Source organism: Hordeum vulgare, chromosome 2H, assembly GCF_904849725.1.
Source record: "Hordeum vulgare subsp. vulgare chromosome 2H, MorexV3_pseudomolecules_assembly, whole genome shotgun sequence".
Lineage (NCBI taxonomy): Eukaryota > Viridiplantae > Streptophyta > Magnoliopsida > Poales > Poaceae > Hordeum > Hordeum vulgare.
This window is the reverse complement of record NC_058519.1, coordinates 62,252,456-62,324,544: the sequence shown is the minus strand read 5'-3', so window position 1 is coordinate 62,324,544 and position 72,089 is coordinate 62,252,456. Positions and strand designations below refer to the sequence as shown.

The window sequence follows — 72,089 nt, the reverse complement described above, 5'->3', positions numbered from 1 at the left end:
TAACTTCACATATAAAAAGAGAAAACAACAAAGATTAACAAGCATGGAAATAACGAAATAGAACACTAACAAAGATATGCTGGACCAATATTCAACAAAAATAATGACACAGAGATATCCATGATTATACCTTACTCTAGGCATTCAGGAGGCTTGATTTTCCAATATTTGGGCGGCCAATAATTGCTATCTGTGCAAAATTGTAAGCGCATTTTCATCCTTAATTAGTTTTCCTTTAACAATTCAGTATAATGCATAGAATAAAGTACCTCTAGACCAGACACCAACAACTTATCATACTTTGCAGTATCAAGAGCATCTTGAACCTCTTGCCTCATGCTGTTAATTTTGTTGAGCAGCATCATAGGGTCCAATGGAGGCATCTCGTCTTCAAAATCTAAACGAGCCTCAATTTCAGTGATCAATTCTATGCACCTTGATCTCAAAGATTTCACTAGAGTAGAAAAGCCCCCCTACAGTAGAGGATACATATAATTCAGATTGGAGAACCTACTTATTATTCAAAAAACATCTATATTGTGCTACCCAAAGAAACTAGAGCTGATGAAGTTAAACTTCACAATGCAAAAGGGTTTGAAGTAGTGGCTGCGTCAGGAACTTGTTATCGGCGTGTACAAGGGGGAGAAAAAACAAGTCCTGCACAATAGATGGAAATTTCCTCTCCACATTTTACTAATAAGAACAACTATATTCAATTTCCTTTTCCCATTTCACTAATCACTCTCACACTCCAATTGATATCTCCTTTTTCATAATTTGGGGGTTGCCTGTAACATGAGCAACCCCTGCCACCACACCACCCCTGGTTACTACCCTCCATAAAGAGTTGTTTCAGCTACTCCTGACATGGAAACAACTGGTCTCTGGTATTTCGACGCATAAACACAAAAAACCTCTCTACATGGTCGCCATGTACATCGTTTCTCAGGGCCTACCTAAAACAGGCTAACATGATTTGATTTACCAACAGCGTAGTTTTGCGACATGCCTGGATGCCAGTCAAGGCAGAATCTGCCGCAGCTACGGACTTGGCTGAAATAAGCCTCGAGACGTTCTCCGCTTGAGCCAAGTCCAATCTCCCATTTAGGGACGCGCGAAGGGTGAATTCACCTGAAAAGCAAACATGAACACTGAGCTAGGAGTTTGCTCAAGACAAGACACCTACATTCACCATTCTTCAAACAAAAAGTGTGCCTACCTGACAAAAACAAAACGGTTTCCCTATAACTATAACCAGAGCCATAGCAAACAGAACTGTTTCTCCTGAACTATAATCATAGCCGAAACAAACTGAAGTACACTATTTCTTTACAGACATAAATAATCTGGACCTGTAGGAGGTGAGTGAGCAAGCAAGCAACCAACCAGGGTCGGCGAGCCGAGCACCGGCCTCCAAGCAGGCGCTGAGCACGCGGCGCAAGCAAAGGTCGTTCCCATGGCACTAGAGCTCCACCACATCCTCCCGGGTGTAGGACCTCGGAGCCAGCATGGGCACCACCAGCACCTTCAGAATTCGGCAAAACAAAATGAGTACTCGCCGCACTGGTTCGAATCACAGAGAAAGTAGAGCAGCACCTCGTCGATGACGCCCCCGTCTCCGTCCAGCGCGAGCCCGTACTCCACGGAGTGGCTTCGGGGCCTCTAGGGCGCCGGGGACTTCCGGGTCGGCCGGAACACGCGGGCGACGACGGCGACGGCGTCGGCGCCGGACAGCCGGACGACGCCGACGGCCGCGGGCCCCCCGCCGAGGGAGGTGACGATGGCGGCGATCGTCCCCAGAGACCCACCGCCGCCGCCGTACAGTGAACATGCAGTTCTTCTATTCCGTAGATGATATTTATCCTTTCAGTTTACCCGGCGGAAACCACTAGGGCTTGTTATTTGATCTTCAATCGGGCACCTCGGCTCATCACCGTTGCTGGTTCTCCCTTAAGCAGCGAGCCCAGCTCCCGGAAGCCGTGGGGCACGCGGAATCTGGCCGGGGCGACGGATCCCGGCGGATCGCTCCCCGGATCCCGCAGATCTAGGCCTGCGGGCCGGACCGAGCTAGCAACGCACGAGCGCCAGCAGCTGCGGGTCCGCTCGTCCGTCCCGATCCGACGGTACAAGCGCACGGGCACAACACAGAAGGGAGGGAGGAAGGGAGGCGGCGAGCCCTCGCGGGGGGGGGGGGGATGAGATGGGGAAGTATGCATACCTGCGGCGGGGCGGTAGGGCTCCGTAGACCTCGACGCCGTCAAGGAGCACGTCCGACGAGGCTCGCCGCCGACAAGGCGGCCACCGCTGGGAGGGAGAGCAGGAGAAGGGGAGGGATATGGGGGAGAGCGAGCTCGACTTGGTCGATACGGGCACAGGGGCCGCGCGGGGACTGGCATGGGGATTTTAGCGGGGGTGATAGCAATGGCGCATCCCCAGGGGGTGCGCCATTAGTAATTTTTTTTATTTTTATAGCAATGGCGCATCCCGCTGGTGGTGCGCCATTAGTAGTTTTGCAAAAAAAATTATAGTAGTGGCGCACCACCTACAAATGCGCCATTAGTAACCCTGGTTACTAATGGCGCACCAGCTGGTGGTGCGCCATTAGTAGTTTTGCAAAAAAAATTATAGTAGTGGCGCAGTGGGTGAGTGGTGCGCTATTACTAGTTAAACTAGTAATGGCGCAATCTGCCCCGTTGCACCATCAGTACTTTTGCATATATATATATATATATATATATATATATATATATATATATATATATATATATATATATATATATATAGTAGTGGCGCACCGAGTGTGTGTTGCGCCATTAGTGTCCATCACACTAATGGCACACCTGCACATGGTGCGCCACTGCTATATAGTAGTGGTGCACTACTTGTCTGGTGCGCCATTAGTGTCTATATCATCTATAGCCCTTTTCCTAGTAGTGAGAGAGAGAGAGAGAGATCCAATCCCGGATGGGATCTTGCCCCTCCGGGAGCGATGGCTTCCAAGGACCAGATGGGAGAACCTCTCCCCATATAGGGAGAGGCCATGGAGGAGGAAGCCTAAGGGGGGAGACTCTCTCCCTCTCTCTTCCAGCGGTCCCGGAGTGTCGCCGGAGGAACCACCGCCATGGTGATCATCTTCATCAACATCACCGTCTCCATCACGTTCCCTCATCTATCTATGGTGGTCCACTCTCCCGCACCCCGTTGTAATACCCTACTTGAACATGGTGTTTCAGGACACATATTACTAATCAATGATATGTTGCCATCCTATGATGTTTGAGCAGATTTTTGTTGTCCTTTGGGTTGATTGATGATCTTGATTGATTTGAGTGTATGTTTTATTTTGGTGATATCCTAAGGCACCTTCTATGAGGCGCACACGTGAAAGATTCATGCTGGAGTGTGTTGCAATATGTTCATGATTCACTTATAGTGGGTGGCTAGAGTGATAGAAGCTTACACCCGCGCAAGGGGTTGTTTACGTATGGGAGTAAGGGGGACTTGATGTTTAATTGTATGGTTGGGATTATCTTAGTGATTTCTAGTATTTGCGGATGCTTGCTAGAGATCCAATAATAAGTTCATATGATCCAAGTACGGAAAGTATGTTAGCTCATGCCTCTCTCTCATGTAAAATTGCAAGAATGATTACCTATCTTGTTATCAATTGCCTAGGATGATTCCACACTCCATACCATCATTATTACACACTCACTATTTGTAATATATTGTAATATATTCTAACTCTATCTAGTGAAGCAACTATTTTCATATTTAATTCTCCAATATCATACAAAGCTATCCTCTTTATACCCACAATGCAGTTCTATTTCACATTACTAAGATAGAAGCAAACGTTCGGTGTATGTAGAGTCGTACCGGTTGCAGATAGGACTTGAGAAAATATTGATCTTACCTTTAGCTCCTTGTGGGTTCGACACTCCATACTTATGACTTCCATCTTTGAAAAGTGCTATGATGATTCCTTGCACTTGGGGATTATCAATATGACACTCGCGCATCCTCTCGATGCAATCCTTTGGAGCTTGTGCTGGAGAAATTTGCATCCTGCTGATTCATTTCACGCATCCGTCCCCGCGCGCCCACGCTCCAACGAGCAAATGTGACCAAGGAGAACGACGACAAGGCTGTCGACTGAGGCTTCCGCCGCCATGGAAGATGTCAAGAAGTCTCCTAGTCAGGTTGGATTTGCCCCTAGTTCATTCTACAGGTAGCATCAGCGACAAGTTCGAATCCCTAGCTTCAACTGTTGCTAGCATCCTTTGTTCAAAAATTGACCAATGCCTCTGTTTTTGTCTTTATATGTTTCTAACAAGACTAACACCCCATGTTAGTGAATTAATGTTGGATGAACTAGTCATATTAATGGTTCTTCTATATGAAGAAATATATTGTTGGGCCTCACCGCCCCAACTAGATTGAATAGAAGCATTTTGGTAGTGCTTAGGTTTTCACATAAGCAACACAAAATTAATGGAGTTCTGTCGTACACAGCTTTATCCTGATGTTCCCAAATAGAGCACCTGACCTAGAGAGTTCCTTAACAATATGGAAGGTGCTTTTAGAGGTGACACTCCTTGGGCTTGCAGTTCTGAAGAAGAACTGGAGAGTGTTGGTGAGATAATTCACTAATGATGTTGTGTTGTCAATTCATAATAAGTGATGGCTTGTATTTTTCATAATGGTATTTGGATATGAGCTTGGAACATTTATTCTTGGACATGCTATGTTTTTAGAGGAATCGTTTGTATTTTATCTTTTCATATTAGCACTCTCAAAGTCATATGGATTATACTAGTTGTACTCTCAAAGTCATATATTTTATACCTGCTGCATATCTAATAAGTGGATTATAATAACCATTTTTGCTTAGGCTTTATTGTGTAAGAACATTAAGAATTATGTTATTTCATTTATTTGAATAGGAAAATGTTTGATGCCATACATTGTTTGAAGTTTACATTACACATGTTGCATGCCACTTTATAAGTATATTCTACCATAGCCATGTTGGTGTCCTAATAACTTGTAGTTGAGGCTCAATGCGGTAAATCTTTTTATCGGTACGTACCATAACTTTTGCTACTTATAGTTTTTCATGTTGTTATCTCACACACACTTGTTTGTTCTTCGACTATTTATTCTTTCTAGCGTTTGGTGATGCCATCTGGAACCCAATGAAAGTTTTCCAATAGCATGCATTTTATGGTCCACTCGTCATATACATGGTTACCATTCCTTTTTCGTTCTTTGATTCCATTGTTATGATTGTTGTCTTGCTTGTGTGTGTGTTTATGAGCAGGGTTTATTCGGGATCCACAGCTAGGTGTTTAGGGACTTCTTGCTCAATATGGAATGCTCACAAATCTGAAGCACATGCTTGAATATTTGGGGAATGATCGTTCACTTTGTCTACTTATAGCCAGCAAATAGGAATTCATTGCAATTTCAGCTTATAAATGGCTTCCTTTAACCCATATAACTTTTTTATGTCATACATCTTATGGTTCTCAAATACTTATGTTTAGTGCTTCAGATTTGTGAACATTTCATCTACGTGATGTGATGTCCCATTGTCCTGTTGTCGTTATTGTGCTTCTCAAATAATTCATTGCAGTATGCTTCAGTTGTTAGAGAATGGAGAACATTATATTTATGTGATGTGTATATCATGCTATTGTATTCATCCTTCCATGCTTCAGTTAGTGATAGCGTGTTAGCTTTGCACTACCATATAATGTTGTGTATTAGTGATAACATGTTAACTTTGTACTACTTGAACAACAATGCATCATCATCCTTCTTCTTGTCCATAACTCATGACACCTGTGTGAATGACATGAGTATTGATGGGTCCTGGGCGTGGACGTGCAATACCACATAGAGGTTTTAATGCCATCATAAGTGGTTAAAGAAGGCTCCAACTACAAGGTGTGGGCTTCATCCTGACAGGGAGTGGTCCAATACAAAGTCGAAGGTGTGTTCTTCTACTCCATTGCTTCTAGTATCCAACATGTTGTTAAGATGCCTGGATGGGTGGTTAAACTTGTATTTTGCAATGTATAAGCATCCTGGGATTCGGTAGTACTATGATGATCAAAAATTTTATACAAACTTTTTGATAGTTGTTAGTATGACCTGATTGATTTTCAATTATTAACAAATCACTTCCGTGTATTGACAATGTTTTTGCTGCTTGATGTATGTGTGCTTCATGTAAGTTAATGTACTCATCTACTGTAGATGTTGGTTCATGTTCAGTTTGTACCTATGTTATATTAATGCCTTTGGCACATTTTCTTCGTTGAGCAGCATCCATACTATAGCACACCACCCTTTTTCCACAGCTCAACACTACTTAACTAAGCACTACATTATTGAGAGCACATCCTTACAAGGTTTAATGAGATACATATCTGTTTTGCAGCTTGATTTTATACTCGAGTTTATCTTCCTTTGTGGTTAGTGCAGCAGATAAAGTTTGAGAAATAGGACATTTCATTGGAGTAAATACCAAAAATAGTGGTGAAGTCGACGCTTAGGAGGGTGCTTATGTTGTTCAATATTATTGGTGTCAATGTGTGTAACATAACCATTTTTTATTCATGGTATTTTGGATGCCTCACTAGTTTGTTCTGTGGTTTTTTTTGTTTTTTAAAACAAAATGCAAAGCTAGGAACTGAAATATTATGGCAACAAAAACAACAATTGGCTCGCATTGGGTTGCAACTGGACTACATGATGTTTAAATGCCCATTTATATAAATAAAACATAGTCTATCACAGGAACTATTGGGAGAAATGCAAATTATAGGCCTGAAATGTTGGGTCGAATCTGTTTAAACACCAAAGATGGGATGGGCCAACAAAATATTTGACAATTCAAATTCGAAATAGATTATGCCATGTCATGTCCTATGTGGCATCCATGGGGAAAATGTTTGCCACGTCATCACATATGTTCAAGTGGATGGAGCCTCGTAAGTTCTCCCATGTCAGCTCCTACGTGGATATCACATCTACTCCTACGTGGATCGAACATATAGGCTATGACCAAAATGGAATTGCGGTCATAGATCATCTAACGGCCAAAACGTCCAAAAGGTCATGCTTATACATTCTTGATGGACAACCGTTAACCTTCTGAATTTGGTCATAAGAAGGTCATAAACAAAAACAATGTTGATGCACTGATCAAAATGGTGGGTCATGGATGGACTTATTTCTTGTACTGAAGGAATCTTACATCGGTAAAAAAACATGTTAAAATTTCAGGCCGATCGGATATACAGATCTCTGGATATTTAAAAAACAGTGTTCGGCTAGACTCCCAAGTCGTGAAACAGAAAAGAAAACACACAGAGATCCAATCTAGAGGATCACCCATCCCTCGGCGGACACGTTGGCCAAGGACCATAGGAGTAATCCTTCTCCCATCTAGGGGGCAAACAATAATAAGGAGGGGCTCTCTCTCTCTCTCTCTCTCGCGCGCGCGGTGGCGCTTGAGCGCCACCGGGGAAACCATCATGATAGTGATCTACACCAACAACTTCATCGTCGTCAATGCCAACTCCCCCCTATATGTAGCGATGTGACCTCTCTTTTCCCTCTGTAATCTCTACTTGAACATGATTCACTATGCTATATATTATTATCCAATCATGTGTTGGACTGTTATGATGTTTGAGTAAATCCCGTTTGTCATACACGTTAATTATGGGATGGTGTGATTTATATGATTTTTATGTTATTATGGTTATGTCATATGGTGCTCTCCATATTGCACAAGCGTGTGGGATTCCCGATGTAGGGTCTTGCAATATGTTCATAATTCACTTATAGTGGGTTGCAGGGGTGAAAACAGCCTAAACCCGAGTAAGTGGGTTAAGTTGCATATGAGATTAAAGGGGACTTTACACTTAATGTTATGGTTGGGTTTTACCTTAATGGTCTTTACTATTTGAGGATGCCTGTTAGATTTCCAATCATAAGTTCATGTGATCTAAGTACGGAAAGTGTCTTAGCTTAAGCCCCCCCCCTCATGCATATGATAATTATCACACTTGTCATCTTCAATTTCCTATGGACAATTCTTATAATTGTTCTAAAAACACTCTACTAAAATAAACAAACTTTTTTTATCTCGCAAAGTACTTCTAGTTTTATTCTTGTTCTAGGTAAAGTGAGCGTTAATGCACGTAGAGTGGTATCAGTGATCGATAGAGCTCGAGACAAAATTAATTATAGCTTTAGCTCCTCATTCGGTTTAACACTCTTGTTTATCAAAAAGGCTACAACTGATCCCCCATACTTGTGGCTTATCAAGACCTTTTTTGGCATCGTTGTCGGGGAGCAATACACTACAATATCTTCTCTACTCATTGACAAAAACCCTGGTGAGAAAACATGAAACGTCGCCAAAGATCATTTCTATGATGGTCCACCCTCACAAGGTTTTTACCCTTTGGGGCAGCACCCTCGACATCTTTGGCGATGTTTGAGGCTCATTTTTGGCGAAGTATTGGGTCGTCATTAGGCATGTCCATTTTCTACGACGAGTCTTAGTGTCATAGTAAATGTTGGTGGGTCCTTTTTTGTAAATGTAAATAGAAAAGTAACAATTACTTATTTTTCATCTGACTCATTTAACGAGATCTCTTTTTCATAATAGTGGGAACTTGGAATTGGGATCGTCCGGTTCACTCCTAACATGGATCATGAATGGATTACTCATGGATCAAAGTTGATGCCACCATACATGGCTAGTGTGAATCAGTTTAAATTACCCAAATAAAAAATAAAATCATTTATTTATTTGGCAACATTTTGATCCTATTTTGCTGCCAAACAAAATCCTGTAACCTAGTTGGTACAATTAGTAGGGTTCATTCAAGTTCTACCACATAGTGCAAATGTACAACACAATCAAATAACGACCACACATAGTACTCATATGCACCATAGGAGAATTTTTCTGCCATGACATCCTATATGAGCCAACAAAGACCTGCCATTGTATCCTAACCTGGTGCCATGGAAGATTTTATGATCCAAAAGGTTAATTATGCTTCCATGACAACTTTTCGAGCCAACAAAATACAATGAAACATTATCTAGCATAAGTTCAACACACTTAACTAACATGTATACTAAATAGTAATGTTCTCAAGGCTACACTCTCAAAACACCTACTCGTCGGATGCCTCGTGCTAGTTGCGGCATTCTATCCATCTTCTATGGTGGTGGGTGGGGCGTTCTTGCTGTCATCATCCCCAACATATATCCCCATCAGGCTCTTTTGAACCCTAATTGAAGAATTCATCTAGTTTTATGCCCATCTGATGACCAATTCTGCTCTGCTCTGAACTGACATCTGTGAACGCTCTTCGTTGTTGGTCTCCAATGTGACAACGTGTGATGCATTTATCAATTCACTACTCATGTAATTTTTGCAAACTTGCAACTCCTCTGCCATGTTCGTCCTCCCATGTGCGAGAGCCTCCATCCTCTTCAGCTCCTTCCAAGACATCACCACTTTTCTTCCACATGTCTAATCCTTAATGCTTTCGCCATGACCCATTGAGGAGGCACACATGAAGGAGGCCTGCATGGCTCCTGTCGTGAAGGATTGGAGGATGATGGTGCAGTACGAGAGGCCTTGCGGCAACGACAAGGCATGGAGTCGATGGCGGACCCTGAAAATGAGTAAACTATAGTAATTGTAGTAGTAGCATGACACAATTAAATTAATTAGATTCTTAATGAACGTAGAAAAATATTGAACTAAGAAGGAGCATGTAGTGGGACTCAGGAGCCAAAAAATATGCGAACATGTACAAAAGAAATAGTAGAACAAAGGACACCTCAAATTGCCACATGATTGATAGTAATTAATCAATTAATCACTAGGCATGTGAGTTGATTTTCGGTTCATCGAGGTTCCTTTCAACAACTCTCATCTATCACGTGGTGGTGTATATATACGGGTATTTCAACTGTCGGTGATGGTCACTATTGTTCTTCCCCTCCTGCTTTACCATTGTCTGAGAGGAGGATAAGTACAATAGTGACCCCCTCCGACAACATTCAACATACTTCAACCAGCTCTCAACAATCGACTGATAACCCGCAAGTATATGGGACTACGACAGTCTTCGAGGGTAGTATATCATCCAAATTTATTGATTCGACACAAGGGGAGCCAAAAAATATTTATCAGCCTTAGCAGTTGAGTTGTCAATTCAACCACACCTTAAATATAATATTTGTGAGACACAGTGTTTAGTAGCAGAGTGGTTTGATAGTTTTGATAGCTTTAGTAACAATAGCAATAGTAACAGGAACATGAATAGTAATAGTTGGTGATGTTTGTAACATAGCAGCATTAATAACTTAGCAAATATCAATATGAGAAAAGCGTAGGCATTGGATCAAGGATGGATATTTATGTTGGATGACATTCATCATGTGACAGTCAAAACCTAGAGCGAGCACAATAGCTCCAATTCATCAATGTAAAGTTGGCATGTATTCCATATATAGTCATAATACTTATAATAAGAACTTGCATGACATATTTTGTCCTAGCCTCCCGTGGAAACAGGGTCCAAAGGAAAACTAAGGGATATTAAGGCCTTCTTTTAGTACAGAACCAAAACAAAGCATTAAAACATGGTGATTACATGAACTCCTCATACAAATGGTAATCACCGGAGATGATCCCAAATTCTATCACTTTGGGGTCTATGGATCATAACACATAATAGGTGCATATAACACCCACATGCTTAAGTCATTGCTTGTACTCAAGCAATTCAATTGACAAACTGAAAATGATAAAGAAAAACCTTTACAAACTCTTTTGTTCTCGTTGTTGTATATAATCTTAACTAGCGTTCAAGTTTTCAGCAGAGATTATGAACTTCCATGAACAAAATGATTGTGCATTGCTAACATGTTGGTCTCACATTAAATAAGTGAGGAACATTGTACTACTCTACATGAACACATTTTGTGAGGAACATGTGTTGTAACATTAATTGTTTATTTTTCATATCATAGTGGTCACGATTATGTTGTGGAAGTGCTAAAAATTTATTTGGTAGAGTTTACAATAAAGTTGTTTTCATCATAATATAAACTAGAAAACCAAACAAAGATCAAACTTATTCTTGCCTCCCCCACTAAGTGTTCCATCCAATTTTCCCTTCCCTCGACTTCATTTTGAACACCCTCCGTGCCCACCTAACCCTCTTCAAATTAATACTTGCCTCTTTTTTCGTAGTAACCGTATATCTCCCTCTCTCTCTCTATATATATATATATATCGATGGATGACATTCGACTTGGTTCCATACGCTCTGCTGCAAAACTACCCCAAGATCTCATCCTAATCGAAGAGTTCTGTTTACGATGTTGTTTTTTTGTTACAGTAATAAAAAAGTTATGGTTCTTATTTGGGTTAACACTATATGTCATTCTCACTGCAAGACCTATCCCACTAGGTTAAGGTGGGAAAATAATGTGTTGGGGAACGTTGCATGCGAAACAAAAAATTTCCTACGCACACGAAGACCTATCATGGTGATGTCCGTCTACGAGAGGAGATTTGGATCTACGTAACCTTGTAGATCACACAGCAGGAAGCGTTAAGAAACGCGGTTGATGTAGTGGAACGTCTTCACGTCACTCGATCAGCCCCACGAACCGTCCCACGAACCGTCCCGCGATCCGTCCCACGATCCGTTCCGATCTAGTGCCGAACGGACGGCACCTCCGCGTTCAGCACACGTACAGCTCGACAATGATCTGGGCCTTCTTGATCCAGCAAGCAAGACGAAGAAGTAGATGAGTTCTCCGGCAGCGTGACGACGCTCCGGTGGTGGTGACGATCTACTCCTGCAGGGCTCTGCCCGAGCTCCACAGAAATACGATCTAGAGGTAAAACTATGGTGTCTAGATCTGAGCTGCACGTGGCAAAAGTTGTCTCAAATTAGCCCTAAATCACCACTATATATAGGAGGGAGGGGGAGGAGGCCTGCCTTGAGGACAAAGTCCCCAAGGGGGTGCCGGCCAGGAGGAGAGTAGGATTCCCACTCCAATCCTACTCAAAATACGATTGGAAAGTGGAGTCCTCTTCCTTCCCACCTCCCTTTTTTTTCTTTGGTTTTCTCTTTATGGCACCTATGCCCTCTTGGGCTGTCCCACCAGCCCACTAAGGGCTGGTGCACCACCCCTAGGGACATTGGGCTTCCCCCGGGTGGGTTGCCCCTTCCCGGTGTACTTTCGGAACTCATTCGTCACTCCCGGTACATTCCCGGTAATGCCCGAAAACCTTCCGGTAACCAAATGAAGCCATCCTATATATCAATCTTCATTTCCGGACCATTCTGAAAACCCTCGCGACGTCCGTGATATCATCTGGGACTCCGAACAACATTCAGTAACCACACATATAACTCAACTATACTAAAACATCATCGAACCTTAAGTGTGCAAACCCTGCGGGTTCGAGAACTATGTAGACATGCCCCGAGGCACTCCTCAGTCAATATCCAATAGCGGGACCTGGATTCCCATATTGGATCCTACATATTCTCCGAAGATCTTATCGGTTGAACCTCAGTGTCAAGGATTCATATAATCCCGTATGTCATTCCCTTTGTCCTTCTGTATGTTACTTGCCCGAGATTCGATTGTCGGTATCTGCATACCAATTTCAATCTCGTTATCGGCAAGTCTCTTTACTCGTTCCGTAATACAAGATCCCGTGACTTGCACTTAGTCACATTGTGTAACGACTAAGATGTGGTCCTTTCCGATCTGGGGATCGAGGCCCCGAATTGGAAAGGAGCGCATCTAAGTGTCTCGCAAACAAGGTATCATGGCACATACATAATATCAACAGAATGACAATAAGGGGTTCAATTGCCATCTCATAAATATATCAGAGTACATCACGCATACAATCAAAGTAGTTCCTCTATGGACTACAAAACAAGGGAAATGGCTATGCTACCCTGCCTGCTGGCCCACGATCACGACCACGCCTCAATCTTCTGGATAGTTCACGTACAAGCGGTCGTTCTCCTCATCGTACTGCCACACCAGATGTGTGCCGTCGGGATCACCTGCATGTGGGGTACCTGAACCTGTTGGTGTTATGAAGGAATCTGTGAGCCATGGGGATGATACGTCCATTTTGCATCATGCTTTCATGTTGATATTTATCGCTTTATGGACTGTTATTATACTTTGTGGAACCATACTTATGCCTTTTCTCTCTCATTTTGCAAGGTTTATTTGAAGAGGGAGAATACTGGGAGCTGGAATTCTGGACTGGAAAAGGAGCAAGTCTGAGTCCTCTATTCTGCGCAACTCCAAATGCCCTGAAAATCAACGGTGATTTTTTTGGGAATATATAAAAAATACTGGGCGAAAGAAGTGTGAGAGGGGAGCAACCAGGGGCCCACAAGCCTGGTTGCCATGGCCTACCCCCCTGGCCGCGGCAACAGGGCTTGTGGGCACCCTGGTGGCCCAGAGGCCCCCCTCTTTTGCTATATGAAAGGTTTCGTCTGGAAAAAAATCAGGGTGGAGCTTTTTCGTGGATTCTCCGCCGCCACGAGGTGAAACTTGAGCAGATCCAATCTAGAGCTCCGGCAGGACGATCCTGCCGGGGAAACTTCCCTCCCGGAGGGGGAAATCGTCACCATCGTGATCACCAACACTCCCCTCGTCGGAGGGGAGTCATCTCCATCAACATCTTGATCAGCACCATCTCCTCTCCAAACCCTAGTTCATCTCTTGTAACCAATCTCCGTCTCGCGACTCCGATTGGTACTTGTAAGGTTGCTAGTCGTGTTGATTACTCTTTGTAGTTGATGATAGTTGGATTACTTGGTGGAAGAGTTTATGTTCAGATCCTTGATGCTATTCATTACACCTCTGATCATGATTATGATTATGCTTTGTGAGTAGTTACTTTTGTTCCTGAGGACATGGGATAAGTCATGCTGATAATAGTCATGTGAATTTGGTATTCGTTCGGTATTTTGATATGTTGTATGTTGTTTTTCCACTAGTGGTGTTATGTGAACGTCGACTACATAACACTTCACCATATTTGGGCCTAGAGGAAGGCATTGGGGAGTAGTAAGTAGATGATGGGTTGCTAGAGTGACAAAAGCTTAAACCCCAGTGTATGCGTTGCTTCGTAAGGGGCTGATTTGGATCCACTAGTTTAATGCTATGGTTAGACGTTGTCGTAATTCTTCTTTCGTAGTTGCGGATGCTTGCGAGAGGGGTTAATCATAAGTGGGAAGCTTGTCCAAGTAAGGGAAATACCCAAGCGCCGGTCCACCCACACATCAAACTATCAAAGTAACGAACGCGAATCATATGAACATGATGAAACTAGCATGACAGAAATTCCTGTGTGTCCTCGGGAGTGTTTTCCCTCTTATAAGACTTTGTTCAGGCTTGTCCCTTGCTACAAAAGGGATTGGGCCACTTGCTGCACAGTTGCTACTACTTGTTACTTGTTACTTTTCGCTTGCTACGTTTCACCTCACGACACCATCACTTGTTACCGCTACTTTCAGTGCTTGCAGTTATTACCTTGCTGAAAACCGTTTATCAGAGCCTTCTCCTCCTCGTTGGGTTCGACACTCTTACTTATCAAAAGGACTACGATTGATCCATTATACTTGTGGGTCATCAAGACTCTTTTCTGGCGCCGTTGCCAGGGAGGAAAGCGCCTTTGGTAAGTGGAATTTGGTAAGGGAACATTTATATACTGTGCTGAAATCTATTGTCACTTGTCACTGTGGAAACTGTTCCTTTGAGGAGTTTGTTCGGGGTATCTTCACCACGAACGGAAGCACGAGGAGTTGTTCCTCAACCTGAGGTACCTACTGAAAATATCTTTTATGAAATTCCTTCGGGTATGCTTGAGAAACTGCTGGCTAATCCTTTTACAGGAGATGGATCATCACATCCAGACTTGCATCTGATCTATGTAGATGAAGTTTGTGGTTTATTTAAGCTTGCAGGTTTGCCTGATGATGAGATAAAGAAGAAAGTCTTTCCATTATCTTTGAAGTATAAGGCGTTGACATGGTATAGGCTATGTGATGATACTTGATCATGGGACTACTATCGGTTGAAATTGGAATTTCATCAAAAGTTTTATCCTATGCATTTAGAACATCGTGGTCGGAATTATATTTATAACTTTTGGCCTCATGACAAGGAAAGCATAGCTCAAGCTTGGGGGAGGCTTAAATCAATGCTATATTCATGCCCCAATCATGAGCTCTCGAGAGAAATTATCACTCAAAACTTTTATGATCAGCTTTCTCATGAAGATCGTACCATGCTTGACACTTCTTGTACCGGTTCTTTTATGAAGGATATTGATCACAAGTGGAATTTATTGGAAAGAATCAAACGTAACTCTGAAGATTGGGAGCTTGAAGAAGGTAAGGAGTCAGGTATGAATTTCCAGTTTGATTGCGTTAAATATTTTGTTGAAACAAACACTTCTAGAGATTTTAGCGCTAAGTATGGACTTGACTCTCAGATAGTAGCTTCTCTATGTGAATCTTTTGCTGCTCATGTTGATCTTCCCAAAGAGAAGTGGTTTAAGTATCATCCTCCTGTAGAAATCAACATAGTTAAACCCAATCTAGTTGAAGAGAAAGTCATTGCCTTTAGTGATCCTATTGTTCCTTGTGCCAACGCTGAGAAACCACCTTACCCTGCTAGGAAAAAGGATTATTCTAAAGCTCCAACTGTGATACGTAGGGGTTACATTAGACCACTTGCACCCCCTGAGGAAATTAGAGTTGAACCTAGTGTTGCTATTATCAAAGATCTCTTAGCCGAAGACATAGACGGGCATGTTATCAAATTTTGTGAGGACTCCACTAGAATTGCTAAACCTCACTCGAAAGACAAATATAGACCTATAGTTGGCTTACCCGTTGTTTCTGTCAAGATAGGAGATCACTGTTATCATGGTTTATGTGATATGGGTGCTAGTGTTAGTGCAATACCCCGGTCCCTATATGATGAAATCAAAGATGAGATTGAACCTGTTGAGTTAGAACCAATTGATGTCACTATTACGCTAGCTAATAGAGACACTATGTGTCCCCTGGGAATTGTGAGAGACGTAGAAGTCCTGTGTGGTAAGACGAAGTATCCTACTGATTTCCTCGTCTTTGCTACTGCACAAGATAACTTCTGCCCCATCATATTTGGTAGACCCTTTCTCAACACTGTCAATGCTCATATTGATTGCATTAAACAGACTGTCACTGTTAGTTTCGAGGGTGTGTCTTATGAATTTAACTTCTCCAAGTTTGGAAGACAACCCCATGAAAAAGAGTCGTCTGGTAGGGATGAAATCATTGCTCTTGCCTCTATTGCCGTACCTCCTACGGATCCTTTAGAGCAATATCTGCTAGAGCATGAAAATGATATGCATATGGATGAAAGAGATGAGATAGATAAAATTGTCTTAGAACAATATCCTATTCTCAAGAATAATCTGCCTGTTGAACTGCTTGGGTATCCTCCCCCACCAAAGGGTGATCATGTGTTCGAGTTGAAACAGTTACCAGATACTCTTAAGTATGCCTATCTTGATGAGAAGGAGATATATCATGTTATTATTAGTGCTCATCTCTTGAATCACGAAGAGAAGAAGTTATTAAAAATTTTGAGGAAGCACCATGATGCTATTGGATATACTCTTGATGATCTAAAAGGTATTAGCCCCACTCTATGTCAGCACAAGATTAAAACCGATCCTGATTCTAAGCCAGTTGCTGATCATCAACAGAGATTAAATCCGAGGATGAAAGAAGTCGTGAGAAAATAAATATTTAAGCTTCTGGAAGCAGGAATCATTTATCATGTTGCTCATAGTGATTGGGTAAGCCCAGTACATTGCGTACCTAAGAAGGGAGGTATCACCGTCGTTCCTAATGATAAGAATGAACTAATCCCACAGAAGATTATTACTAGCTATAGGATGGTGATAGACTTCCAGAAACTGAACAAGGCAACTAGGAAAGACCATTATCCTTTGACGTTTATCGACCAAATGCTAGAAAGGCTATCTAAACACACACACTTCTGCTTTCTAGATGGTTATTCAGGTTTCTCGCAAATACCTGTTGCACAATATGATCAAGAGAAAACCACCTTCACATGCCCCTTCGGTACCTTTGCTTATAGACGTATGCCTTTTGGCTTGTGCAATGCACCTGCCACCTTTCGAAGATGTATGATGGCTATATTCTCTGACTTTTGTGAAAAGATTGTTGAGGTTTTCATGGATGATTTCTCCATTTACGGTTCTTCCTTTGATGATTGCCTCAGCAACCTTGATCGAGTCTTACAGAGATGCAAAGATACCAACCTCGTCTTGAACTGGGAGAAGTGCCACTTCATGGTTAATGAAGGCATCATCTTATGAAACAAAATCTCTGAGAAAGGCATTGAAGTTGATAAGGCTAAAGTTGATGCAGTTGAGAAAATGCCTTGCCCCACAGATATCAGAGGTATACGAAGTTTCCTAGGTCATGCTGGTTTCTATAGAAGGTTCATTAAAGACTTCTCTAAGATTTCTAGGCCTCTTACCAACCTCTTGCAGAAGGATATTCCTTTTGTTTTTGATGAGGATTGTGAGGAAGCTTTCGAAATACTTAAGAAGGCCTTAATAACCGCACCTATTGTTCAACCACCTGATTGGAACTTGCCCTTTGAAATCATGTGCGATGCTAGTGATTATGCCGTTGATGCTGTTCTAGGACAAAGAGTTGACAAGAAGTTGAATGTCATTCACTACGCTAGTAAAACTCTAGACAGTGCCCAAAGAAACTACGCCACTACGGAGAAGGAGTTTTTAGCAGTCGTGTTTGCATGTGAAAAGTTCAGATCTTATATAGTTGACTCCAAAGTCACTATTCACTCTGATCATGCTGCTATTAAGTACCTCATGGAAGAAGGACGCTAAGCCTAGGCTAATCAGATGGGTTCTCCTGCTACAGGAATTTGATCTGCACGTTATTGACCGAAAGGGTGTTGATAACCCTGTAGCAGATAACTTGTCTAGGCTAGAGAATGTCCTTGATGACCCACGACCTATTGATGACAGATTTCCTGATGAGCAACTGAATGTCATCCGCACTTCACATAGTGCACCGTGGTATGTTGATTACGCAAACTATATCGTAGCCAAATACATAACACCCAGTTTCACCTACCAGCAAAACAAGAAATTATTCTTTGATTTGAGACACTACTTTTGGGATGATCCTCACCTTTATAAGGAAGGAGTAGATGGTGTTATTAGACGTTGTGTGCCTGAACATGAACAGGGACAGATCCTGCATAAGTGTCATTCCGAGGCCTACGGAGGACACCATGCTGGAGACAGAACTGCTCATAAGGTATTGCAATCAGGTTTCTATTGGCCCACTCTCTTCAAGGATGCCCGTAAGTTTGTCTTGTCTTGTGACGAATGCCAAAGAATAGGGAATATCAGAAAGCGTTAGGAAATGCCTATGAACTATTCACTTGTCATTGAACCATTTGATGTGTGGGGCTTTGATTATATGGGACCTTTCCCGAGTTCCAATGGGTATACTCACATCTTAGTTGCTGTGGATTATGTCACTTAGTGGGTAGAGGCTATCCCCACTAAAAATGCTGATCACCACACCTCTAGTAAGATGCTTAAAGAAGTCATTTTCCCAAGATTTGGAGTCCCTAGATATCTGATGACTGATGGTGGTTCACATTTCATTCATGGTGTTTTCCGCAAGATGCTCACTAAGTATGATGTCAACCATAGAGTTGCATCTCCTTATCATCTTCAGTCTAGTGGTCAAGTGGAGTTGAGTAATAGGGAGATCAAATTGATCTTACAAAACACCGTCAATAGATCTCGAAAGAATTGGTCTAGCAAACTTGACGATGCACTATGGGCTTATAGGTCTGCTTATAAGAATCCCATGGGCATGTCGCCGTATAAAATGGATTACGGTAAGGCCTGTCATTTACCTCTTGAGCTTGAACACAAAGCTTATTGGGCAATCAAAGAGCTCAACTTCGATTTCAAACTTGCCGGTGAGAAGCGGTTGTTTGATATCAGCTCATTAGATGAATGGAGGGCCTAGGCATATGAGAATGCCAAGTTGTTCAAGGAAAAGGTTAAGAGATGGCACGATAAAAGAATACAAAAACGAGATTTCAATGTAGGTGATTATGTCCTGCTATACAATTCTCATTTAAGATTCTTCGCAGGAAAGCTTCTCTCTAAATGGGAAGGTCCCTACGTTGTCGAGGAAGTATATCGTTCCGGTGCCATCAAAATCAATAACACGGAAGGCAATTTTCCTAGAGTGGTAAATGGGAAAAGAATCAAGCATTACATCTCTGGTACTCCCATAAATGTTGAGACCAATATCATCAATATCATAACTCCAGAGGAGTACATAAGGATGTTTATCATCCTGTTTCAGACCCTCAAAACGAAGAGGTATCTGTTTCGGTAAGTAATTGGACTCCGAAACTTTTCCAATAGGAAATTTTCTCTGTTTTGGAATTTATGGAAAATTAGAAAAATAAAAAGCAGTCCGGAGAGCGCACGAGGCGGCCACAAGCTTGGTTGTCGCGGCCTCCCCCTTGGTCGCGGCAACAGGGCTTGTGGGCACCTCGTCTGCCCCCCGGACTCCGTCTTCTTGCGGAGCACCCCTTCTGGTCCAGAAAAAATCATTATATATACGCCCGAGGGTTTTGATCTCCGTATCGCGCAGTTTTCCTCTGTTTTCGTTTCAAGCCTGTTGTCTGCCGCAGATTTAGGTCAAGATGTCTTCTCAAGATTCAGAAGAAGAGATCTATGTGGCCGATGATAGTGCTAACTCATGGGATTAATGGGGACTTGGAACCATATGGCTGGACCACTGACGAGGAAGAGGACTATGAGCCCAAGGGGAAGGAACAAACGAGTTCCGATGAAGAGGAGGCTCCTCTACCCCAACCTGGACGCACTCATGTGGAGTTCAAGAAGTCATGCCTCCCTGACCAAAGGAAGAAGCCTAAGACCTCGTTTATCCCTTCTCGTTTCTTGCAGGAGAGTAAGCAGGAACTTTGCCATAGAGTGTTGAAGCTTGAGGAGGAAAATGATGATCCGAGGGAGCAGAACTTTTTGCTCAAGTGGAAATTAGACAAGCTCAAGACTACTTCATCAACTCCACCATCATCACCACCAAAGGAAGACAACTAAGCATTGGTATGGGCATTCCCCTTGGCTTATGACAAGCTTGGGGGAGTTGCCCTGGTATCGTATCACCTTTATATCTTTTGCTTTTACCTTTGTTTTAGTTCTTTCCTTTTCAGTTTTATTTCTTCTCTTAGTGGTATAAGTCTTTGGAGTTTAGTTTGAGTCTTTGGCCTTGTGTCTCCTCCGATGTATTTGAGCTTACGAGCTATATAATAAAGAGTATCTTAGTCAAGGGCTTTGCTTTGTGCCATGATCAAAAGTATGAAAAGAACGATAACATGAAAGATCATGAGATGATCTTGTGGAAAGTGACAACTTCACATATAACAAGTATGATGATTGAAACTTGTTGAGAGTAGACCAACATAGACCTCAATCATTGTTGCAATTAATAAGAAGTAATAAGGAAAGAGAGGTTCACATATAAATATATCATCTTAGACAATTCCTATAATTGTGAGCACTCAGCAAACTATTACATGCTTAGAAGTAGAAGTTGGACAAGGAAGACAACATAATGAATTGTGTTTACTTGGTTCCAAACAATGTTATATGATTCGAGATCCCTTAGCATGTGACGATTGCTTCCACCTCATATTAGCCAAAACTCCCGCACCAAGTAGAGATACTACTTGTGCATCCATAAACCTTCAAACCAGTTTTGCCACGAGTGTCCACCATACCTACCTATGGATTGAATAAGATCCCTCAAGTAAGTTGTCATCGGTGCAAGCAATAAAAATTGCTCTCTAATATGTATGATATATTAGTGTGTGGAAAATAAGCTTTGTACGAACCTGTGACGAGGAAGACATAAAAGCGACAGACTGCATAATAAAGTTCTTTATAACAGGAGGCAATATAAAGTGACGTTCCTCCGCACTAAGAGGACACGCATCCAAACCTCAAAAGCGCATGACAACCTCTGCTTCCCTCTGCAAAGGGCCTATCTTGTACCTTTACTTTTAGCCCTTGCAAGAGTCATGGTGATCTTCACCAATTCCTTATTTAGCCTTTTTCTTGGTGAATGTCATATGCTTGGGAAAGATCTATATTCTTATATCAACTTGGAGCTGAGTACTTATGCTTTATTATTGTTGACTTTACCCTTGAGGTAAATGGTTGGGAGGCAAAATTATAAAGCCCCTATCTTTCTCTGTGTCCAGCTGAAACTTTGTTATCATGAGTACCACGTGAGTTGTAACAATTGTGGAAAACAAAAGAGATGATTGAGTATGTGGATTTGCCTTACAAGCTCTTATTTGACTCTTTCTGATGTTATGATAAATTGCAATTGCTTTAATGACTATGGACTGTTGTTGGCTACTTCTCGGTAAGGTTTTTGTTTCATACTTTGCTTAGTGAAGAAATTGTTACTTTCCCATAAGAATCTCTATGATGTATTGTTGTTCTATGTGTGATCATGATGCCCTCATGTCCGTATTATGTTTTATCGACACCTTCATCCCTAAACATGTGGACATTATTTGGGTCTTGGTTTTCGCTTGAGGACAAGCAAGGTCTAAGCTTGGGGGAGTTGATACGTCCATTTTGCATCATGCTTTCATGTTGATATTTATCGCTTTATGGACTGTTATTATACTTTGTGGAACCATACTTATGCCTTTTCTCTCTCATTTTGCAAGGTTTATTTGAAGAGGGAGAATACCGGCAGCTGGAATTCTGGAGTGGAAAAGGAGCAAGTCTGAGTCCTCTATTCTGCGCAACTCCTGCCCTGAAAATAAACGGTGATTGTTTTGGGAATATATAAAAAATAGTGGGCGAAAGAAGTGTCAGAGGGGAGCAACCAGGGGCCCACAAGCCTGGTTGCCGCGGCCTACCCCCTGGCCGCGGCAACAGGGCTTGTGGGCACCCTGGTGGCCCACACGCCCCCTCTTTTGCTATATGAAGGGTTTCGTCCGAAAAAAATCAGGGTGGAGCTTTTTCGTGGATTCTCCGCCGCCACGAGGCAGAACTTGAGCATATCCAATCTAGAGCTCCGGCAGGACGATCCTGCCGGGGAAACTTCCCTCCCGGAGGGGGAAATCATCGCCATTGTCATCACCAACACTCCTCTCGTCGGAGGGGAGTCATCTCCATCAACATCTTCATCAGCACCATCTCCTCTCCAAACCCTAGTTCATCTCTTGTAACCAATCATCATCTCGCGACTCCGATTGGTACTTGTAAGGTTGCTAGTAGTGTTGATTACTCTTTGTAGTTGATGCTAGTTGGATTACTTGGTGGAAGAGTTTATGTTCAGATCCTTGATGCTATTCATTACACCTCTGATCATGATTATGATTATTCTTTGTGAGTAGTTACTTTTGTTCCTGAGGACATGGGATAAGTCATGTTGATAATAGCCATGTGAATTTGGTATTCGTTCGGTATTTTGATATGTTGTATGTTGTTTTTCCTCTAGTGGTGTTATGTGAACGTCGACTACATAACACTTCACCATATTTGGGCCTAGAGGAAGGCATTGGGGAGTAGTAAGTAGATGATGGGTTGCTAGAGTGACAGAAGCTTAAACCCCAGTCTATGCGTTGCTTCGTAAGGGGCTGATTTGGATCCACTAGTTTAATGCTATGGTTAGACATTGTCTTAATTCTTCTTTCGTAGTTGCGGATGCTTGTGAGAGGGGTTAATCATAAGTGGGATGCTTGTCCAAGTAAGGGCAGTACCCAAGCGCCGGTCCACCCACATATCAAACTATCAAAGTAACGAACGCGAATCATATGAACATGATGAAACTAGCATGACAGAAATTCCTGTGTGTCCTCGGGAGCGTTTTTCCTCTTATAAGACTTTGTTCAGGCTTGTCCCTTGCTACAAAAAGGATTGGGCCACTTGCTGCACTGTTGCTACTACTTGTTACTTGTTACTTTTCGCTTGCGACGTTTCACCTCACTACACCATCACTTGTTACCGCTACTTTCAGTGCTTGCAATTATTACCTTGCTGAAAACAGTTTATCAGAGCCTTCTCCTCCTCGTTGGGTTCGACACTCTTACTTATCGAAAGGACTACGATTGATCCCCTATACTTTTGGGTCATCAGCAATCTATGACCTCGGTGCCAGAACTAGTCAAGTTTTTAGGTTGGATAGGTGGAGTATTTATGTTGCAACATCCTAAGCTTGATATAGTGGCTATCTTACGTAGAACTTGTATGAAGGTGGTCTATACTAGCAGTCGATGATAGATGATCACTAAGTGATCCTGAACACCTACCTACGTCAATCATAACCCCACCGTGTTCCCGATCGAAGAGAGATCTTCAAGGGGACAGTCACGGTTACGCACACAGTTGGCAATTTTATTAGCTTATGTTTAAGTTATCTATTACCGGATGTTAACAAAATATTCCAAGTTGCCACATAACCGCGGGCACGGCTTTCCGAAAGATTAAACCCTGCAGGGGTGCTCCAACTAGTCCATCACAAACGTGCACAGGCCGCAAAGTAATCCTCTATCACGAATCTTGTGATCTCGTCGGATTCCTTAGAGGAAAACCTCAACTCTGGGGAGAACCAAAGCTTCACCGGGATTCCTATACGCAAGATATATCGCTAAGGTAAGACAAGACTAGCAGGACCTCCCGATGTGTCGACGACCCTGATAAGAGCCGCGTATCTCACTCTCAGGACACGCCGGATGAGCGATGGTTACCACGCCAAAACACTGAGTTGCCCCGGGGAGCGTAATAAACTCCTCTGGGTTGGACCAACACTCATGAGGAGCACTGGCCCGGGTTGTTGATTAAATTCCTCGGGGTAGCTATTCCCTATGCAGACTATTATTAAGTGATTAGCAGATTAAAACCAATGTTGGGTCCTGCCGGACAAGTCTTAACACTACGCGATTTATCGAGGGGGTCCCCATAACAACCCCGAACGTGTTAGGAGCGATCAATATGGAATCAAACACCGGTAGCCGGTAACTATGGCGGCAATAACGGAACAAAGCACCCGGCAAAAGGCTAGGCCTTCCATTATTTACCAAGTATATAGGTGCATTAATTAAATAACAGAATTTAAGATAATGATAACAATCTCATGTTATCACATGAGGCAAAGCACCTGCATCTAGCAACGCTAACATTATTAGCTGAGCAAGCCTACTTAGCCATTCAAGTTTGCTAGGAAGGGATAAGTGTTTGGGTCTCATGGCATTTCAGGAGGCAATATTTCAGTGGTAGGCAGCGAGCATATGACAAGGAAACGCAATCTATCAAACAAGTCTAGAGATGGAATCAAGGTCATATCATCTTGCGTGTGATATCCTCAGCTTGGAATGGTTCTTGTTCGTCCCGCACGTACTCTCCTGAATCCACATACTCGTTCTCCGATCCTGGTGCTACCCAACATAATAATAACATCCAATGAACAACAGCACCTCAAGATGCAACAAGCACATGATGCATGAGATGAATATGAGCATGCATCACTATTCCTATCACTAGCACAAGAATAAAGAGTAAATACATGTTCCTGGACAGAACTGCATCCTAATCTATTTTGACATGCATGAGAAAGACATGATCAGATGCGTCTCGTGAAGATGATGCAAAAGCATATAAAGAACATAACAAACGGAGCTACGGATCAACGGGAATCAGCGAAACAAGATATGAAGCCCTACGTGTCAAATTCATCACCACACTCTCAAATGGCACAACTCTGGTATTTCCAGGTTGCCAAGACATGAAACAAACCATCATGAATGGGGTGAAGCAAATAAGAACACCACATCATCAACTAAGCACTCACAAACATCAAAATGGCAAAACTACACAATCTGCCATAAACTGCATCATAGCACTGCTACATGCAAAGCATCTACAGCCACCCAAATATGACAAATAATATATGTGGTTGTAGCTATCCAAGAGTACTACAATCACAAGCAAGAATCGCACACAAAGGAATTAAACACAGAAAGTTACAAGGCTGTAAACTTGCCCAAAAATATCAGATTTCAGGGACTTGGTGAAAATTCCAGATTCTCACTATCTGTCTATGCTCTGAAGCATTTTGACAGCAGCCAAAACAATATCTACAGGAGTCCAAATGGAATGAAATTTTTACAGGGAGCTAGACAAACATATCAGCTCCAACTTTCCAGTTGAAAGCTAAGGCTAGATCACAACACCTTGACCTGCACAACCTCATCAACAGAAGAAGAAAATATAAACAGATTCTCAGACTTAGTGAAAATCTCAAGATACCCTAATCTGGAATTTCAGCCACATGCCTACTTTGTCTAGGCACAACTTGCACGCAAGATACCCTAAGAGAGAAATGACACCAACATGATGTAGAGATGATCCCCTACTACTGCCATACAAGATATCATGCCCTTGGGCTCATCCCACACCATGGAAACAAGGAACAAACTTAGAACAAATCTGAATATGTCGTCTCTAGAAAGTGTCCCAATGGAAAAACTAAGTTCACCAATGGATTCCTTGGGAGATTCTACCCCAAAATCATATATAATATGTATGCGCTTACTTGGAGCAAGTGACCACAAACTAGGAAGGAAGAAACTACAAGAAATCATACATAGTGAATAGTGCAACATTTCATGTGCATTTCACTAGATCAACTCCTACATGGATACTTGCTCATGTGCATAATGACAATAGTGACATGAGGGTTTTGACCCCATGTATGTGACATATCACACCAACACCAAACTCATCTACCAAACTATCCACACACCACAAGCCATCATGCCCACTCACATATGGTCATGTGAAGGTGCATAGTGATTGCAAAGGTGGGGAAGTTACACACACACATCTACTCCACATCACCCACAACAACATCATGCTCTTGATCAACACAAACATGTAAGGCATCTACAAAATAACAAAACCAAGGAAGCATCATGCCACCTACACAAGCACACTACTTGGCCACAAGAGTTAAGCTCAAGTGTATGTGTAGCTCACTCACATCACAATATATGCCCAAAAGATATACCACACAAGAGAACCACTATGCTACTAAATATATGCATCTACACCACACACTATATGCTAGCACCACCACACATACACATGCACAACATCATGTGCACACACACACCACCATGAACTATGTACACCCAATATGACAAGGTGTGTGGGGAGGGGGAACCCATCCACACACACACTCCCTTACTTGTGCACCAAGACACAAGTGCACTATAACCACCTACACTTGTAAAAATCACAAACTATCCATCTAACCCAATCTAGCAACACCTAAGGCAACATGCTGTAGAAGCTACAAAAAAATAAGTAACACTATCTACCTAGCACCACACAACAACTATGCAGCCAAGGGGTACAACAATAGGAAGATACCACATCAAAAATAAAATGGGGGAGGTGAGGATTCGAACCCTGTTCCCCCTGATACAACACACTGCTTCCTACCATCCTGCTACTGACCAAGTGCTCGACAGGATCAGGGATGCTATCAGGTTACCTACCATGCTGCGGCCAAGACACTGTGCCAACCAATAAATATGCAAAAGGGGTGCTTTCACGGGGGATCGAACCCTGGATCTCACCACAACAACACACGTACTCGAACCACTACGGTATGATACAACTACTGACAGAGAGGGAACAAAACAGGGAACAACTACTGCTCTGTATCTGCTCTGTCTACAGGTAAGCACCCGCGGCAGGGAGACCGCCGGGCATACTGCTGCTACTGCTGCGCCACAAGGCAACACCACACCACTGCTACGAGGACCCTAGTGATCCACTGAACCTCACGGTACAACCTACACACCACACCACCACGAGCTGCACATACTGACGGTCTCCACCATGAACAGAGCGCGCACGAACGCCGGCCGGAGCTTCTGCTACGAGATCGAACCGAGGGAAGGAGGGAGGAGATCCTGCTCACCTAGGGGAAGGAGGAAGGGCGCCGATCGGAGGAGGAGTTGGGCCTCTCTGAGTGGGAGGAAGAAGAGGGACGCGCGGGTGGGCTACTGTCGCGAAGGGAGAGGAGGAGTTGGGCCTCTCTGAGTGGGAGGAAGCCCACCAGAGCGACATATAGAGAAAAGCAAGCCCTGATGCTTTCCTATTTACTGAAAAGGGAAGAAAATAGAAAATATAACCAGCAAAACTACTGGAGATAAAATCAAAGCAAAATACCCCTGGTCATGGAAAAATAAATAACCTATTTAAATAAAATACAAATGGAATTTATGGAGCAACTTGAATAAATACAAAACAGCATTAAAGGTTCTGTTTTGGTTTTATTTGCACCCTTTTTACAACTTAATTAAACATCAAACTTAACACTCCAATATCCCCACAATATTCCCTAAACATTGGACATTTTAAAATCAGGTTAGGAGTAAGAGAAAATTGGATTAGGAATAAAGAGAGAAATGGGTTTAGAAAGTGGTAAGCCACCACCTATGTTATGTCTACTAGCCACAACACCACACACAACTCCACATGAAATCACAAGGGCTACACATGAACACAATGCAATCACAAGGGCAAGATGTGCATGAAACAATAAGGCATGCATACAGGGAAGAAAACAAGTGACACATGAAATCATACATGCAATAAGACATACTCATATTAATGACAAGGTGGACCCACATGAGATAGGTTCCAAATAGGGAAGGTTTTACACTTGGGGCATTACACATTGCTTGCAAGGCTTGTGTGTGATGTTGTATTACCGAGTGGGCCCCGAGATACCTCTCCGTCACACGGAGTGACAAATTCCAGTCTTGATCCATACTAACTCAACGGACACCTTTGGAGATACTTGTAGAGCACCTTTATAGTCACCCAGTTACGTTGTGACGTTTGATACACACAAGGTATTCCTCTGGTGCCAGTGAGTTATATGATCTCATGGTCATAGGAATAAATACTTGAGACGTAGAAAACAATAGCAATAAAATGACACGATCAATATGCTACGTATATAATTTGGGTCTTGTCCATCACATGATTCTCCTAATGATGTGATCATGTTATCAAGTGACAACACTTGCCTATGGCTAGGAAACCTTGACCATCTTTGATCAACGAACTAGTCAACTAGAGGCTCACTAGGGACAGTGTGTTGTCTATGTATCCACACATGTATTTGAGTTTCCAATCAATACAATTCTAGCATGGACAATAAACGATTATTATGAACAAGGAAATATAATAATAACTAATTTATTATTGCCTCTAGGGCATATTTCCAACAATGTCCCACTTGCACTAGAGTCAATAATCTAGTTCACATCACCATGTGATTTCAACGAATCCAACACCCATATAGTTCTGGGGTCTGATCACGTCTTGCTCGTGAGAGAGGTTTTAGTCAATGGTTCTGAAACTTTCAGATACGTGTGTGCTTTACAAATCTTTATGTCATCTTATAGATGCTACTACTACGTGCTATTCGGAAATACTGCAAATATCTACTCTACTATACGAATCCGTTTTACTACTCATATTTATTCGGATTAGTGTCAAAGCTTGCATCGACGTAACCCTTTAAGACGAACTCTTCAACCACCTCCATAATCAAGAAAAATTCCTTTGTCCATTAGTTACTAAGGATAACTTTGACCGCTGTCCAATGATTCAATCCTGGATCACTCTATGTACCTCTTAATAGACTTGTGGCAAGGCACACATCAGGTGCGGTACACAACATGTCATACTGTAGAGTCTACGTCTAAGGCATAGGGGACAACCTTCGTCCTTTCTCTTTCTTCTGTCGTGGTCGGGCTTTTGAGTCTTACTCAAATTCACACCTTACAACACAGCCAAGAACTCCTTCTTTGCTGATCTATTTTGATCTCCTTCAAAAACTTGTCAAGGCATGCATTTCATTTGAAAGTTTTGTTTAGAATTTTGATCTATCTCCATAGATCTTGATGCTCTATGTTCAAGTAGCTCTATCCAGGTCTTCCTTTGAAAAACCCCTTTCAAACAACCTTTATGCTTTACAGAAATTCTAAATTACTTCTGATCACCAATATGTCAACCACATATACTTATCAGAAATTCTATAGTTTCCCACTCACTTCTTTGGAAATATAAGTTTCTCATAAACTTTCTACAAACCCAAAAGCTTTGATCATCTTATCAAAGCGTATATTCCAACTCCGAGATGGTTGCACCAGTCCATTGAAGGATCGCTCGAGCTTGCATACTTGTTAGCATCTTTAGGATCGACAAAACCTTTTGGTTGTATCACACACAACCTTTCCTCAAGGAAACGTCGAAGAAACAATGTTTTGACATCCTATGTGCAATATTTCATAAATAATGCAGCAACTACTAACCTAATTCCAACAGACTTTTAGCATCACTATGAGTGAGCAAGTCTCATCATAGTCAACCCTTTGAACTTTGTCGGAAACATATTTGCGACAAGTCGAGCTTTTCTTAATGGTGAATAGTCACCATCATCGTCTGTCTTCCTTTTAAAGATCCATCTTTACTTAATAGTCTTACTACCATCAAGTAGTTCTTCCAAAGTCTACACTCTGTATTCATACATGGATCCTCTCTCGGATTTCATGGCCTCCAGCCATTTGTCGGAATTCGGGCCCACCATCGCTTCTGCATAGCTTGTAGGTTCATTGTTGTTCAACAACATGACCTCCAAGACAGGGTTACCATACCACTCTGTAGTAGTACGCGACCTTGTCGACCTACGAGGTTTGTAGTAACTTGATCCGAAGCTCAATGATCACCATCATCAGTTTCCACTTCAATTGGTGTAGGCGCCACTGGAACAACTTCCTGCGCCCTGCTACACACTGGTTGAGGTGACGGTTCACTAACCTCATCAAGTTCCACCACCCTCCCACTAAATTCTTTCGAGAGAAACATTTCCTCAAGAAAGGACCCGTTTCTAGGAACAAACACTTTGCTTCCGGATCTGAGATAGGAGATGTATCCAACTGTTTTGGATATCCTATGAAGATGCATTTATCCGCTTTGGATTTGAGCTTATCAGACTGAAACTTTTTCACATAAGCGTCGCAGCCCCAAACTTTTCAAGAAACGACAGCTTAGGTTTCTCCAAACCATAGTCTATATTGTGTCATCTCAACGTAAATACGCGGTGCCCTATTTAAAGTGAATGCGGTTGTCCCTAATGCATAACCCATAAATGATAGTGGCAATTCGATAAGAGACATGATAGTATGCACCATATCAAATAGGGTGAGGCTATGACGTTTAGACACATAATCACACTATGGTGTTCTAGGCGGCGTGAATTGTGAAACAATTTCCACATCTTCTTAACTGTGTACCAAAAACTCGCAACTCAGGTATTCATCTCTATGATCATATCGTAGACAGTTTATCCTCTTGTCACGACGATCTTCACTCTGAAATAGCTTTGAACTTTTTCAATATTTCAGACTTGTGATTCATCAAGTAAATACTCCGGTATCTACTCAAATCATCAGTGAAGTAAGAACATAATGATATCCACTACGTGCCTCGGCACTTATTGGACTGCATACATCAGAAATGTATTACTCCCAACAAGTTACTATCTTGTTTCATGTGGCATGATTTGCACGTCTCAAGTGATTCAAAATCAAGTGAGTCCAAACGATCCATCTCTATGGAGCTTCTTCACGCACTTATACCAACAGGTATGGTTTACATGTCTCAAACGTTTCAAAAATGAGTGAGTACGAAGATCCATCATCATGGAGCTTCTTCATGCATTTTATACCAACATGACTCAAGTGGCACTGCCACAACTAAGTGGTACTATCATTATTACTTTATCTCTTTTGGCACCAATATTATGAACATGTGTAACACTACGATTGAGATTCAATAAACCATTGAGGGTAATTATTCAAGAAAATAGAATAACTTTTATTCTCTTTAAATGAATAATCATATTGCTATAAACACGATCCAGTCATGTTCATGCTCAACGCAAACACCAAATAACAATTATTTAGGATTACCACCAATCCCGATGATAGAGGGAGCGTGTGATGTTTGATCACATCAACCTTGGAAACACTTCCAACACTTATCGTCACCTCGCCTTTAGCTAGTCTCCGTTTATACTGTAGCTTTCATTTCGAGTTACTAATCACTTAGCAACGAAACCGGTATCCAATACCCTCGTGCTACTAGGAGTACTTGTAAAGTACACATCAATATCATGTATATCAAATATATTTATGTCGACTTTGCCAGCCTTCTTATCTACCAAGTATCTAGGGTAGCTCCTCCTTAGTGACCGTTCCCCTCATAACAGAAGCACTTAGTCTCGGGTTTGGGTTTAATCTTGGGTTTCTTCATTAGAGCAACAACTGGTTTGCCGTTTCATGAAGTGTCCCTTCTAGCCCTTGCCCTTCTTGAAACTAGTGGTTTTACTAACCATCAACAATTGATGCTCCTTCTTGATTTCTACTTTCGCAGTGTCAAACATTGCGAATCGCTCAAGGATCATCATATCTATCCTTGATATGTTATAGTTCATCACGAAGCTCTAGCTTAGTGGCAGTGACTTTGGAGAACCATCACTATCTCATCTGGAAGATTAACTCCCACTTGATTCAAGCGATTGTTGTACTCAGACATTCTGAGAACATGCTCAACGATTTGAGTTTTTCTCCTCTACTTTGTAGACAAAGAATCTTGTCGGAGGTATTACACCTCTCAACAAGGGCACGAGCATGAAATCTCAATTTCATCTCCTAGAACATCTCTCATGTTCCCCCACGTTTCAAAAACGTCTTCGGCGCCTTGCTTCTAAGCCATTAAGTATTACACACTGAACTATCACGTAGTCATGAAAACGTGTATGTCAGATGTTCATAACATCCACAAACGACGCTCGAGGTGCAGTACACCGAGTGGTGCATTAAGGACATAAGCCTTCTGCGCAGCAATGAGGACAATCCTCAGTTTACGGACTCAGTCCGCAAAGTTGCTACTATCAACTTTCAACTAAATTTTCTCTAGGAACATATAAAAAACAGTAGAGCTATAGCGCAAGCTACATCGTAATTCGCAAAGACCTTTTGACTATGTTCATGATAATTAGTTCAATTAATCATATTACTTAAGAACTCCCACTCAAAAAGGACATCTCTCTAGTCATTTGAGTGGTACATGATCCAAATTTCACTAACTCAAGTCCGATCATCACGTGAGTTGAGAATAGTTTCAGTGGTAAGCATATCTATGCTAATCATATCAACTATATGATTCATGCTCGACTTTTCGGTCTCATGTGTTCTGAGGCCATGTCTGCACATGCTAGGCTCGTCAAGCTTAACCCGAGTGTTCCGCGCATGCAACTGTTTTGCACCCGTTGTATGTGAATGTTGAGTCTATCACACCCGATCATCACGTGGTGTCTCGAAACGACGAACTGTAGCAATGGTGCACAGTCGGGGAGAACACAATTTCGTCTTAAATTTTAGTGAGAGATCACCTCATAATTCTACCTCATTCTAAGAAAAATAAGGTGCATAAAAGGATTAACATCACATGCAATTCATAAATGACATGATATGGCCATCATCTTGTGCTTCTTGATCTCCATCACCAAAGCACCGGCACGATCTTCTTGTCACCAGCGCCACACCATGATCTCCATCAACGTGTCGCCATCGAGGTTGTCGTGCTACTTATGCTATTACTACTATAGTTGCGTCCTAGCAATATAGTAAACGCATATGCAAACACAAACGTTAGTTTAAAGACAACCCTATGGCTCCTCCCGGTTGTCGTACCATCGACGTGCAAGTCGATATTAACTACTACAACATGATCATCTCATACATCCAATATATCACATCACGTCATTGGCTATATCATATGACAAGCATACCCTGCAAAAACAAGTTAGACGTCCTCTAATTTGTTGTTGCATGTTTTATGTGGCTGCTACGGGTATCTAGTATGATCGCATCTTACTTACACAAAAACCACAACGGAGATGTGCAAATTGCTATTTAACCTCTCCAAGGACCGCCTCAGTCAAAACCAATTCAACTAAAGTTGAAGAAATTGACACCCGCCAGTCATATTTATGCAACGAGGTTGCATGTCAATCGATGAAACCACTCTTTCGTAAGCGTACGAATAATGTCAGTCCGGGCCGCTTCAATCCAACAATACCGCCGAATCGAGAAAAGACTAAGGAGGGCAGCAAATCGAACATCACCGTCGACAAAACCCTTTGTGTTCTACTCGAGATAACATCTACGCATGAACCTAGCTCATGATGTCACTTTTGGGGAACGTTGCATGGGAAACAAAAAAATTCCTACGCACACGAAGACCTATCATGGTGATGTCCATCTACGAGAGAAGATTTGGATCTACGTACCCTTGTAGATCGCACAGCAGGAAGCGTTAAGAAACACGGTTGATGTAGTGGAACGTCTTCACCTCCCTCGATCAGCCCCATGAACCGTCCCACGAACCGTCCCGCGATCCGTCCCACGATCTGTTCCGATCTAGTACCGAACGGACGGCACCTCCGCGTTCAGCACACGTACAACTCGACGATGATCTCGGCCTTCTTGATCCAGCAAGCAAGATGGAGAAGTATATGAGTTCTCCGGCAACGTGACGACGCTCTGGTGGTGGTGACGATCTACTCCTGCAGGGCTCTGCCCGAGCTCCGTAGAAATACGATCTAGAGGTAAAACTATGGTGTCTAGATCTGAGTTGCACGTGGCAAAAGTTGTCTCAAATCAGCCCTAAATCACCACTATAGGAGGGAGGGGAAGGAGGCCTGCCTTGAGGACCAAGTCCCCAAGGGGGCGCCGGCCAGGAGGAGAGTAGGATTCCTACTCCAATCCTACTCAAAATAGGATTGGAAAGTGGAGTCCTTCTCTTCCTTCCCACCTCCCCTTTTTTTCTTTGGTTTTCTCTTTATGGCGCCTAGGCCCTCTTGGGCTGTCCCACCAGCCCACTAAGGTCTGGTGCGCCACCCCTAGGGTCATTGAGCTTCCCCGGGTGGGTTGCCCCCTTCCCGGTGAACTTCCGGAACCCATTCGTCACTCCCGGTACATTCCCGGTAATGCCCGAAAACCTTCCGGTAACCAAATGAAGCCATCCTATATATCAATCTTCATTTCCGAACCATTCTGGAAACCCTCGTGAAGTCTGTGATCTCGTCCGGGACTCCGGACAACATTCGGTAACCACACATATAACTTAACTATACTAAAACATCATCGAACCATAAGTATGCAGACCCTGCGGGTTCGAGAACTATGTAGACATGCCCTGAGGCACTCCTCGGTCAATATCCAATAGCGGGACCTAGATGCCCATATTGGATCCTACATATTCTCCAAAGATCTTATCGGTTGAACCTTAGTGTCAAGGATTCATATAATCCCGTATGTCATTCCCTTTGTCCTTCGGTATGTTACTTGCCCGAGATTCGATCGTCGGTATCCGCATACCTATTTCAATCTCGTTACAGGCAAGTCTCTTTACTCGTTCCGTAATACAAGATCCCGTGACTTACACTTAGTCACATTGCTTGCAAGGCTTGTGTGTGATTTTGTATTACCGAGTGGGCCCCGAGAAACCTCTCCGTCACACGGAGTGACAAATCCCAGTCTTGATCCATACTAACTCAACGGACACCTTTGGAGATACCTGTAGAGCACCTTTATAGTCACCCAGTTACGTTGTGACGTTTGATACACACAAGGTATTCCTCCGGTGCCAGTGAGTTATATGATCTCATGGTCATAGGAATAAATACTTGACACGCAGAAAACAGTAGTAATAAAATGACACGATAAATATGCTACGTATATAATTTGGGTCTTGTCCATCACATGATTCTCCTAATGATGTGATCCCGTTATCAAGTGACAACACTTGCCTATGGCCAGGAAACCTTGACCATCTTTGATCAACGAACTGGTCAACTAGAGGCTCACTAGGGACAGTGTGTTGTCTATGTATCCACACATCTATTTGAGTTTCCAATCAGTACAATTCTAGCATGGACAATAAACGATTATTATGAACAAGGAAATATAATAATAACTAATTTATTATTGCCTCTATGGCATATTTCCAACATAATGGTACTCTACATATTCATTAACTTTTTTATATTTTTTAGCCTTTCTCCTATGGCATACAAGCAATCTTGAAATCTCAGGGTGGGCCATGGCCCACCCTAGCAACCCTCTATATCTGCCACTCGTCATTCTAGCTATGGTTCTTTGAGTATATATATCTTCTTGAGATTCCATATGTTATGCTCCCTCATGATGCTTTTATTCTCCACTAATCCATGTTGACAATATATCGATTGCTAGTTCATTTCCTTTATATCTTAGAACTTGTATGTACATGTTTTGTCATTTTGGGATGCCCCGTAAAACTAACCCCAAACCTCCCCAAAGCATGCCTCTTATTTTAACAACAGTCACCTCCCCTTTGAAGAAAGGAGGCTTCGCCTCCTATGTCTCCCTCTTGGCCTATAGATCCGCTCCCCTATGGCTGACGATTCTAGCTCCGCCACCACAAATTGTTCGGTGAACATGGAGGTGCACCCAAGTGAGACATTCAGCTAGGGGCCCTCCGCTGTCATGGTATGTGTATCTCATTATGTCAATCCTAATCGGCATGCTCATGTACTTACTTTTAATGTCTAAGCCATTGTTGTTTTTTTTAAAATTTATAATTTGGGGTTCCTATTTGGATTAAGACTCTTTATGCGGCAGAATTACACATGTTACCGACGTAGTGGGAGAAGATTAGGGAAGGCATGAAAAAGAAGAACCTGCATCGACACGAAGAGTTTCCCAACTTTGTACCTTGTTTTCTCGATCGTCTCACCGATTTGCGTGTGCTCTCAAATACCAAAGGTCATGTTAATTGCCCAAACCATCAAGAAGACCTGATAGACTGTGACATTGAAAGTGAACAAAAAGACGCATATCTAGCCACCACTACACATGTAGAGGACATTGTTATTGCAAATTAACTCTGCATCTATGGTTAGACTATGTTTTATTTGTTGTAACAATGCATACGCAATGTAAATTGCGTGCAATCTAGTGTCTTCAATTACATTATGGTAGTAATGTTATTGTTATCAACTTGAAGTAGTGATTAAGAATATACAGATGATACATGAAGAGTTCAAAAAGCTTAGGTCTCTAACTTCAGATGTACCCCCAAACTCAAGCACATCGAAGAGAAAGCGGGTTCAACCGGTGTGTACGTGAACTCTTTCCACCCTTAATTAGTGAGACCGTCTTTGTTCACTCTACCACTACATATTGTGGTAGATGCATCTATAATTTGGAATTCTTCTATATGTTGTAATCTCCATACATTTTCTTTGTAGAGAAAGTTAGGATCGTCAAATGATGACATTACTGCAAGTCTTCGGTCCTAGAAAAAATAATTTGATGCAGTCATAAATCCCGTCGAAGTGCAACAGGAACAACCAGAAGCCACCGAGAAGGCCATGGTGAACCAACATGACGAACTGCATGTTGAAAAGAAGTTCCTCGCGTGACAACACCTACAATTACAAGATGTGAAGAAGGCCCTTGCAGAGTATGAGATAGAACATGAAGGTGTGAAGCATCTTGTGGAACATACGCAGCATGGCCAAGAATCTATGAAGATTATCCTTGTAGAGCACCAAAAAGTACTAGAAGATCTCAATAATGCCCTGTTAGAGCAACGTGCTGGAATTAAAGGTCAGAAATTGGGCTGGTCAGATCTGTATAACAGTCTTGAATCTATGAACACTGTCCTATAGAGCAACATGAATGACCTGAACTCGTAAAAAATGTGAATGATGAGAAAACTGTGGCTATCGAAAAGAGGCTTGATGATATTGATGAAATGCTAAAGTTCATCGCCAATATTGCATCACCATGTTCTCATGAGTACACGTGAACAATGAGCCTGAGTCATGTGTCTAATTTTTATATTGTGGCTCTATCCCATGGTTGGTTATTGTAATGTATCAGACACTCTATTTGATAATTGCTAAGTTTGTGGTTTAATAAATGTGCTAAGTTTGCGGTTTAATAAACACATCGACAACTCATTTTGCATTCAAATTCAAAATTTGCACAAATTCATATTAATTTTATATTACAATTTTATATCAAATATGCACACCAATTTTTAAATATAAAACAAATTTACCGCACGTACAAACTATGACAATTATGGACGCCGCTACCAGCATATGGTCCCACATGCAAGAAACCACGTCACCCACGTATGGACCCTTCTACCAACATCCACGTCAGTACAACAATAGGCCCACATGTCTGAATCGGTCACCGGTTAAATGACACAACGTCATCAGAAAACAATGTCCGGTCCCACATTCAAGCAGCCACATGTCAGCATCTTATGTCAGAAGCGTTGAGCGGTGAAATCTGACGCCGACTTATTACTAATGGGACCAGTGATAAAACTCAAGGCGAGCCCACATGGAAGCAGCCACATCAATAGCTGTTGGCCCAAGTTGTCATATCTTTGATCGATCAAACCCGCAGACCGATTGACAGGTTATCGTCACCAACAATGATCCTAGGCGACATATTGGCCTATCATAGGTGACATTCTCCGCCGTCACCAAAAACGGCCATCAGTGACATTTTATGGTTCGTGACCTAAGGTGCGATCTTGCGTGACGAAGAAAGTGCTACCGTCAGTTTTTATTTTTTTAAGATGGCGCTTTGTTGGCAATGGGGGTAACGGTCGAAAAACGACATTAGGGATTTTCAGTGAGGAAAAAGGGTATGTGTGGCACAAGTGAAACATCACAAAATGAGGCAATTTTATAGTGATATGTGGGGTTGGTATTTTTGTGTGCGCTTTTTTGATTTATCTCTAAGTAGACTCTATTTTTTGTTTTAAGTTGTTTTATATCTTTATTATGGATATGGGACACGAAGCATCAAGAAAATAGAAGAATAGGGTTCGCAACTGGAATAATAGGGTGTTTTGTTGTTACTAGAATTGAAATTGCTAGATCCAAGCAAATACCAAGTGTGAGTGAACTATGATGACATTGTGCCTTATGTAAATCAATTGGATTTGCTTGTATGAGGGAACTATGATGCAATATACCTTTTGGACCTCACATATACTTGTATGAGGCAGAATGATACATCTATAGGTCACTTCTAGAGCTGAATATGTCTTGTGTTATATTACACATGTTGTCTAATATCTTGTCATCAGTTTAGATAAATATATTTTATTACTCTCTCCGATCCATGTGTATTAATTATTGTTGATTTAATACAAACTTTGCACTAAATCAGCAATAATTAATATAGATCGAGTGAGTATTTGATTTTGTGAATCTAATGTTGTCAAGATCTTTTTGATCTTGATTGGCAAAAAAAGGCACCATTATTTTTATTTTTTATGTTGTAAGTGTGTTGAAATGCAGGATGGAGAGTGTATGCCGTTGCTTATATTCATTATAATTCAAAATGAGACAAAAATTCCACTGCCAAACGAAATATAACATTCATTTCATTTGACAAATCCGTATGGGTGGGTAGTTTTTTGTTTTCTTACAGAAGACCCGAGGTGGGTTGTTTTTGTTTTCTTATGGAAGACCCGAGGTGGCGCGTGAAAAAGCGAAAATAAAAAAGACCCGAGATGGGTCGTGTGACTGGCGTGTGGCCTGCTCGCTCGAGCACTTCTGTCCACCACCCTCGGCAGATCCCTCCCGTCACACGACACCCCGGCACCTCGGCGCGCGCCTTCCGCGATCGACGATCACCGCGCGCAGGTACGTGGTTCCACGACAACGACATGAAGTCTTGAAGACGTCGACCGTGCGTCGTCTCCAAACCCTTGACTGGGCTGTCCGTGTGTACGTGCTCCGTGGAAATTTACCGGAGCTCTCTTGTCTCTCCTGCGGCTCAACCGTGGTTCCTTCCGTGCTGGTCGACTCGACAATGAACTCTCGACAGTGAGCTGTGCTTGGCTGGTACGCCCTAGCTGAACTCAGGACCAGTCGCCGGAGACCTGTGCTCGCGACTCCCGGCGATGGAAACACTTGCGGCCTTCGGTTGACACACCTGCCGTGGAGTGCTTTTCTTGTCTTCGGTTCCACCGGGAGCAACACATTTTCACCATTTATAGGAGATCATGCAAAGCCCGTCGAGAACTACCTGAACACCAGACTCGCCGCCTTAGCAGCCACTGCTGACAGCAGAGAATGGCGAACGTCGCCGAGCACCGCGTGCAGCTGCCGGCGGATCCTCCCGCCGGCGGCGGCAAGGACGCCGCGCGTCCTGAGAAGCGGCTGGACCGGTTCGTGCACTCGATCGCGCCGATGGAGAGGCTGGGCAACGCGCTGGGCATGTTGGCGTTTGCGTGGGCGACCATCGTCCTGCTCGGCGGCTACCCCACGCAGCTCCGCTCGGAACATTTCTGGATCACCACCATCCTTATTTTCTTGGAAGGCGCGGGGTAAGTAATCAACTACTACTGCTACATGCCGCACGATAAATCCCCTAACTACTTTGTTTGTTAGTGCATCTTCATCCACGACTTACCAATTTAGGCCCTCAAACGTCGGCGGACCCGCCTGGTCAGTGATAAGGCGTATCCCTATTTGTCAGTCCGTGCGATCATATTTCTCATTTTTCTTTTTCGTATGTCCGATCATTTGTACGTGATTAATAAAGAGGAATAGAAAAAAAGAAAAAAATGAATAAAGAAAAGAAAAAGGTGGTCTGGGTGGAGTCGTGTTCGCGCACAATCCAAACATATAAGAACGATATGAGGGGTCCTGTTGGATCATTCTTTTTCTTCTCTCTCCTGTTCGGTCAATGATCGGATGCATCCGCGGACGTACAAGGGTTATATGAGGGATCCGTCCATAGATGCTCTTACTTATCATGTACTTACTTAAAACCATGGGAGGAACAAATTAATTACTTCCTCGGATCCATATTAATGTACTTACTTAAAACCATGGGAGGAACAGATCAATTACTTCCTCGGATCCATATTAATTGATGTTGCTTCCTTCTTTCCAATTTAAAGCTGGGCCACAGCCTTTTTTGGTAAAGGGTTTATCTTAAAATTTTCAAATTACCAGATGAGTAAAAATACTTTGAGTCTCACACCACATTTATAATTTATTAATAGTTATACATGCATCTTATTCTACTATGCATCATGTAAATTCAATTAGAGAGTGTGTTACACTTATTGCTTCGGGAATCAAACATATGGGAAATATTTTATATGCCAATATTATATTCATAAAATTCGTATCATCCAGTTACAATCTAATACTTTGATTGATGAGATTTTAGATTTTCCTCTTACACTGGAAGGAAGGGAGTACTAAACTTTTATTAAAGCAACGTCAATTAATATCTATCGAAGGAAGTACTTAATTTGTTCCAACTACCAACAAGACTGACACAAACTAAGGCATACACAGCGATAGATAAGGCCGTCTTGACATACTCACTCCATTTTGCCATTGTCAAAATGACAATTTGAAGGCATATCTGGTCGCTAATACTAATGAGGCAAAAGATTTTGCCTCATACTAGCAATCAATTATATTAATATCACCTCCATGCATGCATGCATGCATAAGTGAGAAGGTTGGCTTGCATGCGCTACATTAATCAATTAATGATGCATGAGAGGGTTGGCTTGTTGTGTGTTGGACAAATAAATACATATTAATTGATGCGCCAAACGAAAAGAAAAGCTAAATTTCAATATTGGCTTAAACCAACATTAACATTTACCTTGATACATGTAATATAGGTTTAAGGCCTTGTATACAAAAATAGAGGGAGTATTATTTTTTGTGGGTTTCGTGTTATCCAGACAAAAAATAACGTTTAGCAAACTATTCTTAATGCTTTCACGCACTTTCAAATTAACTAGATGACACCTCGCATGTTGTTGCGGGGATTTTGCAATATCTTTTGATGGCATTAGAATTAAAATTAAAATAGATATACTATATTGTATTTTGTTATTACATAGTTGTAAATATATATAGATCAGAAGAGAGATATAATTAGTGTGAGGGGCATGGTGGCATGTCTGGTAAGTTAGGATGTTTACATGTTGAGAGCGAATATAAATATCATTTATATGCATTTTAAGAAAAATAATTACTGAGGTGACAAAGTGGCATCTATAGTAAGGTGGCATATATATATATAAGGAAAGGGGGCGCTATTCGTCACCCTGTGTGAGCAATAGTTATTCTTTACCCTTCTCTATTTTAATATCAATGCATCGTACTCTTACGTCCTGTAAATTTTATCTTCACACCTAAAAGGAAAATGTAAGAAAAAAATACATAATCACCATAAAAATATTTTATGTTCCATAGATTTACGAATGTAAAATCGGAGTGTAAAATGTACATAAAAAGCAATTTTTCTGGCCTTGCAAAATTATAACATAAAAACATAGTATATATATCGCGCTAGTTATCATTTTGGGTGAGGAATAGTTATTCTTCATCCCTTCTATTTTAACATCAATGCATCATATTTTACGTTTCGTAAATTTTGTCTTATCTCGTACGTAAACATAGACTGTAAAAAATTGTATAATCACCGTAAAACATAATTTATGTCACTTAAAATTATAAACATAAAAATAGTGTAAAATATACAATAAATTCAAATCTTCTGGTCTTGTGACCTATCTTTTTTATATTAAATTTTACATAGTGAATCAATAAAAATGTAATTATTTATATTATAAATGTAATTTATCTTAAAATTGATCGTAAGATTATCTAGGACGAAAAATAACTTATTTCGCACCCTAAGTGATGAATAAAGTTTATATAGGGTCGCGCTATTCGCCCCTCTGGATGAGGAATAGTTATTCTTCACTCCTCTTTATTTTAACACCAATGCACCGTAATTTTATGTTCCGTAACTTTTTTCTTATTTCATATGTAATAAGAAAACGTAAGAAAATATATAATTAACATAAAAATATTTTAAGTTCGTAAAATTTCGAACGTAAAACGTAGTGTAAACTAAACATAAAATGTAATTTTTTTTGTTCTTATGTCCTGTATATTTGTTTTCTTATGCCAAATTTTACGTTGTGAATCAATATGAATATAAATATTTGAATTTCAAACATAAATTATTTATAAAATGATCATAAGATTACATCAGGTGAAGAATAAATTATTTTGCATCCTGGATGATGAATACTATTACTATATATATATATGACAAATTTTATCTAGCACCAATGATAATTAGCACCACTTGTGTTTTGTATGTTATATGTACTATCTATCAAATGCGAGAGTATGTATGTGGAGTATGCAGTATATAAAAATATTTAGATAGTATATATACTACTTTTAGGTAGTATGTATAGTATGCTTCTTTTTACATGCAAATATATATGTATTTTAAAAATATAATAAAACCATGGGCTAATTTGTAACTTTTTCATGTAACTTATTTTAAAGTATTTTATATATAATATACCAATATACTTATAATAATAAAGCAATATATATAATAGCACATAATAGTATACAAGACATGTGGGGTAACTATCCCAGGTGGTAGGATTTATATATGACAAATGTTTCTTACCAGCCCGTGGTAGTTACACTACCAGCTCGTGGGCAGCCTGCGTGCCCCGGTGCCCACTACTCACGTACATGCACTGACCAAGTCTACAAGGCGCATACACTGTCTATACAAGTGTATACCACGTATACTCTAACAAGTACATCCAGAAAAAGAAAGAGCACCAGATGCCACACGCAAACCATTTCGCTTTGAAACCAAATTCAACTACAAATATCAAACAATCAACAAAGATCCCTCATCTCATGACTGAAGTACAAGATCTAACATCTTTTAGCAGTGCCTTGGCAGCTCATGCCGCCACACTCCACACCATCTGTAAATATATATCTGCCCGATTTTGGTCAAGAAAAAAATCCTGCCAGATAATGCCTAACACCGAACTGGATACTATTCCGTTCCGCTGTCAAGACCTGGCCAACCCATCTCAAACGAGATGGAAACGATTACTTTCTTCAGTTTTTCATGTTGGGCAGTAAAAGAGCTTACTGAAATACTGTCAAAGTAAGTTTGTCCAGGGTCACAAATTTCACAACTGTCACTCCCATATAAATACATGCATGCAGTCAGTTTCATATTTGTCATTCTGATCGCATATATCACCTTCGCTTTGTAGATTGTATGTTGCCTTTCTGTTTGTTTATAACACATGTGTATGTACTTCAGGAAGTTCAGCCGCAACAAGAACAGGCTGGATTACCAATTGTTCTTCCGCACGCGAGGTGCCTTCAGGTCTCTTGGACCGGATGGGCTGATCTTACTCGTATGTTTTTTCAATGTTCTCGTCTGCATTAGTGTGATATGGGACAATAATGAAGTAGTGAGAATACTGGCTTGGTCAATGGTAATCCTTGTGATTGGCACAGTTCTATTTCCAGAGACTGCAATACCACCCATGTGCAATCCCTTACGCCACACACTATCATTATGGAGCCCAGTGGTTGCAACACTGTTGCTTTGTCCCTCTGTACCGTATAGGGTCGATGATGAGTCCATTATTGCCAGAATCAGTTTCTCAACTCCCAAGCTGACAGTATACCTGGTACTATTTGTGGTCGTGCTTCTACTCACAGTCAGCAGGCTGCAGTTCCCAGCAATCGTCAAACTAGTAGACTGGGCTCTTGGCAACAAAATAGTATTTTGGCGTCGAGTTATTATGAACTTGTGCATGTTGGTTGCAATAGTAATGCCCATCTTCACCTTTCACGGCATCGCAAGGATGGTGATGATCATATTCGACATATTTGTTGTGATGATCGCGTCATTTGGCAACCTCCAGATTCCTGCAGCAGTATTGCGCATTGTGCTGGCACTGTGGAGCCTTAGAGTTATACTGCCGTACGTACATGGTGATCTTGAAAATGTTGACCAGAACAACCTTGGGGAACAGAAAAACCTTGTGAAATCCCTTGTAATCTTTTTTGTGATGGTGCTTGGGCAGGGAATACTCTATATTGTTGGTGGCATCCTTGAGATTTTTTCATTCATCCTACGGCGATCCCTCACCCGTCATGCTGGATTTAGAGGTCCCCAAGGACTGGAATATGTCAACTTATACTATGCATATGTCTTCGACAAATGCATGAAAGGGGCTGTGCTTGCTCCAGAGAAGACTAGCCTCATCACATTTGCTGTGGATTCTTTAAATTCAGGCTCACCCAAGAAGCAGCTCTATGGGCTTAAGATGCTGCACATCTTTCTCGAAAAGGATCCCCTAAAGACCAAAGCCATATCGGAACTCACCACTTCCATAGAGACAATGACCTGCTTGATCAACATGTTGGGCTGGACGAGTGAAGGGGATAAAGATATTAGATTATTTGCTGCAAAGGTCACAACCAAGCTCGCTGATAACTTCTACAGCTCATAGCCTCACTTCTGGACACTGCTCACCAGCAGGAATTAAAAGATCCTCTTCTGGATGGCAGCCCTAAGGCAAAACAGGATAGTCTGATTCAACAAGTTAACAGGAACGGACAGACCTCCCCGATGCTTAAAAGGTTGAAAGAGTTGTCAAAATACTGTTTGATTCCGAGGAAGGAGCCAACTAACATGGATGAACAAAACTCCCATGTACTCCGATGCTGGAAGCGGATCACAAAACGTTGGTCTGTTCCAGAGGAGGAGCCATCAACAGATCAAGATATCCTACCTTTGTTGGGCATGTTAATTCTTGACAAGCTTGCTAGCTTTGATCTTGAGAACTGTATAGAAATCAGCAGAGCAACTGGCCTCATCTCAAAGATCATAGAGTTCACAAGCAGCAGAACTGAAATGACAAATATTAACGAGACACAGCAGGCACTGCTGAAAGGTTCATCACTGGAGCTGCTGAGAAGATTTTCAAGTACTAAAGGGGAATTTGGTGTGATTTTGCGTCAGAAGGTTTCAGAAAACCTCTTCCTTTTGAACCATCTTGCAGATATCTTGGATGACAGTGGGAGTAGCCAAGAACTTAGGGAGCTCACGTCAGAACTCCTTAGAAACCTGGCCATGGTGGGAAATACAAAGGAGGAGATTGGACAAATCCGAGTGATCATTAGCAGGTTGATGCATGCATTTCTCAGCCAAGATGCACTCTCAAGTACGGATTCAGGTCAGCGGCTACGAATGAAATCAGGACAAGCACTGACAGTATTGGCAATGGAGAGTGCGGATAACTGTTATGTTATGTTAGAAGAACCAGGGTACGCATTCATCAAGGAACTCACACTTATGATCCATAGTGACAGGTACAGGTACGTAGCATCAATCTTGTTACGGAATATGTGTGTGCATGCTCGACCAAAGCTTTGCAGCTCTGACCTGAAGGAAATCTCCTACATTGTGAGAGAGGTAAGCCCTACTAACAGAATCTAATTGTACAATATTAGAGGCAGATATTGTTGATTAATATTTGACATGTTACTGCAACCTTTTCCTTCCCATATATTTAAGCTAATACTCAAGTAAATATATGGAAACACCGTAAACTACAACAGTTATAATTGCTATAGACGACACAAGTAAATAAATGGACATTTTACATCAACCACTTAAACAGAAAGTTGTGGATACTACTGAAGTTTAATCATGGCTTACATAGCTTATCCATTTCCACTATAGGTGCTGGAAGGAATAATGGATGCAGAAGGGACAGAACTGGAGGTACTTGTTGGTCTTAGTTCACAAATATGTAAGGCAACTCCAGATGGTTTTGCGCGAGAACTAGAGCATGGTCAGATTAAGGAGGCATTTGTAAAGAGGCTTGTCGATGCACTTAACTCAAATATGATACCCAATGCTCATTGCCCCGGCATCAGGAGGGCGATAGTTGAACATGCCATATACATGATGGAATCCAATACAGTCTACACTAGCTGTTTCAAGAACTGTAGGATGATGGAAGCACTGCTAATGGTGGAGCGTACACCTTCAAGGACTGAAAAGTACAGGTTCTTCTCGGGTGATGCAGGACTCATGGAGCACAGCATACTTCTATCCACACTTGTGGCTGAAGCAAAAGAACTGATGGGACGTGAGTAGCTAAGAGGCATCAGAAGTGAAGTCTCACTTGAATATGCGTTTAGAAGATATTGTACTCCTACTAATAGTACATACTGGGACTTGTATACACTCAATTTGCTCACGACAGTAGCAAGTTACACCATGGAAATCCCATTAAATTAGAGCTGATATTAAGCAGTTAATTTGTGTATAACAAGTCACAATATGTATCATGGTGATGGCAACTTAAATAATGGATGTGTTAGTTTTGTAAGAACATGGATGGTGAATGATGATGAATCTGCTTAGTGCTTTACGATTCAATATGAAATGACATGTTAGTTGTGCATTGTAAGGGTGTGAGGCTTCAACACCAACTCAGTATTTTGAATTCTATAAGGCTTACATCGGGTTTTGTTTAGCACTAGTCAATGGCGCGGTCATTGAGTACCCACGAGGCACCCACTTCAGTCCAGATCCTAAACACTAATTGAGTTTATCCTGCTAATTTCCCAACTACTTAGATGGCACTGACCCTGACAAAGAACGATGCAATTTGACCATGGATGGAGGGGAGCCATAGCAAAATCTGTTACATGGATGGAGGGGAACTGACCCTGACAAATAATTAGTCTCTTTTGGAATTGTAGGGGGATTGGGAAGAGAGGCATGGGGACATATATTTCTGACTTGATGAGAGATTATAAGCTTGACTTTATTGGGATTCAAGAAACTATGAAGAAGGATTTTTCTTCTAAATTCTTGAGAAAATTTGATCCTGGAGAAGTTTTTAGTTGGAAGTGGATTCCTTCGAAAGGGAAGTCGGGTGGGATATTAGGTGGCTTTAGAAATAATGTGTTTGATCTGGTGAACTGTGTTGAGGGCAAGTATCTTATGAATTTCGATTTGTGGAACAAGAATCTTAAGATGAAATGTTGTATTCTGGTGGTGTATGGATCAGCGCATGAAGAATTCAAAACTGATTTCCTGACGGAGCTTGCGGCAATATGCAGTCACATTACCTGCCCCTACATAGTAGGGGGGGACTTTAATATACTTAGATTTGTTGGGGAGAAAAACAAGAGGGTGAGGCTAGGACACTCCTCGTACCTTTTTAATTCCATTATTAATGCTCTTTCCTTGCGTGAGGTGGATATGAGTGGTGGCATTTATACCTGGTCTAATAACCAACAGGAGCCTACTTTGGAGAAATTGGATAGAGTTTTCATGTCCAAATCCTGGAAACACCTGTTTCCTTTTACCTTTGTTAGGAAGATTATAAGAGAGGTCTCGGACCACTGTTCCCTGATTTTAAATACTGATGATAATATACCCATTAATTTGGGCAAGAGAGAATTCAGATTTGATCTGAACTGGTTGAGCAAACCTGAATTTAATACTCTGGTGGCTGAAATCTGGATGCAACATGTACATTCTGTTAATCCCATTGATATCATGAATATCAAGCTGAAGAGATTTAAAAAGTATTTTAAAGGGTGGGGCTCAAATAATTTTGGGCAAGCCAGGAAGAGAAGAAAGTGGTTGAGGGAGGAGTTAGGGCACATTGAAGAGTTGCAAGAGACTGATACTTTGAGTTCTAAGCTTTATTGCAAAAAAGTGGTGATGCTAGTAGAATTAAATAGCTTGCTGATGGAAGAGGAGGTAGCTTGGTTACAGAAGTCACATGATAATTGGTTACTTAAAGGTGATAGTAACACTGAATATTTCCATAGGATGGTGAATGGGAGGAGAAGGAGGAATACTATCATTTCACTTAGCTGTGGGGATGTGGTAATAGAAGGGAATAAGAACATGCTTAAACATGCCACTGATTTTTATAAAGATTTATTTGGCCCTGCTCCTGGAAACCTATGTAAGATAGATGGGAATATGTGGGATGATAAAGAGAAGTTGGGAGATATTGAGAATTTTTTCTTACTTAGGCCTTTTTCGGACACGGAAGTTAAAAATGCTTTGTTCTCGATGAAACATAACAAGGCCCCTGGACGTGATAATATTCTGATTGAATTTTTCCAATCCTGCTGGGATATTGTTAAGAAAGATGTGATGTTACTTTTTGACTGGTTTCACGAGAATAATCTTGATATGGAAAGACTTAACTATGGTATAATAACACTGTTGCCTAAAGTAGCTGGAGCTGACAAAATGCAACAGTTCAGACCTATATGCTTGCTAAGATGTATCTACAAATTGATTATCAAGGTGTTGACTATCAGATTAGAACCCCATGTAGACATCTTGTTTAGTCGACGTCAGAGTGCCTTTATCAAAAATAGAGATATTATGGATGGGATCATGTCATTGCATGAGATTTTGCATCATACATATGCACATAAGAAAAAAGGGATTGTGCTTAAACTTGATTTTGAAAAAGCATATGATAAGGTTAACTGGGAATTCCTGTTGGATTGCCATAGTAAAAGAAACTTTGACCCACGTTGGATTGATTGGATTCGGAGAATTCTGGTAGGTGGTACCGTTAGTGTGAAGTTAAATGATGAGGTGGGGGAATATTTCCGGAGTGCTAAAGGAGTGAGACAGGGTGATCCCTTGTCTCCTTTCCTCTTTAATTTGGCTGCTGATTGTCTTACAAAGATGGTCCTGAAAGCACAGGAGAATGGCCTGTTTACTGGGTTAGCGGCGGATTTAGTGGAAAATGGGGTGGCAATACTTCAATACGCTGATGATACTATTCTATGCTTTGATGACAATGTTAGTAATGCTTTGAATATCAAACTGCTGCTTTATCTGTTTGAGATTATGTCTGGTTTGAAAATCAATTTTTTGAAGAGCGAGATTTTCTCAGTTAGTGCTGATTATGATACTATGAGAAATTATGCTGATATGTTCAATTATGAGATTGGGTCTTTTCCTATTAAGTACCTAGGTATGCCTGTTAGTTATGCTGGGCTTAAATGCAGTGATTGACTTTTCGTGGATGACAAATTTATTAGTCTGGGGAATCTTGGATTAGTGAATCTCTATCCAGTGGGGGTAGACTTATTAAAGTTAATGCGGTGTTATCTCATATTCCCTCATACTATATGTACATGGCTCTGATAAAAAAACTACACTTGAGAAATGGGACAAACCTAGAAGAAAAAAAATTGGCACCGCAAAGGAAGAAAAGGGTATCATATGGTGAAATGGACCCGTGTTTGTAGATCTAAAGCAAAGGGGGTCTGGGGGTTAAAGATTTAAGGAAGTAGAATATCAGCTTGCTAGCTAAATGGTGGTGGAAGCTGGAGAAAAAGAAGGGATTATGGCAGGATATAGTGAAAGCTAAGTACCTTAGAAGAACATCTGTAGCTAAGGTTAAACAGAAAGCTACTGATTCTCCCTGTTGGAAAAATATTTTGAAAGTTAAGAGCATTACATGGCTGGCAGAGGGGTGGTGCTTAAAAAAGGTAACATTGCTAGTTGACTAGATGATTTGGGTGAGAATATGCTTCTTAAAGACAGATATCCTGATCTTTTTGAAATTTGCTTAGATAAGGAGTGTACTGTTGATAAGCTGGAGAGTATGAATCATCTAACTTCTTTTAGGAGAAGGTTATCTCCAGTTATGCTCCAGAAATGGGATGAAATGAAGCAATATGTGTTGGATAAAATTTGTGCAGACAAAGATGATGAGGTTTACTGGAAGTTAGATAATTCCAGAGAATATTCCACTAAATCTATGTATAGATGGTTAGCGAGAAACCTTGCGGGGGCCCAGAAATCCAGAGAATATTCCACTAAATTTGTGCAGACTAAGATTCCTTTGAAGATTCAAATCTTCCTGTGGCAGTTATTTCAAAACTCCATTCTTACTAGAGATAATATGAGAAAACGCCAGTGGCAGGGGGACCCTAAATGTTCTTTTTGTGATGAACTTGAATCGGCGCAGCATCTGTTCTTTGGGTGCTCGGTGGCCAAGATTGTTTGGAGAACGGTTGGTGCTGTTTTTGGTACCAGTTATATTCCGAAAACGATTTGGCAGGTTTACTCTTGGTTGTATGCTTTTTTGCCGGGCTTATGCGAGATTTATACTGTTGGCTTAGCTACAGTTTGCTGGTCTATTTGGTTGGCTCGGGATCGGGCTACCTTTGAAAAGAAGTGGATTAAAACTCCTTTTGAAATTGCTTTCACAACGTGTGCGTTTATTGAATACTGGGCAGGTATGCAAAAGCCGGCGATGACGGAGACTGTCAAGAAGGGGGCTCAGTTGCTGAAAGAGAGCGCAGCCCAAATGTTGCTGCTATGTGGACCACCAAGGCCAGAATCGAACGAGCAAGCTGATGAGGAAGAAGCCTGGGACGAGTGGTAAGTGCAGGAAGAAGGTGTTTGATCCCCTTGGCGATGAACCTTGCTGGTTGCAGTGCAGATTGCTTGGTACCATGATGGTGATTAGATCTTTGTCAGTTTGTGAAACTTTCGTTTTATCTTGTGCTCTTTTGTGAGCCTGGTCCGGTTATGGTTGTTGGGACTCCTCGTAGCGGTGCTGATCCATGGTAGTATAACTTTTGATCTTTTTGCGTAGTTTCGGATGATATCAGGATTTCGCCCCGCAGTTTGTGTCCCTGATGATAGGCATGAACGGTGGGTTTCGTGATATTGTCCCGAAAGCATTTTTTTCCTTTCCCACTCTTTCTGGTTCTGGTTTCAAAAACATTATATTTCCGTTATGAAAGTAATGGAAAGTGGAGAAAGCCCGGTTCTAAAAAAACTAAGAGCCCACCACTAAGTATAAGTAGTACTAGCATGGTAAAAAAATGGGAATCGTTTCTACGCGGCGCGCCGGCCGAACCGACGCGCCGGTAGTCCCTCGCGCACGCAGGCCCATGCATCTTTTTTTTCACCCGCCCGCCCCGCTGGCAGATGCTTGCAGCATTTTTTCGTCACATTTGCTGCAACCGTGTATTTTTTTGATACAAACGTTTTCCATGCAAAAAAAATTCTCGTGTAAATTTGTTACATTTATCCAGTAAAAAGCTGCATATACGTTTGGTTGCAACTCCAGTTCGTCGGATTTTTCGTTACAATCGATGTTTTTTTACTTTTGCTACAACCGTGTTAATTTTTGCTACAACCGACATCATGTTTTGTTGCAACCGTTCACTAAAAAAGTTGCATACACGTCACGTAAATATTTACTACAACCGGCGTTTGACTTTTTCTACCACGCACCCTCAGCTTCGTTTTTTTGCTTTGATCACCTAGATATTTTTTTCCTACAATTTTTGTTTTTGTTGCAACCGTTGAAAAAATTGTTGCATCACATCGAAATTTTGCTGCATAGGGTGGAAAAATGTTGCATGCGGATCTAACGGTGCGGACGACGCGGGGTTGGTGGATCCTGCGGCTCGCGTGCGGCCGGCCGAACGCAGATCACTCCCTAAAAAAATCGGTTTACTCGAACACCACAAATATTGAAATATCTGCTTCCTACGTACTGTAGATCGTGATTGGCCATTAACTGAACACACCACAGAGTACAGGGTATCTATCTCATAGAATCACGAACTGAACTGATGCATGTGTACGATGCGCCTCTAGGATTGTCAGAGCCCGGTGCTCCGACGGCACTCGGCCTCGGGCCCGGAGATAGAAGCGATTAATCAGAGGCGAGAAGGTGAGCGTGCACCTGTCAGATTAGAAAGGCTTCAAATCTGGGACGCGACTTCCACGCGGCCGAGCGTTTCGTATCCCTTCCGGAGAGGCTGGTGGCCCGCCGCGCCCGGCTCATCGGCGCCGCCGTCGCCAAAATCGGCGAGAATGAGGCAGCCGTGAGTGGTGGCAATTTTTTTTCCTGCTACGGGGAACGGCCGTTCGTGTGTGTATGGAGCTGCTCGCTTGTGGTGGCCGTTTGGGCCCCTTTGCGCGCGCATAAGCCCAATGATGTGGCCCATTATAAATACCGTCGGTTCGAACGGTTGGCCGCGGATTCGGTGGATGCGAGATCAAATACTTATGTATGTAAACATATTTTAAAGTATAAATTCATTTATTTTATTTTATATATAGTTTTTTATTAAAATCGTTAAAAAATATTTAAAAACCGAAAGAGTAGTTAGCTAGCCTTTCTTCGAGAGCATTTTAGTGGGCCCCTCTCATGTGTCGCCATTTAATGCGTTCTAAATCGCTGGTACGTGTCGCGTTCTGGGTGTTTCTATTTTTTTATTTTTTTGCATCAATTTTCGGCTTTATACTTTTATTTTATTTTTGTGTTTTCACTAGTCTTTCTTAGATTTTTACGAAAAAAAAATCTATTTTATTGCGTGAAAAACAAGTTCTTGGGTTTTTTTTACGAGAGACGCGATTTTGCTTTCATGATGGACATGATTTTACCTTCGCGAGAGACACATTCGTGCATCTCGGAAAGGAAAAAAACGCGGTTTTTTGTCCACGAGAGACATGGTTTGCTTCCACGAGAGGCATGGTTTTGTCTTCGTGAGAGACGTGACCGTGCCTCTCGAAAAAGAAAAAGCGTGTTTTCTATTTTTTCAATCGCGAGAGGCACGGTTTTTTTGTCCGGTTTTTTTCGTAAAAAAAATCATCAAAATCTATTAACATGGGATCTAGTTTTGAAGATCTCGACGCGAGAAATCCAGCAGTGAAAACGGTTCGAGATTTGGACGCACGGTTTAGAAGATAAAATATTTTTAAAATACAGATATATGAAAATAAGGAATACTTTTAGGTTGTGACAAATGACACACATGCAATACATCACTTGTCTTAACCTGGGGAGGTGAGAGTGGTCTTCGAAAAGTATACTCCTGGTTTCGGATGGATACTTGAAAGGATCGATATGGTTGACTAGAAGGTGGGTGAATAGGCAACTACCAATTTTTAGCTTTTCTTAAAGTTAGGGTTAGCAACATAAAGGTTCTCTAAAATAATAACTAGGTGAGCAACCTATATGATGCTACCAACTATAACCGCTAAAGCAAGTAAGAAATACTCTACAACAATAACATACACAATGTAAAGGTAAGAGATAACCACAAGTGGAACCGATGAAGACGAGGATGTGTTACCGAAGTTACTTCCCTTCGACAGGAAATACATCTCCGTTGGAACGGTGTGGAGGCACAATGCTCCCCAATAAGCCGCTAGGGCCACCTAAGGATGGCAATGGGTAGGGTATGGGCAGGATAGAGCAATACCATACCCATACCCGTATAGTTAATGGGTATAAATTTTTACCCGTACCTATACCCATGGGTATAAAACTTTACCCATACCCATACCCAATGATCACCTGTACCCATTGGGTACTGAGCGGGTAGAACAAATAGTACACAAGTTGTTCACAATTTTACACTCACTGATGGCACATTTGACACAAAATTGAATTAATTTGGCTCGATAAGTGGTAGATGAGTACATGACCATGAGAAAAATTGAGAAATCACAACATACTCATAAGTTAATAGGAGTAGATGAGTCACATGACAAATTAATGAGTAATTGGCGATAACATAACATTAGTTCACAAATGGGTAGGGTATGGGTATACCCACGGGTACAAGGCTATACCCGTACCCTACCCATGATTTAACAGGTAGGGTATGGGTACTACCCATGGATATAAAAGTGTGCCCATACCCTGCCCATGCAGGTACGGTACCCCGTGGGTACCCGTACCCGTGGGTAAAATTGTCATCCTTAGGGCCACCGTATTCTCCTCACGGCCTCACACAATGCAAGGTGTCGTGATTCCACTATAGGTGCCCTTGAAGGCGACGACCGAACCTTTACAAACAAGGTTGGGGCTATCTCCACACAAAGCTTGGAGGCTCCCAATGAGACCACGGAGCTTCACAATAATGGAATGTGGCTCCGAGGTGACCTCAACCGTCTAGGGTGCTCAAACACCCAAGAGTAACAAGATCTGCAAGGGATTAGTGGGGGAATCAATTTTCTCTTGGTGGAAGTGTAGATCTTGGCCTTCTCAACCAATCCCTAGGAAATCAACAAGTTTGATTGGCTAGGGAGAGAGATCGGGCACATATGAGCTTAGGGAGCAACAATGGAGTCTTGGAGGGTCAAATGTGGGGTTTGTGAGGTAGGAGAACCCTTTATATAGTGGGGGAACAAGTCCAACCGTTACCCCCACTGTCAGCACGCCCCTGGCGATACTACCGCTTGGGAGAAACGGTACTACCATTGTCCCTGGCGGTACTACCGCGAGGAGGAAGCGGTACTACCGCAAGCCCCAGCGGTACTACCGCCAGGACTGAGCGGTACTACCGCTAGGCTGACACAAAGCCACGGTAGTAGAAATACTACTACCAAGCCTACCACCGCTGGAAAAGTATTTGCAAGAATTTCGACGAAGTACAACCGCTCAGAGAGGGAGGTACTACCATCCCCTAGTGGTACTACCGCTCGACTGTAGCGGTACTACCGCTCAGCTAGCGGTGCTACCGCTCAGCGTGAGCGGTACTACCGCTGGACCCTTTGCAAATGTTGCAGAAGACCTAGTGGGAGCTCCATTGACGCAAAGAGAAAGTGGTGGAAAGAAAATGTGCGCGTGAGAGAGTTGATTCCACCCAAACATTTCCAACGCGGGCCCCCTCTTAATAGTACGAATTTCCTACTACTCAACACTACCAAAGAGAACCGTAGGAAACACTGTGCCCCAACAAGATCGAGGGGCGACGAATCATCTTGTGCCCTATGATGTATTATCGGAAATGCTCAATGCACACGTTTAGTCCGCAGAGGTGTTGTCATCAATCACCAAAACTACTTAGAACAAAATATTCCCTAACGATCTCCCCCTTTTTGGTGGATTGATGACAACACCGGATTTGCACAAACACATAATAATAAAAACATAGACATGTGAGCATAAAGATAAAGGCACAAGATAAATGATCTCACATGCTAAGTATAGAGAGAGACTTTAGAGATAATATAAGGATAACATATGTGTCACACCATATGACGAAGAGTTTTCACACACATAATAAGATATCCAACAGCCTTAAACCAACCAAGTTCAGAAAAGAAAGACTCAAACACGAACGAAAAACCAAAGGCAAATCTCTAACACTCGCTTCCCCTTTAGCATCAGTACACCAAAAAGGCAGAGAGAATGCGAACGCAGGTGGTGGCTCATTCATCCTCATCCTCAGCAGACACATCCGTAGCGTCCTCATTGTCCTCATCATCATCCTGCTGCTCCTCGTGATCAGACCCTGTTCCATCTTCTTCGCCAGACACCTCCTGATCAGTCCCATCCCACTGGTAGTCTCTAGCCCGCATCCAGGCAGCCTCTGGAGTGATGACATCCTCAGAACCACTAGAGACGTGCACATCAAGCGTCCTCAGCAGACGCTTATTCCGCTGACGGTTCTCCTTTTGAGCCACATAAGTTTGATATTGTCCTTTTGCCTGCATGCAAAACAAGGTCCTCATCTGGTTCTGCAGGGACCCCATCTGTGCCTTCAGCTTCTTGGCCCAAGATGGCTCAGCAGAAGAACGGGTCTGTGAAGCAGGGCTGCCCTTAGTCCTAGCAACATCAGTCTCCTCCTCAGCCTCCATGTGAGCAGTAGAACGTGAAGTGGAGGTGTTGGACCACTTCTCTTTCTGGCGCAGTTTGATGGGATCATGGCTGACGAGCTCTATGGGTGCAGGAAAGGCCCTGTCAGGGAAGGTCTGAGTCCATTTAGTCTTGATATAGTAGTACAAGTAAGGCCCATAGATGGGGACCCTACGGTTGTATATGACCATCTGAAGCTCGCAAAACATCACATTTGCCACATCGAGTTGCCCATTGAGCACTTCCAGTCCTTCCTGACACATCAGGAGCATGTCCACCAGATAGGAGTGAACTTCGTCTTTGTTACTGATACGTCCATTTTGCATCATGTTTTCATGTTGATATTTATCGCTTCTTGGGCTGTTATTTCACTTTACGGTACAATTCTTATGCCTTTTCTCTCTTATTTTGCAACGTTTACATAAAGAAGGAGAATGCCGGCAACTGGAATTCTGGCCTGAAAGTGGAGCAAAGTTGAGATACCTATTCTGCGCAACTCCAAATGCCGTAAAAATCAACGAGGATTTTTTTCCTGATTTATCAAAAATACTGGGCCGAAGAAGTGCCAGAGGGGCACCAGGGGTGCCCACAAGCCTGCACAGCGCGACCAGGCCCCAGGCCGCGCCATGAGGGCTTGTGGGCAGCCTGCTGGCCCACTTGCCCCCCTCTTTTGCTATATGAAGGGTTTCGTCCAGGAAAAAGTTAAGGAGGAGCTTTTTTGTGGATTCGCCGCCGCCACAAGGCGGAACTTGAGCAGAACCAATCTATAGCTCCGGCAGGACGATCCTGTCGGAGAAACTTCCCTCCCGGAGGCGGAAATCGTCATCATCGTCATCACCAACACTCCTTTCATCGGAGGGGACTCGTCACCATCAACATCTTCATCAGTACCATCTCATCTCCAAACCCTAGTTTATCACTTGTAACCAATCTCCGTCTCTTGATTTCGATTGGTACTTGTAAGGTTGCTAGTAGTGTTGATTACTCTTTGTAGTTGATGCTAGTTGGATTATTTGGTGGAAGAGTTTATGTTCAGATCTTTGATGCTACTCATTACCCGTGAAACTTTTTTTAAAATCCGTGAAATTTTTTGAAAATCGATTTTTTTTAAATCAGTGAACTTTTTAAAAAATCGATGAACATAATTTAAAATTCATGAACTTTTTTAAAAATCAGTGAAATGTTTTAAAAATTGATGAACTTTTTTTTCCAAAATTGATGATTTCTTTTTCGAATCCTGTGAACTTTTTAAAATTCGATAATCATATTTCAAAAGTAGCTGAACATTTTTACATAGTTATTTAACTTTTTTCACAAATCTAAACTTTTTGAAATACTGTGAACTTTTTTAATTTTTTAATGACCAATGTATTTTACATGGGCCGGCCCACAAGGAGGAGCGCTGCAGGCGTCAATTCCTTTAACCGGCGCTGAAGGCGCCATATAGGAGTTCCCATCCGTGTGCGTGTATGGAGCTGCTCGCTTGTGGTGGCCGTTTGGGCCCCTTTGCGCGCGCATAAGCCCAATGACGTGGCCCATTATAAATACCGTCGGTTCGAACGCTCGGCCTCGGCCGACCGCGTATTCGGTGGATGCGAGAGCAAATACTTATGTATATAAACATATTTTAAAGTATTAATTCATTTATTTTATTTTGTATATAGTTATTTATTGAAACTATTAAAAGAATATTCAAAAACCGAAAGAGTAGTTAGCTAGCGTTTCTTCGGGAGCTCCCTAGTGGGCCCTTCTCATATGTCGCCATTTATAATTTTTTTTTTCGCATCAGTTTTCGGCTTTATAAATTGGTTTTTTGTTTTCTGAGTTTTCATCAGTCTTTCTAAGATTTTTGTTGAAAAAACAATCTATTTTATTGCGCAAAAAGCAAGTTGTTTAGGTTTTCTGTGAGAGACGCGATTTTGCTTTCGTGAGAGGCACGATTTTGCCTTCGCGAGAGACGTGTTCGTGCATCTCGGAAAGGGAAAAACGCGGTTTTTTGCCCACGAGAGACACGGTTTGCTCCCGCGAGAGGCATGGTTTTGTCTTCGTGAGAGACACGAACGTGTCTCTCGAAAAGGAAACGTGTCTCTCGAAAAAGAAAAACGCGTTTTCTATTTTTTTCTATCGCGAGAGGCATGGTTTTTTTGTCCGGTTTTTTTCGTGAAAAAAATTCGTCAAAATCTATTAACATGGGATCTAGTTTTGAAGATCTGAACGCAAGAAATTTAATAGTGAAAACGATTCGAGATTTGGATGCACAGTTTAGATGATAAAATATTTTTAAAATACGGTTCTATTAAAATAAAAAAAAACTTTCAGGTTGTGACAAATGACGCACATGCAATTCATCACTTGTCTTAACTTGGGGAGGTGAGAGTGATCTTCAAAAAGTATACTCCTGATTTCGGATGGATAGTCTCCCGTGTTCCACGAGACGAGGCTTCACTTAAGTGCTGGAGCAGCTTCGCACGACAGACCGGCCCACTTCATGAGTTAAAGCAGTGCCAGGCAAACTGGTTTTGAAAATCTTCTAGAAGATTTATTAAATCAGTTTCTTTCTTTTTTTTCTCTTTTGCTGGTTTTCCGATTTTTTTTTATTTTCTTTTATTCTGGTACAATTTCTTATTATTTTTTTATTTTTCATCTTTTTTCCTTTTATTTTCATCCTTTTTTTGGAAAAAGTTTGAAATTTAATATTTTCTTCATAATTTCAGAAAAATCAATGTTTTTAAAGTTTGTTCAAATTCAAAAAAAAATCAACATACATTACATAAGTGTTTAATGTATAGTATGTATTTAAAATGTTTAGTATGTTCAGTATGTATTTAAAAATTGTACAGCATATGTTATAAAAATGTTTAATGTGCATTGTAAAAATTGCACAGCATATGTTATAAAAAGGTTTAATGTGCATTGTAAAAATTGTTCATCTTTTTGGAATTTCGGAATATTTCTTCACCTTATCAATGTTTGCTCACGTTAAAAAATTAATGTATTACCATTTTTTTGAAATTCGAAATTTGTTCAATATACATTACATAAATTTTCAAAGTATGTTTAGAAAAATAGAGTAGTTTAGAAAAATCTTCAGTATGAGTTTACAAAATGTTTATCATACATTATAAAATTGTTCAAAATATATTTTAAAACATTTAGTGTATTTTGTAAAAATGTTCAGTATGTTTTTGAAAATAGTTCAGACTAGATTATAATTTTTTTAATGTATATTGTAAAATTGTTCATCTTTTGGAATTTCAAATTTTTGTTCAGATTTTATATAATTGTTCATGCTTGAACAGTTTTTTTCGAATTTCAGAAAGGGCTCATTTTCTTGGAATTTTGATTTTTTCTTCGTCTTTCCAATAAAAATTCAAACTTCCAAAATTCTTCATGGTTTTAAAAAGTACACGGGTTTGTCAAATTTTGTTCAGATTTTTCTTGAATTGTATGAAAAATTCAAAAGATGTTAGATACTTTAAACAGTCGCGCTGCATTCAATCTACTAGATTGGTTTGGTTGTACAAATGACGATCGGGACGTCATGAGTTGGATCACTCGATGGGAAAATCCTATTTCACGCTCTTTGCGTCAAATAGGCGGGGAAACTCATCGCAAAAAAAAAAGGCGGGGAAACGCACAGAAGGAGCCAGCCCGCGACGGGTTTGGGCTGGTCCATTAGCAATCCCGGTTTTGGAAATTCTGATCGGCTTTTTTGGTTTTCTGAACGTTTTAGAAGATTCCCTTAACCTGTTTTTTCATTTTTTTTCACTCTTTTTTCTTTCTTCTTTGCTGTTTCTTTATTTTCTGTTTTTGTTTTAAAATGTTTTGGATCTTCAAAAAATGTTTGGAATTTGTAAAAATGTTCCAGAATTTTAAAAATATGTTGGAATTTGAAAAATCTTCTGGAATTTGAAAAAATATTCTGAAAATTGAAAAAATGTTTTGGAATTTGAAAAATGTTCCTCAATTTGGAAAAATGTCCCATATTTTTTAAAATTGTTCCATAAGTTGAAAAAGGGTTTCGGAATTTAAAACAACGTTCTGAATAGTCAAAAAACCTTCTGGAATTTCGAAAAAGTTCCAGAATTTGAAAAGGTGTTATGGAATTTGAAAAAAAATCCGCAATTTGAAAAATGTACCTGAATTTGAGAAAATATTCCAGATTTTCAAATAAATGTTCCGGAATTTGAAAAAATGATTCGAAATTTTACAAAAAATTCTGGAAATTTTACCAAAATATTTCAGCTTTTTCACCAAAACGTTCCGTAATTTGAAAATTATTCCGGTTTTTGAAAATATATTCTGGAATTTTAGAAAATAATCGCAAATTTTAAAAAATGTTCACAATTAAATAATTTTGGTCACAATTTGAATTTTATTCATGTTTCAAAAAAAAATTTGAAAAAATGTTTTATGGTTTCAAAATTTGTTCATGTTTCAAATTTTGTTCACAATTTGAAAAATTGTTCATGGTTTCAAAATATTTTTCCAGATTCAAAAATGTTCACGGTTTTTATAATTTTGTTTGTGAATTTGAAATTTGTTCATATTTCAAAATTGTTAAAAATTCAAAATATGTTTTCTATTTCAAAAAATGTTTTGAGTTTTCAAATATATTCTTCAAATCCTAAAAATGTTTTGCTTCAAATTAGAAAAGAAAATGAAAATAGAAAGGAAAAAAGAACCCAAAAAAATAAGCAGAAAAGAAAAGAAGGAACAAAAATAAATAAGAAATAAAAAACTGGGCCGACCCAGTCAGCGACCCGTGTGCGTCCGCTCGGTAGTTGGCCGCAACGAGCGGCGCATAGGAGGTCCCCACTCGATGGGGAGGTTCTTTTTTATGATTTTTTACGCGTTCTAGTCCCGAACTTCAAACGGGTCGACCCATCTACACCTTCCTTCAACGAAAGCTTTCGTTTTTAACGCTAACGAGCGTCAGACATGAGCTCTTTCACACCCTCGTCGTCGGTGGGCGCCTTTTTTGTTGGTTTGGATGAGAAAATTCACCGAGGTCCGTCCCTTGATTTCTTCAAAAGCCTTGGTGAAAGCAAACGGTAACGATGGTGAGGTCAGTACTGAGTTCTTTGAATAAAAAGTTCATTCACAATAATTTGTTTCTTTTGCTTTCATTGACCATTAAGAGATGGACAGGAGTACACATAGTGAAGGGAAAATTCCATTGCCTACATTTAATCCACATCTCATCATTGCCGCAACCAACAAGGTTTAGCTCCGAAGGAAGTGGTATGCTCATCGTTCCCTCCTTTATGTTGCTTTTGGCACGATAGGGCATTTTTCCGACACGGTGGAGCTACGTCCTTTGGTTGCATGTTCTTGTTTTGTTTTCCAATTCCATGTGCATTGATGCGAGTTGTTCTCTCTATCTGCTGACCTCTATCCGTTGTCGGTGCACCTCTTTGTCTCGGCCACTCATTTTTGTGATGTATCTTCTTGTATCGCAATATGGTTTTCTGTAGTCATGGTGACACCGAGATGAGTCGGGTTGTCATAATGGTGGGTGCACCAAGGTGATGCTCACCACAACGGTGCAACCTTGTGGCTCTCGCTAGTTGTCGTGTTCATCCATGTTTCCGTCCCTGTCTTGGCCTCTCCTCTTCATCGTGTTACCTCCCCGTAACAGTGGGTCGGGATGTCCATGACTTTTGCAATGACCGTGAATGTGGCACGTCCTCATACACTAACAGTCATGGTTGTGTGTAGACTATGGCCTTATAGGTGCCACATCGGTGGTTTTATGCTGGTGGCGATGTGTGCCATGGCATCTGCAAAAAGCAGTCATGTTTGTGTTGATAATAGAAATATCCTTTTTTTTTCGAACCGGGCTTTCTCCCCTTTCCATTACTTTCATAACGGAAATACAATGTTTATGAGACTAGGACCAGAAAAGAGAGGGAAAGGGAAAAAAGCGAGTTCGGAGCAATATCAGGAAACCCGCCATTCACGCCTGTCATCAGGAACATGAACTGCGGGACGAAAACCTGATATCACCCAAAACTACACTACAAGGAATACAAGTATCAGTACCACAACCATGTACCCCACAACATCTATCACCAGACCAGGCTCACCGAAAAAAGCACAAAGACCAAACTGAAAAAGTTTACGCCCAACAGAACATAAAACCTCGAGCACCACCATGAACAACAGGCCACCATCACTGCAAATCAACATCACCATTCATCCCAGATTTCTTCATCCTCAGCCTGCTCGTTTGCTTCTGCCCTAGGCGGTTCACATAGACGCAGCATTTGAGCTGCGCTCTTCTTGAACAGCTGGGCTCCCTTCTTGACATTATCTGCCATCTCCTGTTTCTGCATACGTGCCCAGTAATCCATAAATGCACTTGTTGTAAAAGCAATCTCAAAAGGAGTTTTGATCAATTTCTTCTCAAAGGTAGCCCTATTCCGAGCCAACCAAATGGACCAACAAACTGCAGCTAAGCCAATAGTGTATATTTCGCAAAGGCCTGGCAAAAAAGCATACAACCAAGAAAAGACCTGCCAGATTGTTTTCGGAATATAACTAGTACCAACAACAACACCTACTGTTCTCCACACAATCCTGGCCACAGAACATCCAAAGAAAAGATGCTGTGCCGACTCAAGTTCATTACAAAAAGAACATTTGGGATCTCCCTGCCACTGTCTTTTTTTCATATTATCTCTAGTAAGAATGGAATTTTGGAAAAGCTGCCACAGGAAAATTTGGATTTTCAAAGGAATTTTAGCCCCCCAAATCCACTTATAATGTGCCCCCGCAAGATTTCTCTCCAGCCATCTATACATAGACTTAGTAGAATACTCTCTGGAGTTATCCAACCTCCAGTAAACCTCATCGTTTTGATCTGCACAAATTTTATCCAACACCCATTGCTTCATATCTTCCCATTTTCGAAGCATAGCTGGAGATAACCTCCTCCTAAAGGAAGTAAGATGATTCATACTTTCTAATTTATCTATAGTACAATCCTTATCTAAGCAAATCTCAAAAAGATCAGGATATTTATCTTTCAGCAGAAAATTCTCACCCAGATCATCTAGCCAAAGACTAGCAATGTTACCTTTCTTAAGCACCACCCCTCTACCAGCCATATAATATTCTTTAACTTTCAGAATATTTTTCCAACAAGGGGAATCAGAAGCTTTCTGTTTAACTTTAGCTACAGATGTCCTTTTGAGGTACTTAGCTTTCACAATATCTTGCCATAATCCTTCCTTCTTCTCCAACTTCCACCACCATTTAGCTAACAAGCTAATATTCTGCTTCCTCAGATCTTTAACCCCCAGGCCCCCCTTTGCTTTAGACCTACAAACACGGGTCCATTTCACCATATTATAACCTCTTCTCCCTTTGCGATGCCAAAAGAATTTTCTTCTCGGCTTGTCCCATTTTTCCACTGTAGATTTTTTAAGCAACGCCATGGACATATAATATGAGGGGATGTGAGACAGTACCGCATTAACCTTAATAAGTCTACCCCCACTGGATAAAGATTCACTAATCCAGGATTCCCCATGACTAATGAATTTGTCATCAACAAAAAGCTAGTCACTGCATTTAAGCCCAGCATAACTGACAGGCATACCTAAGTATTTAATAGGAAAAGCCCCAATCTCACAATTGAACATATCAACATAGTTTCTCATAATATCATCATCAGCACCAGCCGAGAAAATCTCACTCTTCACAAAATTAATCTTCAAACCAGACATAATCTCAAAGAGATAAAGCAACACTTTAATATTCAAGGCGTTCTTAATATTGTCTTCAAAACACAGGATAGTATCATCTGCGTACTGGAGGATAGCCACACCGTTTTCCACTAAGTCCGCTGCTAACCCAGTAAACAGGCCATTCTCCTATGCTTTCAGGACCATCTTAGTAAGACAATCAAGAGCAATATTAAAAAGGAAAGGTGATAAGGGATCCCCTTGTCTCACTCCCTTAGCACTTTGGAAATATTCTCCCACCTCATCATTTAGTTTCACACTGACAGTACCACCGACCAGAATTCTTCTGATCCACTCAATCCAGCGTGAGTCAAAATTTCTTTTACTATGACATTCCAACAGGAAGTCCCAGTTAAATTTATCATACACTTTCTCAAAGTCAAGTTTGAGTACAATCCCTTTTTTCTTCTGAGCATAAGTGTCGTGGGTATAAGCCTGACAGTAGATGTGTAGGGTACGAATGAGATGGACAGAGTCCTAGCTACGACGAGGTTGTATGAGTTCAGGCCCCTCTGCGGTGGAGGTAACAGCCCTACGTCTCAGTGCTCTCGGGGCTTGTTACCGAGTGTGATATGGAGTACAAAGATTTGCTAACCCTTTTACCAGTGGAGGAGGGCGGCTTATATAGAGTGCGCTGCCCTCCACAACGGTTCTGATTCAAGGGTGGAGTAGTGGCGATTGAATGCATACGTTACAGGTAATGTATGCTCTAAATGCTAGTAAATGCACCCGGAAACGTACAGCAGTTTCCCTCCAGAGAGGTTACGACGTACCGAGTGTATCCAGTCGGTAGGCCCGGTGCTCTCCGAATGTTAGTCTCCGACTTAGATGATTCTGGGCCTGTTACCGACTGGATGATGGGGGCACCTTAATTCAGTCGGGCATACTTAAGGTCCTGTCCCTTGTGTGGGGTAGTCCTTGGTAGGACATGTAGGACAGGCCTATGACCCTACCCTAGGACTATGACCCCATCATTAGTCCCCGAATGGATTGGGGTTGAAACGTCAAAGCAGCGCTCGAGGTTCAGATCCGACTGGACTAGGTTCGGCTTGGGCGTTGCTTGCCTCTATCCATTTTATCTCTCCTGACCAATGATCCGAGTGGAGGTGTTTTGCGAAACAGATTGTCGGGAACCGAGTGCTTTCGCGGCATCTTTTGATGCGACCGGTCAACTGACAGCGGTGGATTTTCTGGGATCTCAAATTTCGGGTTCCGCGCGCTTAGCGGAGACGACGTTAGCGCGCTCGAGTGGCGCCTGACTCCTCGATCCACGCGCCTTCGACTCCTCCACTGATATCGCCGCGACTGGTTGGGCAGAGAAGATTTCGGGCCCGCTCGCCAGCGACCCAGTCGGTGCTCTATTTAACTCTGGTCGACGAGACCCTTCGGTTACGCTCGCCGAATCCTTTGCTCTTGCCTGCTCCGTCTTCCTCGCCACCTCCTGCGCTCATACACCCTTCTCTTCCCCTCCTTCTCGAGAGCTCGCCGTCGCCGCCATGACCAAAGGTCAGACCAGCAAGATGGAGGCAAGGAAGAAGAAGAACAAGGCGGCGGCTGCTCAGCGGCGGCGGCGGACGTTGCCGGCGGGGTGGATCCAGGGAGACTTTCTCCCCTCCACGGTGACGGAGAGGGACCTGCTGGAGCTGGTAGAGCACGGCCTGCTCGTGCATAAGTCTTGGAGGCTGCCGGCGGACGACGAGGTCGAGCCGGCGCCACGGGAGGGGGAGCGCGTCTTGCTCCTCAGCCATGTTCACAGAGGTTTTTCTCTACCCCCGCATCCCTTCTTTAAAGGCATCATGAATTATTTTGGTGCTCAACTCCATCACTTCCCTCCGAATGCCATCGCCCACCTTTCTGCCTTCATTGTTTTGTGCGAGTGCTTTATTGGTTGTCCCCCCCATTGGGGTTTATTCAAACATATCTTCTCGGCCCGCTCTCAAACCATCAAACGTCTGAGTCAGTCGGATGACAAGACGCATCTCCTCCAGCTCTGCGGGGGTTTAGGGTTTCATAAGAAGAGTCGGAGCAGCTACCCTGCTCTCCAGTTGAGCGAGTCGGTTAGGAACTGGCAGTCGACGTGGTTCTACTGCCAGGACATAGCCTGTCCGAATGCGTCGACTGGGCTGCCTCCGTTTAGTCTGGACCGCCCTGCTCCACCCAAGCAACTCGCCCTCTCGAAAGCCGAGAAGAACGACATCCAACCTTTGGTCGAGGCGCTCGTGGATGTTGTCAGGAGGGGGGTCACCGGTATTGACCTGCTGGAAGTCTTCATCGGTCGGCGAATCCAGCCTCTGCAGGCCCACCACCATGCTATGTGGCACTACGCAGGGCCCGAGGATTCCACTCGGACCAACGTGGAGGGCATACTCGAGGAGAAGGTGACCTCGTGGGTGCTCCAAATCACGGGTCCCTGTGAGAACCCCAAAGGAGCCCGCCGAGTGACGCCTTACAGCGCGGACAACCCTCCACCGAATCAGGTGAGTAGCATTAGCCGAGTGCATTGAACTGTCTTAATTCCAGTCGTTTATTTATATCTCCGTGTGATGCTTAACGTTTCCGACTGACCCTCATGCAGGAGTGGACCAACTGGTCCTCCCCCGTCTCGAACGGGAATCCGGAGGAGGAGGAGGAAGACGGCAGCCAGGAGGGGAGCGTGGAGAGCGCCGAATACGTCTCCGACAGCGGGGAGTCGGAGGAGGAAGACAGCGAGGAAGAAGAAGAGGACGGAGAGCCAGACTCGCCACCTCCGCGGCCAGAGCATCGGAGCAAGCGTCGGCATGAGCCTGCCGTCCCTTCAGCTCCTCCTGCGTCGTCGAATGCTCCGCCTGTTCCCCCAGCGGTACCGAGTGTTCGAGGCACCAAGAGGGCGAGGGACACAGCTGCTGAACTTGCAGGCCAGTCCTCCAGGGCGCCCAAGCCGAGTGGGCCCAAACCTCGGAAGGCTCTACCGCGGATGAGGATGGCCATCCCTGTCACCTCCACATAAGTGAATCTAACTTTCGGCTCTTTCTGTTGACCGAGTGAACTCTTGCTTTACAAGTCGAATGGACTTCACTCGACAGGGTTGCCACTTCTGTGACCTCGCCAGCCCGCCAAGGGGACGACCCCATGGACACGGACAACGTTGTTTCGTCCCAGCCAGGTATGTTGTGGGAGAGTCGGGTATTTTATTCCTGTAGACTGCGCCATCCTTTTCTTTTTCTGAGGCGCCGTGTTATTCGGCTTGTCAGGGGCGACTTGTCTGGACGGGGACGACCAGGGGAGAGCCGACCTGGCCGTGGAGCCTGTCGTGGAGCCTGTCCTTGAGGCTGCTCCTCCTGCTGCCGCCCCTGCGGCCGACGCTCCACCGACCGAAGTGCTTCCACCGACTGAACCGGTGCTGGTGGATGAGGAAACTACTAGGGCAAACCTTGGGATGCCCCAGGAACTTCCCACGATTCCCGGTTCATCGAATGCTGAATTCAGCATTCGGTGTGTCCCAAAGGAGTAGGTGGGAGCGGCCAAGGGGGCCATGATCCAGGCGGAGCTGATGGCCGGAGAGGCCAAAAGGGCTCATGACTCGGTTGCGGCTTTGTACCGGCGGAGCTTGGAGCTGAGCGATGACATCCGAGTAAGTAGTCTAGTAAGTACTTACTTTTCTTCTGTAACCCACTGGGTGTTGTCTACTGTTTGCAATGGGTTCACTCCGAGTGAACCCAGTGGGTGTAGTCCCCGAGACTTCTGTCGAGTGCTTGCACCGACAGTTGTCTTTATACATTTGGTCTTTAGGTTGGTTGTGTCCGTAGACAAGATTTCCGAGTGCGAGTACTTATTGCAGTCGGAGCGCTCTTGCGGTAAGAGTCTCCGAGAGTAAGTTGCATGCAGGTGGAGTAGTATTAGCCCCTGAGGCGTAGGTGAAAACATGCATCTCAATAGGGCGGGCCTGCTTGAGGTGCATGCCAGTGGGGTCACTCTCAGTGAACCCACTGGGTGTAGTCCCCGAGACCGCTGTCGACTGCTTGCGTCGGCAGGGGTCTGAAGAACTTAGCCTGTGAACTGATAAACTTGCTGATTACCCTTTGTTTGTTGGTGCAGAAAACTTGTGAAATGGGAACCTCTTATGAAGCCTTGAGAGCGGAGAGGAAACAGTATGCTGGTGAACTGGAAGCTGCAATGCTCGCCATGGCCGGCATGAAGGACGCGCTGGAAGTTCGAGAGAAGTCCTTGGAGGAGGCGCTGGAGGCAAACAGGGTGTTGGTGGCGGAGGTGGAGAGACTGAAGAAACAGAGGACTGAACTGCACAATCAAATGGCTGTTCGGAACAAATGATGGACAGCTCAGGAGAAGTATGTCAATGACTGGGCTGTCCAGATGATGACTCGTCTGGCTGGTAAGTCTTATGCTTTGTCGAGTGGTTGTACTGTGTGACGAAGACTCAGTTTTTACTGTCTGTTTGCTCGTTTGGTGCAGATTTTTGTGGTGACGCCGAAGCTGAAGCGACAGCTGTGGAGCGGTCCATGAAGGACAATGTGCCAGTCGGCGAGGACGCCAACCGGGATCTGCTCCGGGCGCATATCTGCGTAGGCAAAGTGGGTCCTTTCATCAGCCGACTGAGAGAAGTCATCGGCCGTATTGAAAAGGAGCTTTGGCCGAAGGACGAGTCGCGTCAGGAGATGGAGACTCTATTGGTGCGACTGGAGGAGATTCTAGACTGAGTGCAATCCTGGAAGAAATCGGCAGCGCGTTGCGGTGCTGACGTTGCGCTGTCCTTGGTCCGAGTCCATTGCAAGGAGGTGCGGGAAAATAAGCTGAAAGCATTGAAGGTCGCCAACATGAAGAAGCTTCAATTCGAAGACTTCATGGAGACGTTCCTTGAGACTGCTACCCGCATCGCTGATGGAATCGACTTGGACACTTTTGTGGAGCCCTCTAGTCCTGACGCCGGTCCAGCTGACGCGTGATCAAACTTTATCCTCGGTATGCCGAGTGTTTACCTGTAAGATACTGAGGCCACTTCTGTTGGCCGTCATACTTTTAAATCGGTGCGGGTAATCTTGATCCGCACTGAGTCAGCTATCGTTTTTGGACTTATGTTGTCCGGATGAAAACATTTAGTCTTTTGTTGGAACGCTGTTTCAAGTGCAACACTTAGTGCGTACTCGGAGAAGATTAAGACTTAGGTGATTCGTGGTCACGTCTAAGTCCCCGAGTGCGACTTGCAGTGCACACTCGGAGGAGATTAAGACTTAGGCGATTCAGGATCGCAGCTAAGTCTCCGAGTGCGACGTACAGTGCACACTCGTAGGGAGTTATTACTTAGGTGATTCTTGATCACATCTAAGTCCCCGAGTGCGACGTATAGTGCACACTCGGAGGAAGGTAGTACTTAGGTGATTCTTGATCACAGCAAAGTCCCCGAGTGCGACGTATAGTGCACACTCGGAGGAGGTTAATACTTAGGCGATTCAGGATCGCAGCTAAGTCTCCGAGTGCGACATATAGTGCACACTCGGAGGAAGGTTAGTACTTAGGTGATTCTTGATCACATCTAAGTCCCCGAGTGTGACGTATAGTGCACACTCGGAGGAGGTTAGAACTTAGGCGATTCAGGACCGCAGCTAAGTCCCCGAGTGTGACGTATAGTGCACATTCGGAGGAGGTTAGTACTTAGGTGATTCTTGACCACATCTAAGTCCCCGAGTGCGACGTATAGTGCACACTCGGAGGAGGTTAGAACTTAGGCGATTCAGGACCGCAGCTAAGTCCCCGAGTGTGACGTATAGTGCACATTCGGAGGAGGTTAGTACTTAGGTGATTCTTGACCACATCTAAGTCCCCGAGTGCGACGTATAGTGCACACTCGGAGGAGGTTAGAACTTAGGCGATACAGGACCGCAGCTAAGTCCCCGAGTGTGACGTATAGTGCACACTCGGAGGAGGTTAGTACTTAGGTGATTCTTGATCACATCTAAGTCCCCGAGTGCGACGTATAGTGCACACTCGGAGGAGGTTAGTACTTAGGCGATTCAGGATCGCAGCTAAGTCCCCGAGTGCGACGTATAGTGCACACTCGGAGGAGGTTAGTACTTAGGCGATTCAGGATCGCAGCTAAGTCCCCGAGTGCGACGTATAGTGCACACTCGGAGGTAGTTATTACTTAGGTGATTCGTGATCACAACTAAGTCCCCGAGTGCGACGTATAGTGCACACTCGGAGGAGGTTAGTACTTAGGTGATTCTTGATCACATCTAAGTCCCCGAGTGCGACGTATAGTGCACACTCGGAGGAGGTTAGTACTTAGGCGATTCAGGATCGCAGCTAAGTCCCCGAGTGCGACGTATAGCGCACACTCAGAGGAGGTTAGTACTTAGGCGATTCAGGATCACAGCTAAGTCCCCGAGTGTGACGTATAGTGAGCACTCGGAGGAGGTTAGTACTTAGGCGATTCAGGATCGCAGCTAAGCCTCCGAGTGCGACGTATAGTGCACACTCGGAGGAGGTTAGTACTTAGGCAATGCAGGATTGCAGCTAAGTCCCCGAGTGCGACGTGTAGTGCACGCTCGGAGGAGGTTAGTACTTAGGCGATTCAGGATCGCAGCTAAGTCCCCGAGTGCGACGTATAGTGCACACTCGGAGGGAGTGAGTACTTAGGCGATGCAGGACCGCAGCTAAGTTTTTTTTTGTGTGAGAACTCTGAATCTGCACAAAACTGAATCTGCTGAATATATTATTTCTTCAAACTTGTTCGTTACACTGCTTCAGTCGACGATCACGTATAAAAACGCTTGAGGAGATCTCCGTTCCATGCGCGCGGCTCGTTTGTCTCCCTCTGAATATTGTAGAGTCTGTATGCTCCGTTGTTCAGCACCTTGGAAATGATGAAAGGCCCCTCCCAGGCCGGAGCCAACTTGTGGGGTCTTTGCTGATCCACTCGGAGCACTAAATCGCCTGCTTGGAACGTGCAGCTCCTGACATGACGTGCATGAAAGCGTCGTAGATCTTGTTGGTAAATTGTTGAACGAGTGAGTGCCATCTCGCGTTCTTGCTCCAGAAGATCGACTCCATCTTGCCTTGCTTGTTCCGCTTCGACTTCGGAGAAGAGTTCGACTCGCGGGGCATTGTGAAGCAGGTCACTCGGAAGGACCGCTTCTGCTCCATAGACGAGGAAGAACGGCGATCGCCCCGTTGATCGGTTTGGAGTGGTGCGGAGGCCCCAAAGTACTGAAGGTAACTCGGTGACCCATGCACCAGCAACATGTCCTACCTCTCGCAAGAGTCGAGGCTTCAAACCTTGAAGGATAAGTCCATTCGCACGCTCAGCTTGTCCATTGGATTGCGGATGTGCTATGGAGGCAAAATCCACTCGGATACCCTGACTCGCACAGAAACCTTTGAATCTGTCAGAGTCGAAGTTTGTCCCATTGTCCGTGATTATGCTGTGAGGCACTCCGAATCTGGAGATGATGTCCCTGACAAACTTAAAGGCTGTCGAGGCGTCGAGTTTCTTGATGGGCTTGGCTTCTATCCATTTTGTAAACTTGTCGACTGCCACCAACAGATGTGTGTAGCCTCCTTGGCCTGTCTTGAATGGTCCGACTGTATCTAATCCCCAAACTGCAAATGGCCACACAAGTGGGATTGTCTTTAGTGCAGATGTTGGCTTGTGGGATTTGTTGGAGTAGAACTGACAGCCTTCACATCGGTCGACCATAGCTTTGGCCATCTCATTAGCCTGCAGCCAGAAGAATCCATCTCTGAATGCCTTGGCGACGATTGCTCTCGAAGAAGCGTGATGGCCGCAGGTTCCCGAGTGGATATCCTCTAGGATCAACTGTCCTTCCTCTGGGGAAATGCAACGTTGGAGGACGCCTGAAACACTCTCCTTGTACAATTGACCGTCAATGACAGTGAATGCCTTCGACCTGCGAACTATTTGCCGGGCTTGGACTTCATCTTCTGGAAGTTCCTGTCTCAGGATATATGCCATGATCGGCACAGTCCAATCGGGAACGACTACCGGAATCTCTCTGACCAGATCAACCACAGCAGGCACATCGACTTCAGTCGGATCTGTTGCGCTCTTTGGTTGCACTGGTTCTTCCGTGAAGGGATCTTCTTTAACCGAAGGAAGATGAAGGTGCTCAAGGCAGATATCACTCGGAACTGGTCTCTGAGTGGATCCGAGTTTCGCCAACTCATCAGCTGCTTGGTTCTTCAGCCTTGGAACATGATGAAGTTCTAGACCTTCAAACTTCTTCTCCAGCTTCCTGACTGCATTGCAGTATGTTGTCATGGTGGGGTGCCTCACGTCCCACTCTTTCATCACTTGATTGACCACCAAATCTGAATCGCCGTAGACCATCAGGCGACGG

General features: G+C 42.7%; 2 pseudogenes; one reads left to right on the top strand and one right to left on the bottom strand.

Moving 5' to 3' along the window:
- Window positions 1-2,396, bottom strand: part of LOC123425473 — a 4,150-nt pseudogene extending 1,754 nt beyond the window's left edge.
- A 36,373-nt stretch (window positions 2,397-38,769) lies between these two features.
- LOC123424995 lies at window positions 38,770-46,697 on the top strand (annotated as a pseudogene).
- The last annotated feature ends 25,392 nt before the right edge of the window (window positions 46,698-72,089 follow it).